Here is a 72089-nt window from a genome sequence, read left to right as displayed (position 1 = left end):
TATTTTGCAAACCCCACCTAAGTGGCAATAGTATTGCCACCCCATGCCATTTTTATAATTTAAGGGCAACGACTCATTGCAGAATTGCAACAAGCATATAGCTGGCCAGCCCATGTAAAAGTTCACACCCAAATCTTTGCAAATTTGGGAAGATCTTGTGCTCACTTTCAAGATTTTTTTCGAATACTGGTACAGAAAAAGTAGTGGTCGGGCGGACAACCATTTTGCCTTTTCAAGGAGATAAAATTACTTGTTTTACCACTTATCAAGGTAAATCCATGATGACATGTGTCATTCAATCAATCAGATCACCTCGAATATTATGTTTGCCCTCTAAGTTACTACTAATTACCAAAAAATTAGGTCAACCTCTACAGATTAAGGCTCACCCCTAATTTCAAGGCAACTTACAAGGAACAAGCAAGAGGGAGAGGGAGAGAAAAGCTAAGAATAACAATAGAATAAGAGCAGGAATATATTAAGAGTGTCCTATTTATCTAAGCCTTCCAACCTAACTTATACTAGTATCCAAGCCATCTTTACGGTTTAAGATCGATAGAGTAGGGTGAGGATCCAAGATCCACGATCATCTCGTTCTAAGAGGAGTGTCCCAGCTCTCATTTTCCTCCTCCCCTAATTATATTATTTAATTACAGGATACCAATTAGTTCAATTTAAGCGAATAACTATTCATTTAACCTGTTTATTTAATGTCCATCAATTCAATAGTTAGAAGCTAAATCATAGTGATATTTCTTTCGTATTCTAATTTGACCTATTTCTACATCGCCTTTATAATTCCTTAGCGCTTACGTATCAACCAAGCCACTCAATTAAACGCCTAACGACATGTTCATTTTATTAAACTCCCCATGCCGTGTTTCATGGAACAAAGCTCCGTCTGGATGAATTGATTAAGCGTAGCATGGAGAGTTCAATGAAGCTAAATTTCATCATTACGCACATAATCATAAGAGGAAATGACTTCTCACAAAAATGGTATTAAAAATTACTTCCTTTTAATTGCTCTTTTAAAAAAATAAAAATAAATAAAAATAAATCATGTTCATTGCTATAGCTGCTCAATTTATAGAGCCATAACTTCAAGGGACTGTTATTGATTTTTTCCGTTATTATTTGGAGAAACCTAAAAAATGTTGTTGCTTGCCACCAGGTATCTCTCCCTTTTGTTAGGGTGAGGAGACTCTTTCAAAATGTAAAATAATTTTTTCTTTCTAAAGCTAGGTTCAGTGGGAGCTGGTGCTACACACTAATGGTCTGTGGGCCCTAACATGATGCGACTATGATATCCACTCCGTCCATCATTTACATAAACTAATATTTAGTCCTGAATATATATATATATATATATGTCTACTTCATGGTAACTTCCCATGACGTCAAGCTGTGTGGGCCCCACCGTGATGTGTGTAAGTCATCAACACCATCAGTTAGATGCGCCATTCCATGGTAGGCTATGGGCTTAAAAATTAGGTCAATCCATGACTTAGGTGGGCCACACCACACAACAGTTGAGAGGAGTTACCTATCCATTAAAACTTTCATGATTGTTTATTGGACCCACCGAAAGGTGGTTTATAAATCCAACCCATCCATTGTGTGTGCCATCACTTGGATGAGGGGTTAGACAAAGTTTCAGCAGCATCCAAAACTCAAGCGAGCCCCACCAAGTGATTTTATATGATTTAGGCACGTCTTCACATGGTTTTAGATGGTATGTCTAGGGGTGTACATCGAACCGAACCGAGTCGAGCTGGCCTCAGCTCCGCTCGACTTGGTTACTAGGCACACCCAGCTCAAACTCGGCTCTGCTCGGTGGTTGAGCCAACATCTCCTGCTCGAGCTCGGCTCGGTCAGCAATTGGACCAGTTCAAATCGAGTTTGAGCCAGTTTCAAGCTTCGAGCCTCAAGCCGATTGTCACAAATCCCCTGTGCGTCGTCGTAAACAAATCTCAAAATCCCCTAAACCCATTCCCGTTTCACAATCCAGTTCGAAACCCTAGTCTCCAAACCCTAATGCCTCATCTAGTCTAGCCGTCATCATCGCTAACTAACGCCGCCGAACCCTAATTGCCATCATCACCGGCCGAACCATCCGTGCACGCATTAGAGCCAAACCCAAACCCTTGCTGCTACCTCGTCTACGCTCGAATCGTCAGCACCCAGCTTCGAAACCTATTCCCTTCCAAAGTCCCTATCTGAAACCTTAACAACAACCCATTTTCTTCTCAAAATTGCCACAACCATTGCATCCCCAAACCCATTTCAAACCCCAACATTCAGACATCTTGTCTTGTCCAACGAACCTCATCAGCACAGACAGCATTGAAACCCAACTTAAGCCGCAATGCCATCGCCCAATCACTGTTAAGATCCAACGTCAGCACACAGCCTCCGATCGCGCACACACATGGAGAGAGAGAGAGAGAGAGAGAGAGAGAGAGAGAGAGAGAGAGAGAGAGAGAGAGAGGTGAGGGGCGCCGGACGAGTAAGGCCAGGGAAGGGGGAGAGGGAGCAGGGAGAGGGCGCTGGTGTCGAGCGGCTTTGTTTTGAAAAGGGAAATGAAATTTAGGGTTTTTACTTATATATATAGATATATATATATATATATATATATATATATATATATATATATATATATATATATATATATATATATATATATATCAAGTCGAGTATCGATCCGAGTCAAGACGAGTTGGGGTCAGCTTGAACTCGGCTCGAACTCATTTTCGAACTGTAAAAAAATAGCCTGACTCGGATCGAACTCAGTTTCGAGTCAGGTTGAGTCGAGCTTTTTCGGGCCGAGTCGAGCAAGCTAACCGAGCTAGCTCTATTCGTGTACACCCATAGGTATGGCGCACCCGAGTTCCGTATATGGTTGATTTTTAGGGTATCCCATGACCTAAATGGGACCCATCAAATGCAAGGTGTTGATGACCGACACACATCACTGTTGGACCCACATAGCTCGACCTCATGTGTGGAAATGGTTCTATGCCATCAACCTCATGGTAAGTTCCCATGAGGTCGAGCTGTGTGGGCCCCACCATGGTGTGTGTCGGTCATCAACACCGTGCATTTGATGGGTCCCCTTTAAATTATGGGATATCCCAAAAATCAGCCATATATGAAACTCAGGTGGGCCATACCACCTAAAATCATGTGAAGACATCTCAAAACATATAAAAGCACTTGGTGGGGCCCACCTCAAATTTGGATGCATCTGAAACTTGGTCTGAGCCATCATCCAAGTGAGATACACATAATGGATGGGCTGGATTTGTGAACCACATCTCAATGGGCCAATAAATGATAACGAATTTTTTAATGGGAGGGTAACTCTTCTCAACTTTTGTATGTGGTGTGGTCCACAAAAGTCATAGATTGACTTGATTTTTAAGCCCGAGGCCCACCATAGAATGGTACATTATATATATATATATATATATATATATATATATATATATATATATATATATATATATATATATATATATATATATATATATATATATATATATAATGTGAATATATCCATCTGCGTGTGTGTAAATCTCCGTGGGGCTTATCATGGAGCATGGTAGGAATGGGGATGATATCATTATCTTTGTCTGCCATGTGATTGTTTATAAGATGAGTCCTATCATGAAGAAGTAAAACCAAAACATCAGCATGATTCCAACTTTCACGAGCCCCAAGAACGTCTCAATGAGAAGCATTTAATCCTCACTTTTTCATGTGGTGCGGCCCACTTAAGTTATAGATATGTTTCATTTTTTGGCTCAAGTCCTGAGATGACATGTAAGTAATGATGAACCAAGTAGATTTTATGTACATATCATAGTGGGCTCCACAACTTTTTATTATATGGGTTTTAAAGACAAAATTGCATGGAGTTCTTCACGTGGGTGTGCATGGTCTACTCATCATCCATTAAATTAAATTGACAGAAAGCCCTTACGGAGCAGTTAAGATCCGTGCCATCGGATTGGATCAAGTTGTGGGGCGCACTACCCATTAGTCATATTTGGTTGAATAATTATATCCTTTGACTAGGGGACACCAGTTGGTTGAATTTTTAAGCGACTAACTATTCATTTGATTTGTTTATTTGATGTTCATTATAACAACATTTGGAAGTTAAATGAATATGATATTTCTTTCATGTTCTACTCTGACTTATTTCTGTTCAGCGCTTGCGTATCAACCATTCCACTCAGTCAGAGTATCGAATTTTTTTATCAAGATCAACTAATTCATTATGAATGATGTAGACACTCAATTCAATTTAGTTACTATTTATGGATAAAAAAACATTTCCTTCAGTGATTAGGCTTCCACTTTGTTGAACTCACCGTACTTGGCTTCATCAATTCTTCCATGGATAATGCATCGTTATCAAGCGCGCCTCCTGATGAAGCACCATTGGAGGAATCGATGAGGCATAGCATGGAGAGCTCAATGAAGCAAGAACGTTATTAGACACTTTGATTGTGAGAGGAAATGTTTTCTCCCACAAATGGTAACTAAGAAAATTATTTTCTACTTTCTTTTTATGTATATATATTTCAATGGATTTCTTATGGCTCTCCTATTTACAGAGATGTGACACCTATGGGATTATTGTGAATTTTTTCTATCACAATGGATCTCCTATGGCTCTCCTATCTGCAGAGATGGGACACCTACAGGACTATTGAGAATTTTTTCACATTACCCTGGAGATAAGTCACAGAGAAAATAAACTTTTTTTCTTCTAAAGCTAGCTTCCGTGGGGAGCCCAAGCAACACACCCGGTCTGTTGGTCCCAACATGATGTGACTATGATACACACTGCATCCATGTTAAAGTCCTTTGACATATATTGATATGTCATTCCCTAACAACTTTAGCTTTTAAATTAAATAGTTGTTTGACACGGTATTAAAGTAGATTAAATAGATCAAATTTCAAGTAGGCCCCACCAAGTGCTTTTATATGTTTTAGGCATGTCTTACATGATTTTAGATGGTATGGCCAACCTAAGTTCAATATACAGCTGATTTTTGAGACATCCCATAATTTAAAGGGGACCCATCAAATGTCTGATGTTGATGTTTGATATACATCATGGTGGGGTCCAAAGAGCTCGACCTCATGGGGAGCTCCCATAGTTCATTTCACACACACAATATACATATATATATATATATCATGTTGATCTCAATGGATCTCCTATGACTCTCCTATATGCAGAGATGTGACACTGATGGGACTATTCTGAATTTTTTCACATTACCCTAGAGATAAGCCGGAGAAAATAAACTTTTTATTCTTCTAAAGCTAGCTTCCGTGGGGAGCCCATGCAACACACCAACGGTCTGTTGGTCTCAACATGATGTGAATATGATTCTCACTTCATCCGTGTTAAAGTCCCTTGACATGTATTGATATGTCATTCTCTAACAACTTTATCTTTTAGATTAAGTAGTTGTTTGACATGGTATTAAAGTGTAATATCTTAAATTCAAATTCTAAAATGTCTCAGTCCTTTCATGTGGTATTGTCCAATGGTATTAAGATTCATCCCGTCGGATTGAATCCAATGGTGGACAAGTGCTTTTGTAACATTTTTCTAATGCACAAATCTTTGCAACCAAAATAACCATATGGTTGGTACTTGATTAGAAATTGCACGTATCATACATCAGTTCAAATTAAAACACTGAAATTGTCGGACCACTATATATTGGTCATATTTGATTGAATGGTTATATCCTTTGATTAGGGGACACCAGTTAGTTGAATTTAAGGGAATAACTACTTATTTCACCCATTTATTTAATATCCATCAATGCAATGTAGCCTTTTGTTTATGTTCTAGTGGGAAGTGGATTGGCTAGTGTACTACACACCACCGACTTCGCTGGCATGTTGATGTCACTAAGTTATGTAAGGGCGTACATCGAGTCGAACCGAGTTGAGCTAGCCTCAGCTCGACTCGGCTCAGCCACTAGCTGACCTCAGCACAAACTAGGTTCAGATCGGTCCTCAAGCCTGACTGGCCAGCTTGGCTCGATTCAATTAGCATTTCGAGCTAGTTCGAGCCAAGATCGAGCCGAGTTCGCCATTACAACATCTTTACAAATACTTGGACTGCACCTTCAAAATCTCACTATATTTGAGACACCAACAATGATTTTACAGGTATTTTATCAAACACCTTCTAAGCAACATGAAAATCAAGAAAAAAAAGAGTGTTGGTTTTATATACATACTTTCTTTACCACCAACCACACTTCTTTGAGTCATTTCATCAAACACTTGGTGAGCAACATCAATATCAAATAAACCGAGTCATCGAACTAGTTCAATCCGAGTTCAATTCGAGCTGGGTTCGATCTGAGTTGAGTCAAGCAAAGGGAGCTCGAACTCGACTTGAACTCATTTTCGAGCTCAAAAAATCAACTTGACTCGGCTCGAACTTAGCTTCGAACGGAGTCGAATCTTAGCTTCGAACGGAGTCGAATCGAGCTTTTTTAAGTCGAGTCGATCGAGCAAGCTAACTGAACTAGCTCGGTTCGTATACACCTCTATAAGTTATGTATGTCCCATCATGAGGTATGTGTTATATCCAAACCATCTGTCCATTTGACGAGCTTGTAGTAAGGCTTGATCTAAAAAATAAGACATCCAAATATCAAGTGGACCTCACTATAAAAAGCAGTGGGGGATTGAACGTCTACCGTTGAAACCCTTTCCTCTTTATCCAAGTTTGTGTGACCTTATGAAGATATTGGATGGGAAATAAACGTTATGGTGGGCCTTACAAATGTTTAACAGTGAGGATCATTATCCCGGCCCATTGTATTCGTGGTGTAGTCCACTTGAGTTTCAGATATGTCTTATTTTTGCACTCATGCTCTAAAATGATACGGCCAAATGGATGAAACGGTGTGGATATAATAAATATATAATTGTGGGGCTAATATAACTTTGATCTCATTTGAACCATTCCTACAACTCAAAGCCCAAGGAGCATCAATGCAACACGACACATACTCACACCAGACAGGTCAGTGCTGTGTGGTTCACCAACCAATCTGCTTTCGTTCAAGTGTGGGTTATTGTGTACTACTGCTTTTATGGTTGCTTTTTTGCTTGCACATCAATCGTATCAACATTGAGTATCTCGTTATTAACGGTGAAAACACCCAACTTATCTTATGGTGAATTTTATCGGTAAAATCCACTCTTTCCATCTTAATAGTAAGTCTCATATTTACTGTATATATAAAATATTGCTCAATTAAAATTAAATGCAAAAGATTCAGGTCGCATCGTATGACATCCATCTGTTTAGCCAGCTCATTTCAGAGCATGAGCCCAAAAAATGAAAAAATGAAGTAGATCCAAGGATCAAGTAGGCCACTCGAAACAATGATCAGTGCAGTGGTTATGCATCCTTAGATGAAAGAGTGGTCATTCAAGATTAATGGTGGTTGTGTGTGACCACCTCCCACTCCTACGCATTGGATGGACGGTTGTCATTGCAAAGCTATTATCAATGTGCGCGTGTCTTACCGTCTAGCCAACCTTGGCAGCAAGGAAAGAGGCATTGGAAGGATTCTCCTATAGCGAACCAGTTCTCTCTCAATGTTTGTATTTTCCTTTCAGCAATGTTTAGGCGACCTTCTGAACAGATTGGATGGCAAATAAACATCTAGGTGGGCCCAAAAAGGTTTCAACGGTCTATATCATTACCTCTTTTCTGTGTTGTGTGGTCTACTTGAGCTTTAGATATAGTTCGAACTTTAGGCTCATGCTCTAGAATGAGCTGACAAAACTGATTAATTGCATACCTCACTGTCCTCTTTTTAGAGCCATCCTTTTTACAGCCATGGATGGGATGGTTAGGATTCCCTAACAAAAGTGGTTCTTATACACTCGTGTGGAGCACAATCCATGCATGAGACACATGCCTTGCTCCAATCAACTATTTGAACCACCCTTTCGTTGGGATCCAACATGGATGGCTTATGTTCGTCCGAAATAACTATGATCAGACGATCCTAACAATTCCCATGGATGGATTTGACAGCGGACGGCTGAAAAAAAGAAGCTTTTGTATGCACAGGATCACTTGGCTGGGGTGATTTTTACATGGAAGCTAATGAAGGGCGGGATGAACCTAATGGACGGTCCAGATGGATCGATTGGACTGTCCATGTGTCCTGATTCATCAAGGTGGACCATACGCTACAGCGCTCTTGGAGCAACCGACCGTTTACGACTTCACGTGGAATGCGTATACATGCAGAATTTCATGCAGGGATGCGATGAAACGTAGGGTAACTACATGCATAATTCCAAACATGTGGGGTCCATCCATGATGTTTAAGTGGAATCCAAACCGTGAATCGGATGCACCTTCGTATGAATACCATACATGCATGGAATCATTCGTATAAAAAAGTTATGTTGAACACACGCTAGGAAGCAATGTATAATTACGTATAATGCTTATATATTCACTTGTTTTCGCCTACCTGAATTTCGGAATGGCTTGAGTCTCTGTCTCTCCATTTATCCTTGTGGTTCACACCTGATGAATGGTTGGGATATCATGAAAACAATAGGTGGTACCAAAATTTCATCTTGAGGTTTCTACGGTAGGCATTCCCGCTCCAATGTCCCCCTTTGATCCCTATAGTTAGGCCCACCTGAGTCATGGATCAGGATGAAATTTGGGATCTACGGTTAACATTGCGGTCCTCATCCATCCAAACAGGTTGGATGGTACTAAAAACATCACGTTGGGCACTGAACAGCTTGAGCGTATCTTAATTACCATACGTACGAACGCATGCGATCATTGTACGCGGACTGCCTGAAGATCCGGTCACCAGGATAATGACCCGACTCTGTGGGGCCTACCTTGATGTATGTGTTTTATCCACGCCCATCCGTTTTTCCAGATCATTTTAGGGCATGAGCCCAAGTGGACCACACATAAGAAACTTACTAAGGCCCACCATGTTATTTATTTTCCAAATTTCTGTGGCCCAAAAGAAGTTTTCAACCGAAGGAGATCAATACCTACTTTTACAGAGGTGTGGTCTAGTTGAGCTTTGAAGCTGTCTTGTTTTTAGGCTCGTTCTTTAAAATATTCGGCAAAATTGATGGACGGCGCTTACAAAACACATACATCGTGGTAGGCTCACATATAAAATACGTGCACGTACGTACATACGTTAGTATGTATGTATAGTACATGCGAATACGTATTCTGATGTGTACATACTACGTATATCGGCCTAATGGTGAAAGAAAATTATCTCAGAGATTGCTATCCAGGCCCTTCATAGTGGGTCCCATTCTATCAATTGGGACCGTCCATTTATTGAGCCCACTTATGTATGGCAGTTGCTTCAAAGATCACACATATCAGCAATCTCATCCATGGTTAAAAAGACTCGGCCCCTGTGTAGGCTCATCGGGTCCTGACTCGAGTTGCAAGTCGCTCGAGTCCCAGATCCGGTAGAAGTAGACCCGAATCCGAGTTGACTCTGACAAGCCCGAGTCTTAAAACCATGATCGTATCCTTCATTCCCTTTATCTTGCGGTTTGCTTTTGACCGTTGCTTTCAAGGTGGCTGATTAGATTAACAGACAATCCAACCTACCATTATCTTTGAATATTATTGTGTCAACACGTGGATGGACACGATCGAAGCACAGATCAATCATGTGTACGATGGAGAGTTGATAGCTTTGAAATTGCATACGTAGCGTATAATTAATTCAATCTAAACTGTCCACATTGCGTGTCCAAGGTGCAATGTCTTATTTCATTATCTACTTGTTGGGGATGGGCATTTATTGGACCGTTCAACCAATCTGATTTTGGAACACTGAATTAGGCACTGTAAAATCTACCAGATGTGGATGTAAAATCTACTCCGTACATCAGGTTCTATCCTTATTCTTAGCTCCAAGGAAAACAATGTTAAACTCAGGTGGGCCACACCACGGGGAACGGTGTGGATTGCATCCAACCATAGGTTGCTTTCTGCGGCCACCATGATGTGTATCTGTCATCAGACCCGTTGATCAGGTGTAACTCACCAGGTTAATCTGAGAATAAAGAAATCAACCTGATTCAAAACCGTGGTGGGCCACAGCATTGTAGACTTAGTGATAAGAGCAATTTTGCATTGTTTCCATTGGTGTGGCCCACCAGAGTTTTTTCTTATGGTGCTGATATTTTATATGTACGGTGAAAATAACATGGTGGGACCCACAGAGATAGATAATCCATTTGTAGAACTTTTTGTGGGGCTCAGCGCCCAGCTACCGTTGGTTCTAGTGGGCCACCTAAACGTGAGCTGAAAAGGGTGACTTGAAGGAGATATTGGTTGTCTGTCGTTTGTCTTGCCGAAAAAATAAAAAAAGCAAAAGCCATAACTCTATCGGACCTAACTTGATTACGAGCATGTGATGTGTTATATAGGATGCGAATTTGCTACTGAGTGATTCAGGATTCACTATGAAGTGGGGTCACCAGGTTGCGTGGGCCCCACTATGATCTTTGTATTGTATCCACACCATCTATCCATTTGGAGATCGAGATCATTTTAGGGCATAAGCTAAAGAATGAATTAGATCCAAAGCTCAAGTAGATCATACCACAGAAAACAGTGGAAGAACGACACCCACCGTTGAAACCTTAGTAGGGCTCAATGTAATGTTTTTTTATTTTTAGATTCAACCAGTCTGTAAGTTAATAAAGACATGGACAAAGGGAATACACAAGTATCAACTTGATCAAAACTTACATGGCCGCTGTGAAGTTTTTAATAGTAGGTTCTCAATCCCCACTGTTTTACGTGGTGGGTCCACTTAGTTTTGGATCTGAGTCATTCTTACATCACTGCAATAATGATATTGATACTAAATGGTAAACCGATAGTGTGAAATTCAATATGGCATGGCCCGTGCAATGTGTGTAGAGAGCGTGGCCATTTGAATGCGTGGATTATAGGTAAAAAAGAAAAAGACAGGTGTTTTAATGATGATATAGAGACTTATTCTTGCTTTATTTGTTTATTTATTTATATATATATACTTTTTTAAAAAAGTTTAGGCATGTTAAATTTTAATATCTATCTTACTTTTTAACTGATGTATTTATAATAAATGTATGAAGTGGATGTCACGCCATAAATATTGCCATCATTATATAACATATGTTATATTGACCTTCCACTGCATTATCATTAGTGTTAGCTACACTAAAAAAGGGAGATAGTAGGAGTTTATGTTAAAAGAATCGGAATGATCAAATAAAGAATCAAAGATAGGGTTTAGAACATGAGATTAAATGGAATAGAATTACATTAGATGAAGTTAATATCATTATTACACAATGATTGCATGTTTGGAAATAGTATGATATTTTAACTATTTATTCCTATGTTTGGGATCAAAATCTCCTTTTCTTTTCTTTGAAAAATTATAATATTAAGTAAAATTTGTGTTTAGTGGACCATAAAATTATAATCAACATACTGGATTTCACAATTAATGTTAGTCACCTGTATGCATATTTAACTTAAAAGTCATATTCAACTAAAATCCCCTCCCATGACTAATTGTATGGGTAAAAATGTCCAAATGCTAGTATGTTGGTAATTTTCCACACTTAGTCCTCCTTTGTTTGCCATCGACCAGTTCTCCATCGGGTAATTCAGCCCACATTCATCGAAGGCCCCATTAACTGCCTGAAATCTTAGGGTATATTGGTAATTTCACACATAACTCATCCATGCTCCTTTTTTTTTTCTAACACACGCACACAAACCCCACACACTCACGCTGGTGGAGTTTCACCACCTATGGGTACTCGAACCCTTGACCAGGAGTTGAAACTCCTAAGAGTCTACCACCCGAGCAAGAGCATGGACCCTTTATACAGTCCTGTTCTTACCTAATATCATTAGGGCATTTTTGTAATTTTCAGGCGTGGGATGTGTTTATTTACTTTTATATATTTCATCATTTTGCATTTCTGAGTATGAGCATGGGATGGGCCTAGGGCTGTCAATGGGCTGGCCCTGGGGTTGGGGTCGGCCCAGATATTCGCTGCCATTAGTGAGATGGCTACTGGACAGTGCTCTGTCCGCCCCACCATGATATATTTGTTATATCCACGTTGTTCATTTATTTTTGCGGATTATTTTAGGACGTGCAAAGAAAAAAAAAAGACATCCAAATCTCAAGTGGATCACACCATAAGAAAATAGATGTGATTGGACGACCACCATTAAAAACTTCCCACAGCCCACTGCAACATTTATTTGTTATCTAGACATGGATGAAGGAAAAATACAAATATAAGCTTTATCCAAAACTTTTTTGGCCCCCAAGAAGTTTTTAATGGTGGATGTCCAATCACCACTGTTTCTTGTGGTGTGGTCCACATGAGATTTGGGTCTTCCTAATTTTTCTCCTCTTGCCATAAAATGATATGGAAAAATCGATGGACGGTGTGGATAAAACATATACACTACGCTGGGGTGCATAGAGCGTCCCCTGCCACACTACATTGATGGTCCAGCTGGTCAAGCCGTCTTTTTACCTAACAAAGATGTACGTACGCTCAAAAATTCAAGTTCGAGACTCGTGTACAGTACCCATTTTGAAGTGTCGGTGCACTACACATTCTCATATTTTGAACCGTTCATTTCAAATGGGCCATACTCATCACATGGTGAGAGAAATCTTCTGACGACTATAGGTGCCATTCTACATGCGTGCTCAGAATGCATGTGAAATACCATGCGATCGAGCCGTGTGGAGCCCACTGTGATGTGTGAGGGCCATCCCATCCGTTCGTTAGATGAGCTACTAAATCCTAAGATCCAGCTGGATCCATAAGTTAGGTGGGCCACAACAAAGGAAACAATGGGGGATGATTTGGAGGGGCTGCACACCATAGAAACATCCGGATACGGGTGGAAATGGGCTGAAAATATTGGTTGGGTCCAGTCCCAACCTGGGATGCGGATTGCGTCCTACTGCCGACCGTCTCAAGCTGGGAACGGTCAGGATCTTTGAGTGGCTACTGTAATGTATGGGTCTTATCCACACCGTCCAAAATGAGGGAGATAAAAGGCTCGAGTGGACCACACCAGAGGAAGCAGTGGTGATAACGCATCATCAACAAAGAAATTAAGCCTATCAGATTATCCAACAAATAAGTGTCTGTCAATTGGAGATTAGGATTGTATAACCAATACGATTTTAGGACTGGGACTTAGCACAATAGTTTTCATTTTTTAGTCAATTTAATTTAAGTTAATACATGCCACGTACGTAATTTCTAATTGCATGCATATCAAGCATGCCGCCCCGCTAGAGTATCAAATAACTTTCATTTAAGGAGCGGTTTGGTTTTTTCCATTTTAGGGGGCGTTTGGATCGCAAGTTACATAGTATATGGTATTTATGCCTCAAGTATCTTATCTTGATTTCTATTTTAATATTAAACTGAAGTGATTAAATAACTTTAAATAAAAAATATTACAGTGGTCATAAATCAAACTTATCTCAAATAAGTTACTTATTTACTACTGTAGGTAAAAAACCCAACTTATTTGGTAGTATCCAAATGGGCCCTTAATATATTTCTTGGCTTAATAAATCCCTTTTTATTTTTTTATGAGTGTGATTGAGAACTATAAAATCCTAAAAATGAATTTTCTGGCAATCAAACAGCGCCAAAAGATAAAGGTCCTTTTTTTTTAGCAAGTTAGCTACAGCCAATGTTATATTTTCCTCCAACATGCCACTTGTTTAGTAAACCAGTAATATAAAAACAATAGGCCCTACCACTTTATATCATCCTTCTTGAAAATTTGGCTGATTCACTTGATAGCTGGACCACACTCATACGCTTATTTGGGATGATTTTTTGTGCCTATGATTATTCATGGTGGTCCTCCTTTTTAGTGGTATTGACACCTTTTTAGTTGGAAAGATTGTGTGGGACCAGAAGTTTCTGATACGTCTGTTGTTAATCAAACTCTTTTTATGTCATGTTTTACTCTATAGTGTTATTCATAACTTATTTTATTTTATTTTTTATCATTTTGGTCATGTAGACATCTCGCCCTAATAAATCGTGCACCTATGCAGAATAGATGACTTGTGAGCTTGAAATCTTTAAGAAACCTATCCAACTAATCCAAAAACCCAAATTCACAATAAAGGTAAGGGCCCTACAGGGACATTGAACTTCACAAAAAAATTTGGAAGGCAAACCCCACCTAAGTGGCAATAATATTGCCACCCCATGCCATTTTTATAATTTAAGGACAACGACTCATCACAGAATTGCAACAAGCACAAGAGCAGCGTTAATATAGCTGGCTAGCCCATGTAAAAGGTCACACCTGAATCTTTGCAAATTTGGGAAGATCTCAGGATCTCTTTCAACATTTTTTCGAATACTGGTAGAGAAAAAGTAGTGGTAGGGCGGACAACCATTTTACCTTTTCAAGGAGATAAAATTACTTGTTTTATCACTTATTAAGGTAAATCCATAATGACATGTGTCCTTCAATCGATCAGATTACCTTGAATATTATGTTTGCCCTCTAAGTTACTACTAATTACCAAAAAATTAGGTCAACCTCCACGGATTAAGGCTCACCCCCTAATTTCAAAATAACTTACAAGGCACAAGCAAGAGGGAGATGGAGAGAAAAGCTAAGAATAATAGTAGAGTAAGAGCAGGAATAGATTATGAGTATCCTTTTTATCCAAGCCTTCCAACCTAACGTATACTAGTATCCAAGCCATCTCAATAGAGTAGGGTCAGGATCCAAGATCCACGATCATCTCGTTCAAAGAGGAGTGTCCTAGCTCTCATTTTCCTCCTTCCCTAATTATATTATTTAATTACAGGATACCAATTAGTTCAATTTAAGTGAATCACTATTCATTTAACCCGTTTATTTAATGTCCATCAATTCAATAGCTAGAAGTTAAATCATAGTGATATTTCTTTCATATTCTAATTTGACCTATTTCTACTTCGCCTTTATAGTTGCTTAGCGCTTACGCATCAACCAAGCCACTCAACCACAGTATCAAAGTTCCTAACAGCATTAAATAAAACATTATTAATAAATTAAAAACACAATTCACTTTAGTTACTTTTTGTGGGAGAAAACATTTCATCTAGCAGTTAAATGCCTAATGGCATTTTCATTTTATTAAACTCCCCATGCCGTGTTTCATGGAACAAAGCTCCGTCTAGATGAATTGATTAAGCGTAGCATGGAGAGTTCAATGAAGCTAAATTTCATCGTTACGCACATAATCATAAGAAAAAATGATTTCTCCACAAACGGTACTAAAAATTGCTTCCTTTTAATTGCTCTTTTAAAAAAATAAAAACAATCATGTTCATCTCTATAGCTGCTCAATTTATAGAGCCATAACTTCAAGGGACTGTTATTGATTTTTTCCGAGAAACCTAAAAAATGTGGTTGCTTGCCACCAGGTATCTCTCCCTTTTGTTAGGGAGAGGTGACTCTTTCAAAATGTAAGATAATTTTTTCTTTCTAAAGCTAGGTTCAGTGGGAGCTGGTGCTACACACTAATGGTCTCTGGGCCCTAGCTAACATGATGTGACTATGATATCCACTCCGTCCATCATTTACATAAACTAATATTGTGTGTGTGTGTGTGTGTGTGTGTGTATAGGGAAATGGTACTATGAGGTCTACCTCATGGTAACTTCCTATGAGGGCAAGCTGTGTGGGCCCCACCATGATGTGTGTCAGTCATCAACACCATCAGTTAGATGCGTCATTCCATGGTAGGCTATGGGCTTAAAAATCAGGTCAATCTATGACTTAGGTGGGCCACACCACATACAACAATTGAGAGGGGTTACCTACCCATTAAAACTTTCATGATTGTTTATTGGACCCACCGAAAGGTGGTTTATAAATCCAGCCCATCCATTGTCTGTGCCCCCACTTGGATGAGGGGTTAGACAAAGTTTCAGCCGCATCCAAAACTCAAGCGGGCCCCACCAAGTGATTTTATATGATTTAAGCATGTCTTCACATGGTTTTAGATGGTATGGCCCATCCGAGTTCCGTATATGGCTGATTTTTAGCGTATCCCATGACGTAAATGGGATCCATCAAATGCATGGTTTTGATGACCGACACACATCACCGTGGGGCCCATACAGCTCGACCTCATGTGTGGAAATGGTTCCATGCCATCAACCTCATGGTAACTTCCCATGAGGTCGAACTGTGTGGGCCCCACTATGATGTGTGTCGGTCATCAATACCGTGCATTTGATGGGTCCCCTTTAAATTATGGGATATCCCATAAATCAGCCATATACGGAACTCAGGTGGGCCATACCATCTAAAATCATGTGAAGACATCTCAAAACATATAAAAGCACTTGGTGGGGTGCACTTAAAATTTGGATGCATCTAAAACTTGGTCTAAGCCATCATCTAAGTGGGGTACACATAATGGATAGGCTAGGTTTGTGAACCACATCTCGATGGGCCCACAAATAATAATGAATGTTTTAACGGGAGGGTAACCCTTAGTTGAATATGTTTGGGACTATGAATAGTCCAGGAAATCGGTAACAGACTTTGAGTTCGTGACCAAGGTTGTTTTCGCCACGTAAGACGTGTTTGACGAACCCGAGTCGTATTAGGGTTGTCGGTAGTGGTTTGGCCACACGGAGTGTTTGTGCACTATATATCGTTCAACTCAACGTGCGCTCGTGCTAGTCGAATTCGTCAAGTAACCCGATTGTCCCGATGTATGTTCACCATGTATGGACGCTATTGTTTGAATCTAGGGTACCAAACTTACCGATGCAATCCCGTTAACCATTGTACCTTAATCCGCTACGACTCATGAGCCGGACATGGTGGTATGGGATACCGTGGTCGAGTTGTCAGCCTACGCTGGGGTGACGAGCCTCCCCGTAGTGACCAGTGAACACGCCAGACTCGTGAACCGATTATGGTGGTATGGGACACTATATTCGTGCTATCGGCCTACATTGATTGGTGACGAGCTCTTTGTAGTGACCTCGAGCACACTTTGATACTGCATTAAGGCGACAAGCCTTGGAGTAGTAACTAAGGTATGATAGGCGTGTATTGATTGATAACGAACCCTTTGCAGCGACCTAGAACCATATGATTGTATAAGATTGTCTAGGACTGACGACCCTAGAATGGATCACTGTGTGGAAATTGATATGAGGAAAGTACCTTAGCTTCCCAATCCTACTGTATGAAAAGGACTAATAACGACTTAGTAATCATGTTCATGCACCGCATTGCATGTATGTAGGAGTCGTTGGTACTGCGAAAGGTTGTCATGCGTACCGTAAGATGAAGACACTGAGGGAGTGCAGGCGAGGGCATGCATCATTTCTTCATACATCCTTGCATTAACAAGAGTACTTAGGACATGTTTGATTGTATTGACTTATCATTACTGCTTGATTGATTTGATATCATGTTAACTTTTACTGTATAGTTCCACTGAGTTGATCACTCACTCCCACATTCTGGGACGGTGTTTTAACACCAACCAGACCCTGTCTTAGATGCGGATGATGACACGACCCCTGAGGCAGAGCAGGAGTACGAGGATGATGAGGACGCGTTTTCTTTTATGCAGTTATCGGGCGGGTTCATGTGAGCCGTGTCCTGATATATGAGGATTCTGAGTTTTCTTTTGGAATAGATAATTTCATTTTGATACTTGTATTTTGAAGATAAACACTTGTAATTATGACCTGGCAGAGCATACATATCACAGAGACTTGCACATGTACATATATATTTCTTTAAGTCTTCCACTTGCGACTTTCACTTATCCCTGAATTATGTTGCAGTTTGACTTAATTTATTTCATGTTTTATGCACTCATACAGACAACATACATCCATCATTACATATGTTGCATAAGTGATGTTTTGGAACTCGGGAGCTGAGTTATGCTCGACCCCCGAATTTCAGTGCGTTACAACTTTTGTATGTGGTGTGGTCCACAAAAGCCATAGATTGACTTGATTTTTAAGCCTGAGGCCCACCATGGAATGGTACATCTAACTGATGGGGTAGATGTTCGACACGCATCACAATGGGCCCACATAGCTCGACCTCATGGAAAGTTCCCATGAGTTCTACGACATAGAACCATTTCATATATATATATATATATATATATATATATATATATATATATATATATATATATATATATATATATATATGGAAAAGGTACTATGCGCTCAGCCTCACGATAAGCTCCTGTGAGGCCGAGCTGTGTGGGCCCCATCGTGATGCGTGTCAACCATCAACACCGTACATTTGATGGGTCCCCTCTAAATTATGGGATATCCCAAAAATCAGCCGTAGACGGAACTCAGGTGGGCCATACCATCTAAAATCATGTGAAGACACCATTAAAACATATAAAAGCACTTGGTGGGGCCCACCTGAGTTTTGAATGCTGCTGAAACTTGGTCTGAACCCTCATCCAAGTGGGACACACATAATGGATGGGCTGGATTTGCAAACCACGTCTCGGTGGGCCCAAAAAATGATTATGAATGTTTTAATGGTGCACGACCCCTCCCCACTTCTATATGTGGTGTGGCCCACAAAAATCATGGATTGACTTGATTTTTGAGACCTAGGCCCACAATGGAATGTTGCATCTGACTGATAGGATAGATGTTCGAAACGCATCACGGTGGGACCCACACAGCTCAACCTAATGGGACGGACTCGTGAGGTCGAGCGCATAATACCTTTTCCCATATATATATATATATATATATATATATCTGTGTGTGTGTAAATCTCCGTGGGGCTTATCATGGAGCATGGTAGGAACGGGGATGATACCATTATCTTTGCATGCCATGTGATTGTTTATAAGATGAGTCCAATCATGAAGAAGTAAAAGCCAAACATCAGCATTATTGGAACTTTCACTAACCCCAAGAACGTCTCAATGACAAGCATCTAATCCTCACTTTTTTATGTGGTGTGGCCCACTCTCACCCATTAAATTAAATTGCATGGAGTTCTTCACGTGGGTGTGCATGGTCTACTCTCACCCATTAAATTAAATTGACCAGAAAGCCCTTATGGAGCAGTTAAGATTTGTGCCATTGGTTTGGATCAAGTTGTGGGGCCCACCACGCATCAGTCATACTTGGTTGAATGATTATATCCTTTGATTAGGGGACACTAGTTGGTTGAATTTTTAAGCGTTGACTAACTATTCATTTGATTTGTTTATTTAATGTTCATCATAACAACATTTAGAAGTTAAATGAATATGACATTTCTTTCATGTTCTCTTGACTTATTTCTGCTTAGCACTTGCGTATCAAACCATCCCACTCAGTCAGCGTATCAAATTTATTTATTTTTTATCAACATCAACTAATTCATTATGAATGAGGTAGTCAATTCACTTTAGTTACTATTTATGTATAAAAAAACATTTCCGATTAGGTTTCTACTCTATCGAACTCACTGTGCTGCGCTTCATCAATTCTTCCACGGATAGTGCTTCGTTATCGCGTGCACCTAATGAAGCACCATTGGATGAATCGGAAGGGTCGTATGGGGAGTTCAATGAAGCAAGATTGTTATTAGGCACTTTGATCCCCAGAAGAAATGTTTTCTCTCACAAATGGTAACTAAGAAAAATTATTTTCTACTTTCTTTTAATTGTTGTTGTTTATATATATATATATATATATATATATATATATATATATATATATATATATATATATATATATCATGTTTATTTTAATGGCTCTCTTATTTACGGAGATGTGACGGCAAGGGACATTGTGAATTTATTACCCTAGAGATTAGTCACTGAGAAAATAAACTTTTTTCCTTGTAAAGCTAGCTTCCCTGGGGAGCCCGCAACACACCAACGGTCTGTTGGTTCCAACACGATGTGACTGTGACATCCACTTCAATTGTGTTAAAGTCCTTTGTTATATATCCATACGTTATCCTCTAACGACTTTAGCTTTTAGGTTAAGTAATTGTTTGACATGGCATTAAAGTGGAATATTTTAATTCGAATTTTAAAATATCCCGGTAACAAGTGACAACCATCACGTCTTTACTTTTCATGTGGTGTTGCCCACTTCAGTTCTTCATCAATCTCATATTTTGGTATTGCATGGGTGTTGAAGATGAATCTCTTCATATGAGTGTGTAAATTGACTAAAAGGCCTATCTCGAGCCATTAAGATTCGGACAGTAGGATTCAATCCAATGGTGGACAAGGGCTTTTGTAACATTTTTCTAATGCATAAAGCTTTGTAACCAAAATAAGCTTATGGACCGGTTAAGACTCATTTTGTGGGAAATTGTGGTGGTTGGTACTTAATTCGAAATTGCATGGTATCATACATCAGTTCAAATTAAAACACTGAAATTGCAGGACCACCATGCATTGGTCGTATTTGATTGAATGGTTATATCCTTCGATTAAGGGACACCAGTTAGTTGAATTTAAGGGGATAACTACTTATTTCACCCATTTATTTAAGATCCATCAATGCAACTTGTAAAAGTTAGATCAATGTAGGTTTTATTATTATTATATTATTATTATTATTATTTTAATGTTATAGTGGGAAGCAGATTGGCTAGTGTACCACACACCACTGACCTGGTTAGTGTGTTGACGTCATCTAGTTTTGTGGGTCCCATCATGAGGTATGTGTTAAATCCAAACCATCTATCCATTTGGAGAGCTTGTAGTAAGGCTTGAGCTGAAAAATAAGACAGGTCCAAAGATAGTAGACCACACTACAAAAAGCAGCGGGGATTGGACCTCTACCATTGAAACCCTATCCTCTTCATCCAGGTTTCCCTGACCTTATGAACAGATTGGATAAGAAATAAATGTTAGGGTGGGTCCTATAAAAATTAACGGTGAGAATCATTATCCTCACTGCTATTTGTGGTGTGGTCCACTTGAGCATTACATATGACTTATTTTTGAGCTCATGCTCTAAAATGATTTAACCAAATGGATAAATGATGTGGGTATAAGAAATATATAATTGTGAGGCCTATGTAACATTGATCTCATTTGAATCGTCCTACAACTTTGAGCTCGAGAATTATCAACGCACATGTACTCACATCAGCTAGGTCAGTGGTGTGTGGCTCAGCGACCAATCCGCTTCCATTGGGAAGAGGATCAGCTAGTGTACCACACACCAGCTATACAGCTGATGTATGTAGGTGTCATGCGAAGACGAACACTTACACTCCTCGAGCTCCGAGGTGCACGAATGGCTCAAAGGAGATCAAAGTTACAAGGGCATCACAGTGATGTATTTATTATATCCAAACTGTTCATCTATTTTTAGAAATCATTTTAGAGCATTATTCAAAAAATGAATCATATCCAAAGGTCATCTGAATCACACCACAAACAATAGCGGAGATAATGATTTTCACTGTTAAAAATTTTGTAGGGCCCACCATAACGTTTATTTTCCATCCAATCTGTTCATAAGGTCACAAAGACCTGAATGAAGAGGAAAAACGAATTTCATATTGATCCAAAAATTCTGTGACCCCAAAAAAGGTTTCAGTGGTAGATGTTCAATTCCCCCATTGCATTTTGAAGTGTGGTCCACTTGATAGTTAGATCTGTCTTATTTTTCATCCCAATACTTAAGACGAGCTCGTAAAATGGATGGACAGTTTGGATATAACACATACCTAAAGATCAGACCCACAGAACTTGCTGACATCAATACTACATACCTAATGATCAGACCCACAAGACTTGCTGACATCAATACTCAGCTATATAGCCAGCTTGAGGTACACCAGCCAATCCACTTCCCTTCCATTCTAGTGTGAGTTTTATGGTTGCTTACATCAATCCTATCAACATTGAATAGATCATTATTAATGATGAAAACGCTCAATTTATCAGATGGGGAATTTTCACGCATGAAATCCACCATGTCGTATTTACTATATATATAAAATATCTGCTTAATTTAAATAAATAAATAAACAAATAAATAAGACCTCAAATGAATTACAACAATGCAAAAGATGCATGTCGTGTCCTATGGCATTTTCTGTTTTGCCAGGTTATTTTAGAGCACGAGCTCAGGAATGAAGCCGATCCAAAGCTCAAGTAGACCACATCACACGAAATAATGAACGGTGAGGCTGTTAGGCATCCTTAGATGAAAGATAGGTCTCTCAAGATTGATGGTTGTGTGTGACTGCCTCCCACTCCTACACATTCGATCGATGGTTGTCACTGCAAAGCTATAGTCAAGGTGCACAGGGTCTGACCGTTAAGGAAGTAGCCATTGGAAGATAGCAAATAAACATAGGGTGGCCCCGGGAAGGTTTCCATGGTGGATATCATTACCCCACTGTTTCTTGTGCGGTGGTCCACTTGAGCTTTGGATATGGTTTGACTTTAGGCTCATGCTCTAAAATGACCTGGCAAAACGGATGAAGGCCATACATCACTGTCCTCTTTTTAGGGTCATCGTTCTTATAACCATGGATGGGATGGTTCGGAATCCCTAACAAAAGTGTTTCTTTGGAATCATGTATACCTTACAATGATACCCAGCGGATAGATGCATCATTGTTGGGTCTAAAACCCAGCTTTCTGCTGACGTGTGGCTGCAGCCACCATGAAACAAAAATCAGAAACTTTTGGAAGAAGAAGAAGAGAGAACAGCAGCTGTATTGGAATGAATTGAAAATCGTATTACACTACTGCCTATTTATAGGCTTTCTTATTGTGTTAAATTACTAAACTATCCCTGTCTAGATTCATCCTAGGGGTAGCTAAATAAAGAAAAAATAATCCAGAGAAATTTAGAAAGAAATCTACATAGCTAGCAATCTGATCTTAGAAGACAAAAAATCTAATTTAACAGCTTGCACATAAGATATGCACACGGTTTTGGATTTGTAGAAATCACCGTTTCCAACACTCCCCTTCAAACCAAAACCAGCTTCATTCCAAGCATTGATCTAAGTCTCCTGAATGTGTCAGTTGGCAATGCTTTGGTGAAGATATCTGCCACTTGCTCAGTGGTGTGACAGTATTCCAGCTTTACCAATTTCTGCTTTACTTGATCTCTAAGAAAGTGATATCTTGTGTCGATGTGCTTGCTCCTTCCATGCTGAACTGGATTTTTGGCAAGTTCGATTGCCGACTTGTTGTCCACATATATAACAGTGGATTCCTCCTGTAGATACTTCAGCTCCTTTAGCAGATTCCTTAGCCAGATCGCCTCACATACAGTGGATGAAGCTGCTACGTACTTAGCTTCACATGTGGACAGGGCGACCACACTCTGCTTTTTTGAATTCCATGTAAATACTATTAACCCAAGATAGAAAGCATAGCCTGTGGTATTTTTTCTTTCATCTTGGTCACCACTCCAATCACTATCAGAGTATCCATACAACATCGCTTCATCATCGTATGCATAAAAGAGACCGAATTCAATAGTCCCTTTGATAGACCTCAGTACTCGTTTTGCAGCTAGCCAGTGTGACTCTTTTGGGGCTTCCATATACCGGCTTAGAAGCCCAACACTGTAGACTATATCTGGCCTAGTGATTGTGAGGTACCTTAAGCTTCCGATTAGGCTCTTAAATAGGGTTGAGTCGACGTTTCTTCCTTCTCCATCTCTTGTGAGCTTCAGGCCTGTTGTTACAGGTGTATTTACGGCTTTACAGTCGACCATCTGAAACTTCTCAAGAAGTTCCTTTGTGTACTTCTTCTGGGATAAGTAAATGCCGCCGACTTGTTGCTTCACTTCAATGCCCAAGAAGAAAGACATCAATCCACCATCAGTCATCTCGAACTCTTTGAACATAGCCTGCTTGAATTCTTCAAATATTGCCTGGCTGTTCCCAGTGAACAGCAGATCATCAACATATAAACAAGTGATAAGAATATCACCACAGGCATTCTTCTTTGTGTAGACTGCAAGCTCATACAGACATTTGACGAAGCCATTCTCTTGAAGATAACCGTCAATCCGTGTATTCCAAGCACGGGGAGCTTGCTTCAACCCATACAAGGCTTTCTTCAGCCGATACACCTTGTGTTCCTCCCCTTGCATGACAAAGCCTTCAGGCTGGTCAACGTATACTTCTTCTTCGAGTACCCCATTTAGGAATGCAGATTTCACATCCTGTTGGTAGATCATCCAACTGTGATGAGCTGCAAGGGAGATAATCATTCTTACAGTGTCAAGGCGAGCAACTGGGGTGAAAACTTCTTCATAGTCTACCCCATATTTCTGTTTGTAGCCTTTTGTCACGAGCCTTGCATTATATCGTTCGATCTTACCATCGGTATTCCGCTTGATTTTGTACACCCATTTGAGACTAATGGTCTTCTGGTTTTTGAGGAGTGAAGTCAACTCCCATGTTCGATTCTTCTCGATGGCATGAATCTCTTCTTCCATAGCCTTTCTCCAACATTCTTTATTCACAGCCTCCTCGAATGTGAGAGGCTCGTGGTCCGCATACAGGCAGAGTAAATTCACTTCCTCAGTTTCTGCATAGATGTCGTTGAGGCTTTTCATTTTAATGGGAGCCAAGGGTGAAGGAGAATAGGATGAAGATGTGCTGGATGAATTCTGATTTGATGAAGTACTTCTATGAGAGATGGAGCGTACTCTTGGACTTCTGTGATCCGAAGGGGGTGATGTGGGTGTCTGCTCTTGCTTCTCATGTCTTTCTTCTTCATATTCTTCGACCTCGACTTGCTTTTCTTTGGTTGAGTTTTCCTCGTTCCATTTTCATGCTTCTTCCTTACAAAATACCACATCTCTACTCACCACCAGCTTATTGGTTAGTGGGTTGTAGAGCTTGTATGTCTTTGACTCTTTGCTGTAGCCGATGAAGATGCACTTCTCGCCACGATCATCAAGCTTTTTCCTTCTTGCTTCTGGAACTTGAGCGTAGGCAACACACCCATAGATCTTAAGGTGTGCCACGCTCGGCTTGTATCCACTCTATGTTTCTTGTGGTGCCTGGAATCTGACACTCTTAGTCGGACACCTATTGAGCAGATAGGTAGTACATGCAACTGCCTCTGCCCAGAAATTCTTTGGCAGACTTTTCTCTTTCAGCATGGTCCTCGTCATATCGAGGATAGTGCGGTTCTTCCGTTCCGCAATTCCATTTTGTTGTGGTTTACGCTGCAGTATGTTGTTGCTTAATGCCATGCTCCCTGCAATATTCTCGAAAAACATTTGAGGTGTACTCCCCACCTCTGTCAGATCGAAGAGTTTTGATTTTAAGACCACTTTCTTTTTCAACAAGGGCCTTAAAAATTTTTTAAATAGTAAAAGCAACAGACTTCTCTTTGATTACATACACCCATAATTTTCTACTGAAATCGTCAATGAAGATAATAAAGTATTTATTACCTCTAAGAGAGATTGGATCTAATGGTCCACAGATGTCAGTGTGAACCAACTGCAACGGTTCTCTTGCTCTTCGGGATACTCCACTCGGAAAAGAGTTCCTTTGTTGTTTCCCAAGTGTGCACACCTCACACACATGTTCTGGAGCTTCAATAGTAGGCAAACCATGCACCATGCTTGATGAGGACAGAAGTTTCAGGCCACTGAAATTTAGATGGCCAAAGCGAAGATGCCACATCCAGGAATCATTCTTTGCTTTTTCATAAAAACACTTCTCAAGCATTGTGTTTATATGGAGAGGAAGCATACGGTTCTTCGCCATCTGGACTTTTACAATCAAACGTCCATACATATCTCTAATGGAAAGAGAAGAGTTCTCCATGTGTATGACATACCTTTTTTCAAGGAGTTGTCCGAGACTCAATATGTTACTTTTCATGTTAGGCACATAGTACACATTGGAGATATAGTTTGGAACACCATTCTTCTGAAAGATTTGGATTTTACCTTTACCTTTCACAGGTGTTTTTGATGAGTCTCCAAACGTTACATCGCCATGAACTCCTTCTGTGAGTTCCACAAAGAGTTTCTTGTCGCAGCACATGTGATTACTTGCACCCGTGTCGAGATACCATACATCATGCTGATCACTACCTTTCTCTTGTGCAAGGAGAAGTGTGGAGCTTTCTTGTTCATGGCTTGATGCTTCGGCATAGTTGGATAGCTCGTCTTGAGTCACCGACTTGCTCCAGCAATCAGATGCATAGTGGCCAAGCTTGTTGCAATTGTAGCATTGGATGTTCTTTGTACTTCCTCGTCCATGCATAGATCTACCTCTACCATTTCTTCTTCCACGAAAATTGGTACTTTTCTGCTGGTTTTAGCTATGGCTTTGTTGGTATCCGCGCCCTCTGCCTCTTGCGCGATTGTTAGTAAAACGTCTACCACGTTGTGAACTTCCACGTCCATCATTGTTATTATTTAGAGTCAATCTTGACTCTAAAGCTTGTTCCATCGGCATGGAACTGGCATTCTTCTGCATTCGTTGCTCATAAACTTACAACGATCCCATCAACTCCTCAATGGAGAGTTTCTCAATATCTTTTGATTCTTCGATCGCCACAACCACATGCTCAAACTTGGTTGTGATGGATCGAAGTATCTTTTCAATAACTCGGACATCTTCAATCTTTTTACCATTTCTTTTCAAATTATTGATAATTACAAGCAAACGTGAAAAATAATCAGTAATATTCTCACCTTCCTTCATGTGAGTCGCTTCAAACTCGGCTCTTAATGTTTGAAGGCGAACCCACTTCACTTGATCTACACCCTTGAAGATGGTGCTAAGGGTATACCATTCTTGCTTGCTTGATATTGCTTCGGCAATCTTTTCGAAGGTGGATTCATCCAACCCTTGATAGAGGAGAAACAAAGTCTTATTGTCTCTCTTCCTTTGATTTTTAAGAGTGATATTTTCTTCATTGGTGAAGGCGGCTTCTTCTTCCATAGTGGGTTCTTCATACCCATCCGTGATGATTTCCCATAATTCTTGCGACCCGAACAATGCCTTCATTTGGATGCACCATTTTTCATAGTTGTCCTTTGACAACTTAGGAACCTGCGGCTGGATTGTGCTAGCCATCTTTTTTATATATTTTTTTAAAAACGGCTGATTTTTTTTAAAAAAAGAATATAGATGAAAGAAAAAATCTGAATATTTTTTAAACAGATTTTTTTTTTTTGGGCTAAAATCTGATTTTTTAAAACATATTTTTTTTTTCTTTTTTGCTGCAATCTCTTTTTTTTTTTTTTTGCAAACAAATTTTTTTACAATCTGATTTTTTGATAACAGATTGTTGCTGCAATCTAATTTTTGAAAACAGAATTTTTCAATCGGATTTTTTTTTTTGCAATCTGATTTTTTGATAACAGATTGTTACTGCAATCTGATTTTTGAAAACAGATATTTTCAATCGGATTTTTTTTCAAAGCAGATTTTTTGCTGGAAACTGTTTTTGAAAACAAAAAAAACTGGACCTGTGGGTTATGGGCCCACCACAACTGACGATCAAACAAACCTGGCAGAGGGAAAACAGGGAGTGCGAGACCTCCTTCCACGGTTGATTTGTCTTGGTTATTGCAGACCCAAAACAGGCAGTGTAGAGCCTCCTTCTTGCGGCTGATGAGGCCCAAGGATCAGTAGCTCTGATACCACTTTGTTGGGTCTAAAACCCAGCTTCCTGCTGACGTGTGGCTGCAGCCATCATGAAATAAAAATCAGAAACTTTTGGAAGAAGAAGAAGAGAGAACAACAGCTGTATTGGAATGAATTGAAAATCGTATTACACTGCTGCCTATTTATAGGCTTTCTTATTGTGTGAAATTACTAAACTATCCCTGTCTAGATTCATCCTAGGGGTAGCTAAATAAAGAAAAAATAATCCAGAGAAATCTAGAAAGAAATCTACATAGCTAGCAATCTGATCTTAGAAGAAAAAAAATCTAATCTAACAGCTTGCACATAAGATATGCACACGGTTTTGGATTTGCAGAAATCACCGTTTCCAACAATCAGATTGTTGATTGGGCTATTTTATATAACTGATCCTGACCATTCGTATCAGAGGCTTTTGATCAGATGTTTAAGATTGTTGGGTTGGTGTGGTTTTTGCATGGTAGCTAATCAAATGTGTGCTTGACTCAATGGACAGTCTAGATCAACAGATTCAGCTACGTGTCCTGGTCCACGGTTGGTTTTGGGTTAGTAGTAGAGTTGTACACGAACTGAGTTAGCTGGGTGCTGGGTTAACCTGCTCAACTCGACTTGGAAAAGCTAGATTAGACTTGGCTCGAAATTGGGTTCAAGCTGAGTTAAGCCGATTTTTTTAGAACAAAAAAATTTTGTGCCAAGTTTGAGCTAAACCGTGCTCGACTCATAACTTGACTCGGTTTAAATTGATTCGACTCGATCGGGTTCACTTAATATAAATATTTATATTTAAATAAATTATATATATATATGTACGGCTCTGAGCTGTCCCAAGCTACTAACTAAGTTGAGCCGAGCAGGCAGTTAAGCTCAAGGACCGAACTGAGCTGAGTTCAAGTTGGGTAGCCTGCTAGCCGAGCCAAGCTGACTCAGTTTGGCTCATGCACCGCTCTACAATAAATAAATAAATAAACATTTTAGAGACTCATATGAGTCAACTCAGACTTGGTCAAATCCCATTAAATTGAAAATAAAGGGTGACTTGACCCAACTTGGCTGACTCACCATGACTCAGCTGAGTCAGCACTCAAATCAGGCCGGAACGAGTTGAACCGAGTCGCCGGCCTTAAAACCAAGGTACCCATATCCAGACCCGATTAAAATTCAATGTCTTAAAATTGAAACTAAGGGCATGTTTGGATGACACTGAGAATGTGATTGACTGAAATTGGTTTCCACCCAAAAACTAAACATCCCTACACAAGTGGACAGCCATTTTTTGAACCAAAAAGATGGAAGGTGGAGATTTGGCCCGAGATGGATTTCCGATTATCTGCTGCTCTGGCCACCGTGCAGTTTTGGTGGAGTTAATTTCGCCTCAAAATATCAACAAAATCGTGATTTGAGTGCCGTCTAAACGCGCTCCAAAGAGCTCTAAACCTAATCTAAGGGGCCAGAACACTGCCTTGTGCCAATGTCCCAAAGGGACCTACCTGCCACAGATTGGTCCACCTAATCAAGGGCAGCTAGGGCAATTTTGGTCAGTAATGATGAGTCCGTTCCCTTAAGTGGACCAATCAACAAGGACGGCTGTCACTCGTTTCCAAGTGGACTGATCTATATGTTAAAGTTGTGCCCTGAAAAACCAATGTTATGTTATTTTTGACCTAGCTTATATGAAAAATACGCCATTGTCCCAGGCCAACCAACTTCCGGCCTGCTTTGTGATGGAATTGGGCTGAGACTATGGTCCCATGGCCTGAGCTTGGGCATAAATAGGGATGCCAATGGGCTTAATTCAGGTCATGTCCGGTCAGCCCTAGTTGGATCATTAGCTAGATGGGCCAGAAATCTGGCCCAAATTATACTAACGAACAATCACCAGGTTAGAGTTGTACATAAGTAGAGTTAGCTCAGTCAGCTCGCTCAACTCAACTTGAAAAAGCTTGACTCACATTGGCTCGAAGTTGGAATGGGACCAAGTCGAGCTAGCTTTTGGAGCTCAACAAATGATTATGAATGTTTGAATGGGAGGGTAACCTCTCTCAACTGTTGTATGTGGTGTGGACCACCCAAGTCATGGATCAACTTGATTTTCAATTCTGTGGCCCACCATGGAATGGTGCATCTGATAGATAGGGTAGATTTTCGACACACATCACGGTGGGCCCACAAAGCTCCACCTCATGGGAAGTTTCATGAGGTCAACCTCATAGTACTATTTCCACACACACACACACACACACACACACACACACACACACACACATATATATATATATATATATATATATATATATAAAGATAAGTCCTGTCAGGAAGAAGTAAAAACAAAACATCAGCATTATTCGAACTTTCACTAACCCCAAGAACGTCTCAATGACAAGCATCTAATCCTCACTTGTTCGTGTGGTGTGGCCCACTTTACTTATAGATAGGTCTCATTTTATGGCTCAAGCCCTAAGATGACATTTAAGTAATGATGAACCAAGTAGATTTTATGTACACATCATAGTGGGCTCCACAACTTTTTATTATATGGGTCTTAAAGACAAAATTGCATGGAGTTTTTCATGTGTGTGTGCATGGGCTACTCTCATCCATTAAATTAAATTGACGGAGCAGTTAAGATTTGTGCCATTGGATTGGATCAAGTTGTGGAGCCCACTACCCATTAGTCATATTTGGTTGAATGATTATATCCTTTGATTGGGGACACTAGTTGGTTGAATTTAAGCGACTAGCTATTCATTTGACTTGTTTATTTAATCTTCATCATAACAACAGTTAGAAGTTAAATGAATATGATATTTCTTTCATGTTCTACTATGAGTTATTTCTGTGTAGAGCTTGCATATCAACCATCCCACTCAGTCAGAGTATCAATTTTTTTAACGAGATCAACTAATTCATTATGAATGAGGTAGGCACTCAATTCACTTTAGTTGCTATTTACGGATAAAAATACATTTCCTTCAGTAATTCGGCTTCCCCTTTGTCGAACTCACCATACTTCGCTTCATCAATTCTTCCATGGACAGGGCATTGTTATTGAGTGCTCCTGATGAAGTAACATTGGAGGAATCCATGAAGCGGAGCATGGAGAGTTCAATGAAGCAAGAACATTATTAGGCACTTTGATTGCGAGAGGAAATGTTTTCTCCCACAAATGGTAACTAAGAAAAATTATTTTATATGGAAAAGGTTCTATACGGTCGAGCTCATGGGAAATCCCCTTGAGGTCAACCTGTGTGGGCCTCACCATGATGTATGTCAAACATCTACCCACCCATTATGTGTGTCCCACTTGGATGAGGGGTCAGACTAAGTTTCAGATGCATCCAAATTTCAGGTGGGCCCCACCAAGTGCTTTTATATGTTTTAGGCAAGTCTTCACATGATTTTAGATGGTATGGCCCACCTGAGTTCAATATACGGCTGATTTTTGAGATATCCCATAATTTAAAGGGGACCCATCAAATGTACGGTGTTGATGTTTGACATACATCATGGTGGGGCCCACATAGCTCAACCTTATGGGAACTCCCCCCCCCCCCCCACACACACACACACATATATATATATATATATCATGTTGATCTCAATGGATCTCCTATGACTCTCCTATGTACAGAGGTGTGACACCGATGGGACTATGAATTTTTTCACATTACCCTAGAGATAAGTCACGGAGGAAATAAACTTTTTTTTCTTCTGAAGCTAGCTTCCGTGGGGAGCCCATGCAACACACCAACGGTCTGTTGGTCTCAACATGATGTTACTATGATTCTCACTTCATCCGTGTTAAAGTCCCTTGACAGGTATTGTTATGTCATTCTCTAACAACTTTAGCTATTAGATTTAATAGTTGTTTGACACGGTATAAAAGCAGAATATTTTAAATTTAAATTCTAAAATATTTTAATAATAACAATCACGTCCTCACTTTTCATATGGTGTTGCCTACTTCAGTGCTTCATCACTCATGAGTGTTGAAGATGAAACTACATTGATCTCTTCATATGGGTGTGTGTAAATTGATTGAAAGGCCCATATAGACTGGTTAAGATTCGTACCGTCGGATTGAATCCAATGGTGGACAAGGGCTTTTGTAACATTTTTCTAATGCATAAAGCTTTGTAACCAAAATAACCATATGGACCGGTGTGGGAAATTGTGGTGGTTGGTACTTAATTAGAAATTGCACTTATCATACATCAGTTCAAATTAAAACACCGAAAATGTTGGACCACTGTGTATTGGTCATTTGATTGAATGGTTATATCCTTTGATTATGGGACACCAGTTAGTTGAATTTAAGGGAATAACTACTTATTTCACCCGTTTATTTAATATCCATCAATGCAACTGGTAAAAGTTAGACCAATGTAGCCTTTTGTTTATGTTCTAGTGGGAAGCGGATTGGCTAGTGTACCACACACCATTTACTTCTCTTCAAAGTACAAGTGGCTGAGTGATCTATAAATCAGATCCGTTCATCTACTAGAACCATATACAGATAGATTATTTGTAAATAATGGCACCCATTAGACAATCTTATCCATTTGATCGGTGACCATCAAATCGATGGTGGAAACTAAAGAGGAGGCCCATGTTCAAAGCATCATCGAAAGTTGTTATCTTCATGGATTCGCTCCAAAAGGAACGGTGATCCTGCCTTTATTTCTAGGGATTGAAGTGAATTTGATTTCACTCTTTCTTTTCTTTGAGTTCAACTCAGTTTTTAAAAGATGGAACCGAGTGTTCATACTTCATAACATACATACCTGAGAAATCATCACATACTTTGCACTGTATACGAACTTTCACTCGCGGCCCCCTCTTTCCCACCACGACCCATGCGTGTGAGACAAGTGAACCGACCAAGAGATGGGCCCCACAATGAAGATTAGCCTTTTGGGTATCAAAATGATCAGCTCATTAGGCCACACCATTGTGTTGAGTAAGACCACTAGCTGTTGCTTGATTTCGAGAGCCATGCAAAACAAGTATAGTAAAAGACTCAGTCACCTTCCAATGATCAGATACAGCTGGTTGTATTACAAGTTCTGAAGAAGCCATTTTTTTCACGCCAACATGTTAACATCCAGTCCAGTCCGTGCAAGGGCTGTACAATGGGAATCGCCTGATGTGAAAACCAAGCAGATTCACTCAATTGGGTGCCACTCCAGTGCACTGAGTCATACCACTAGCAGTCCATTGATTACTCTGATACATTGATTGACCTGATTTTCACATCAGGCGATGATAGTAGCGTGGCCCACCTTTTCAACCGAATGGATGTTCTATTCATGCCACATGTACCCATGAAAAATTGATGGAATGTATTTAATCATCTCTCTTAAGACAAGACCCACCAACTTAGTAGGGCCAAGATGAAAAACCACTTCGGGCCCACCACACTTGAATCGTACAATTAGAAACCTATCAACGGACAGATGGGAAGAATATTTGCAGTGGTAAGCATTGAACGTAGGTCCAGTAAGGAAGCAACATTGTCGGGTAGGATCACCTATCTTCGCAATTTACGGATAGTGGGCCATCCATCATTGAACACAGCATGAAGATGGTCATTCTGCCAAACTCGTCTAAACCACAGAAGCCGATTTCATCTAAATGCCTCTATTTGAGTCGGTTTGTTTCCACAACCATAGACGGGTCTCTGAATAATTCAAAGGAAGCATTCATCTTGACTTTTGGGTTTTATGGTGTTTCTTTCCAATCTCCCATCCACTCATTTCTCACCCACTCTAGTTTTCTCGCTGCCAATACAGCAAAAACCATCACTTTTTTTAACAGAATCGCGAACCGTGCCCATTACTAGCCCCTGCGGTGCTGAAAGAATCTCGTTTTATGCAATAGGAGCCACGCCCAAGATCAAGAAGTGCCTATTGTTTGGGTCCTTGCCAAGGTATGCCCAAGATTGAGCTTAGCCCATTCATTCATCTGGCCTAAAATTCAATCATCAGCCCAGCCCATTTACTCTTGGGACCTAATTACAAGCCACATACGGTCCATGTGAGCCATTAACTAGACTGGATCCAAAGTTAAAAAGTATCATCTGAAACCCTTACACATCACCCGTATCATTCATAAAAGATATCGGTTTCACTGCAAGACACAGGACGATCTGACCCAATATTGCCTGGTGAACAACATGACATGCACAAACAGATTTTAAACCATAACTCAAAACAAGCCCATTTGTTGTTTCAATTAAACGGGCCGAAAAAATCATCGATAAAATGGGAACCAGGCCCAGGTGGATGCTATGGCCGGAAGCTAGACCGGCCAACCCGGTTCATTGGAGTAACTAACCAGCACTGTAAGCAGGGTAACTGAAATGGAGAAACTGAAGTCAAATCGATATCCTTTTACTAATTTCCGACTTGGAAATTTCTCTAGCTTCAGGCGGGCAGAGGTCTGATTAGACCGTGGAAGATGTACAAGGTTCCTCAGCAGGAAGAGACCATCTACCGTCATTCAGTGAAAGGACTGATTCAAGGGTAGATCTTTCAGATTCTGAATCACCACTATCTTTTACAGCCATGACCCCATCTTCAGCAGGCTGAATCAAGCTGTTTGCAATGAAAAACACATGATAAAGTGGATATGTCACCATGACTTCAAAGATAATAAGCATAGCAACAGAAGGATTAGCTGCAAAGATGGGCCCATTTCAAGTGACATCAATAAAAGTTCAATGTAATAAAAACATGATAGTTGTAAGGGATATCTTTAGTGTTACTTTCCCTTCTTCAGCTTTAAGCCCAAACTGAAAGCGAAAAACTACTGAATGTGGCATACTTGGGAGAAAAATAAAACATTTAGAACTCTAACCTTGGCATCTCGACTTCGACTGGAGTTAAGTCTAGGTTGCTTGGATATTGGACCTGCATCCACAAGAGAAGTCAAGACAGTTTACAACACATATGAAATAAATGTATTAGACTGATTAGACTATACCCCACTGTCAGTGGAAGGTGGCTGCCATTGACCACGAAGCCCATTTGGACCTAAGAAACAGTATCTTGGGACAGGCAAAAATCTGTAAAAGAGCGTCAGAAAAGCTTGGATAAATATAAAAAAGGATAACACAAGAATATAGTATGAGAATCAATTGATATAACTCAATAACTTTTGTCAAATGCCTACTATTTTATGTTATAAACGAATTGCATAAAGGAGCATATTAATTAAACATTTTAAACTCAGTCTCGGACTATGACTCTCCAAGGAACCAAAACACTAAAGACCCATCAGAACCAGTGTTTGAAATATCGATATTGCGTGACGTATGGCACCCTTGGGATACTAATACGTATCGGCTATTACATGGGAAGGGATATATCGGTTGTACCGTGTAATGTATTGAACTTGTTGGAAACATGGGGAAACATTGGGAAATTGGTTGAATTTTTCGATAAAACTTTAGTGATTGTTAAAAAAGTCATCAACACACTTATAAATCAAAACATTACAAAAAACAAGTGCACATAATAAGTTTTCTTTGTATGGGGTCCTAAACTATGCATTGTTTAACTGAATTGATGCAAGTATATTTAAAGTCCATTTATATAATTTATAAATGCAAAAAGACTTGTGGAAACACAAGCAATATGTTCAAAAGCAAAAGAAGAATCACTAGATCAGGTTATATGCATGTTTGATTTTATGTATGGATACAAAGATTGCAACAATTTGCTAGAAATTGAGATTTTTTTTATTTTTTTTCAATTTTCTGCAACTCGGCCCATCTCCTCCAAATCTCGAAATCAAATCTCCCAAATCCCAATCCATAATTTTTCATGCAAAACGTTAAAAAAATTATGAATTTATAACAATTTGACACTGATTTAACATTATTTATGGAAGGAAAAAAAAAAAAGGATCAAAGGTCAAAAATGCTAACCAGGTCGAACATGTGCATTTCGTATCGCACAGGTTACATACAAGATATATCGTGAGATATATTAGATAATATAGTCAATAATTAAAACACTAGTCAAAACCATTGCTCCAAATATGAGCGATATTATTAGTATCACTAGGTCAGCGATACTGAAACTACTGGCAGCTTAAAATTTTCCAAATATCATTAATATTTTCAATAATACTGGCGATATAATTGACATCAGTGATATTTTGAGAAGAATCACATATAAAAGTTCCCTGGTATTGGCGATACCATTGATAATATCCCTGATACCAGCAATAATATCCTTGATACCAAGGAAGCATCAATAAATAGGCAAAATTTGATGAAAGTTGATTTTTTATTTTTTTTTTCAAAAACCCAAAAATCTCTATTTAGGGAGGAGGGTTGTTGGAATTTTGTTCTTTAGGTGATTTCAATCACTCTTAGCCCCCTTTGAAGTGACATCAACAAAAGTTCAATTTTTTAGAAACGTGACAGTTGTAAGGGATATCTTTAGTGTTATGTTCCCTTCTTTAGCTTTAAGCCCAAACTGAAAGCAAAAAACTACTGAATGTGGCGTACCTAGGAGAAAAATAAAACATTTAGAACTCTAACCTTGGCATCTCAACTGGAGTTGGCATCTCGACTGAAGTTAAGTCTAAGTTGCTTGGATATTGGACCTGCATCCACAAGAGAGAAGTCAAGACAGTTTACAGCACATATGAAATAAATGTATTAGACAGATTAGACTATACCCCACTATCAGTGGAAGGTGGCTGCCATTGACCACGAAGCCCATTTAGACCTAAGAAACAGTGCCTTGGGACAGGCAAAAATTTGTAAAAGAGCATCAGAAAAGCTTGGATAAATATAAAAAAGGATAACACAAGAATATAGTATGAGAATCAATTGGTATAACTTAATAACTTTTGTCAAATGCCTACCATTTTATGTTAGAAACGAATTGCATAAAGGAACATATTAATTAAACATTTTAAAATCAGTCTCGGAGTATGACTCTCCAAGGAACCCAAACACTAAAGACCCATCAAAACCAGTGTTTGAAATATCGGTATTGCGTGACGTATGGCACCCTTGGGATACTGATACGTATCGGTTATTGCATGGGAAGGGATATATCGGTTGTATCGTGTAATGTATTGTGGTTGTTGGAAACATGGGAAAATATTGGGAAATTGGTCGAATTTTTCAATGAAACTTCAGTGATTGTTAAAAAAGTCATTAACACACTTATAAATCAAAACATTATAAAAAACAAGTACGCATAATAGGTTTTCTTTGTATGTGGTCCTAAACTATGCATTGTTTAACTGAATTGATGCAAGGATATTTAAAGCCTATTCATATAATTTATAAATGCAAAAAGACTTGTGGAAACACAAGTAATACGTTCAAAAGCAAAAGAAGAATCACTAGATCAGGTTACATGCATGTTTGATTTTATGTTTGGATACAAAGATTGCAACAATTTGTGAGAAATTGAGATTTTTTTTTTTCAATTTTCCGCAACTTGGCTCAACTCCTCCAAATCTCGAAATCGAATCTCCCAAATCCCAATCCATAATTTTTCATGCAAAATGTAAAAAAAATTATGGATTTGTAACAATTTGACACTGATTTAACATTATTTGTAAAAGGAAAAGAAAAAAAAAGAAAAGAGGATCAAAGGTCAAAAATGCTCACTAGATCAAACATGTGTGTTTCATATCGCACAGGTTACATACAAGATATATCGTGGGATATATCAGCTAATATTGTCAATACTTAAAACACTGGTCAAAATCATTGATCTAAATATGGTCGATATTATCAGTATCACTAGGTCAGCGATACCGAAACTGCTGGCGGCTTAAAATTTTCCAAATATCATTAATATTTTCAATAACACTGGCGATATAATTGATATTGGTGATATTTTAAGAAGAATCGCATATAAAAGTTCCCTGGTATTGGCAATATCATTGATAATATCCCCAATACCAACAATAATATCCTTGATACCAAGGAAGCATCAATAAATAGGCAAAATTTGATGAAAATTGATTTTATTTTTTTTTTCCAAAAACCCAAAAATCTCTATTTAGGGAGGAGGGTTGTTGGAATTTTGTTCCTTAGGTGATTTCAATCACTCTTTTCGCCGTTTGAAGTGACATCAACAAAAGTTCACTTTAATAGAAACATGACAGTTGTAAGGGATATCTTTAGTGTTACATTCCCTTCTTCAGCTTTAAGCCTAAACTGAAAGCGAAAGACTACCGTGGCACTGAAGTTAAGTCTAAGTTGCTTTGGATATTGGACCTGCATCCACAAGAGAGAAGTCAAGACACTTTACAACACATATGAAATAAATATATATATAGAGGCATGCTCTCCTATGCACCTACGCACATGCACACCTTCCCACACGTGTCATGGGTGTCGAATCCAAACGGTCCATAAGATGTGGAATCCCATGAAACCTTAGGGAGTGAATTTTCACCCTGATCTAAGATTCTAGTGGGCCAGAGTAAAGAGAAATTCAAATCAAGGGAAGAAACTGTTTGCATTTTTATGGCTCACCAAAGTTTTGGTTCAAAGTAAAAATTGGTACTATGGGTTTTCATGAGGTTCTGCTTCATGTGGACCATTTAGATTTTCAAGAATCATCAGATATGATGAGTTCTTAAAAAAGTTCGTAGGTAGTCTGTGCGAACTGGTTTGTAGGTGAACGGTCCAAAATATATATATATATATATATATATATATATATATTAGTGGTCTCTCAGTGTACCACAAGTAAGTTATATGCGAGCCATCATATAAGCAGTAAGACAAGGAAAACTGGTGGGGCACTGAGCGAGTCAAAAAAAAAAAAAAAATGACTCTCTCCTAAACTTAGGCAGAGGGATACCAAGTTGAGCAGGGAGACTTGAAGTGACGTCACCATTGTTTGTGGGCTCACCTTGATGTATTTGTTATATCCACACCGTCCATCCATTTTTAGAGATCATTTTAGTACATGAGAAAAAGGATGAGCAGATCGAAAGCTGGAGTGGACCCCACCACAGAAAACAATAGGGAGAGAGACGCCCAACGTTGAAACCTTCCTAAGGTCCACTGTGGTATTTATTTAAGATCCAACCTGTTCATAAGTTAACATAGACATTAAAGAAGGGAAAACACTAATATCAGCTTGATCGAAAACTTTTGTGGCCCTTAAAAGTTTTTAATAGTGAGCATCACTCTCTCCACTGTTTTCTGTGGTGGGTCCACTCAAGCTTTCGATCTGATTTATTCTTTGGCTCATGCCATAAAATGATCTCTACAAATGGATGGACGGTGTGGATACAAAACTGATGGACGGGATAGATTTCTAACAAACATCACCGTGTCCCCACCTAGGCTGACAGCGAACTTCCTGCCAAAGGCTTCCTCAGGAAATCGGGATTGGCTGCTCCCCTGTCACCAGGCGATGGCTGAAAGTCGGTCCTGTGTGGCCCCGTAATGATGTATGTGTTTCATCTATGCCGTTCAGCCATTTTTATAAATTATTTTAGGGCCAAAAAAAAATATGAGAGGGATATAAATCTCAGTTGGACTACACCAAAGGAAAAAATAATGATGGGATATCCACCATTAAAATCCTCCTAAGGCACACTGTACTGTTTATTTGACATCTAATCTGTTGATTAGGTCATACATATCCATATGAAGCTGTTGATTAGGTCATACATATCCATATGAAGGTAAAAAACAAATATCAGTTTGATCCAAAACTTTTATAGCCCCAAAAAGTTTTTAATGGTTAATGTTCATTCCACACTGTTTCCAGTAATGTGGTTCACTTGAGATTGGGATAGATCTAATTTTTGGTACCATACCATAAAATGATCTATAAAAATATACGGATTACATGGATGAAATAAATACATCATGGTGGGGCCCACAGAGCACCGACCAGGGGATTAGGTACTGCCCCGCCTGTTCGGAGCTCGGGAGATGAGGAGGCGCCAGGGCCACCGTGAATTATGCATTTTATCTATGCCGTCCATTCAATTTTTCACGTCATTTTAAAATACTTGACAAAAATAAAGCATACACAAGACTCAAGTGGACCACACCATGGAAAGCAGCGGTGTTAAGGATGCCCACCATTGAAACCTTATTAGGGTCCACCGTATCGTCTATTTTCCATCCGACCTGTCGATATGGTCATAAACACCAGTGTGAAGTGAAAAAACAAATAGCATATTGATCCAAAACTTCTTTAGTCCCTGAGAATTTTCCAATGATAGGAATTTCATCCGTGCGGTCCATTTGAGCTTCGGATCAGCTTTATTTTTGGTACGATTTTTTTGAATGATATGATAAAAATGAATAGACGGTGTGGATAAAAATCATACATCAAGTAACCGTCGGAGCATTTTAATTTATTATTTTATTTTTAAAGTTGATACCAGTGGGCCACAAGAACGGTGACATTGCTACATTACACGTGGTAGCGTTATCTTTCATTTGGGCAATGACCCATAATGGATGGACAATGATTCAAGGGACGCATGGATCGGATGATACTATCCATTTAAACAGCCTTCAAGTCAATGGCCACCATTGAGTGCTGGATAGTACATGAAAGTGATGGTTATGATCTTCTGATAAGTTTGCTATTCCAAACATTGTCCATCCCCACTGGTTGGACGGTTCAGATTGATGGATAACCCGGGCAGGTATAGTGTATGGAGATGGCTCTTCCATTCCGCTTCTCCTGGCTTGCGTGCTTGGGCAAAAGCAACCTACCCACTCAATCAAGGACGAGATCCATCAATGACCAAAGTGGCCCACAGCTGCGTGATTAGGTGGGTCCCTTACTCGAGGAATCATATTACCCAAATTACATGTGCCGTATGTGGGGCCCACCGTGATGTCTGCGTGACATCAGGTCCATCCATTAATTTCACCAGCTAATGTTACGATATGGGTCTAAAAAATGAAGTAGATCCAAAAATCAAGTGGGACACGCTACCTGAAACAGTGGGGATTGAACGGCCACCGTTGAAACCTTCACGGGGCTGGCTAGAGAGGTTTTGATGAGGATGGCTTTGTGTTTTCAGTTCACCTATGTGATAACCTTATATGAACGGTTTAGATGGCATGTAAACATAATGGTGGGCCATGAGAAAGTGTCAATGGTCCATCCATACGTAGGCTGGAGAAATGACGGACGGAAATTCTCACCGACATTGCAGTGGGCCCCCACATAGCTCCTCCGTACAGTGAGATGCTGTAGGCGGGGGCCACAGGAAAGTCGCAACCGAATTATATAGCAAACAGGCGACCCGAGGTTTTGCACGGGTTTTCAGTTCTGACAATCCGGTCCGTGGTTTGCTGATCATGACCATTGGTATGTTGAATTCCACCGTGGATGGACCATGCCCAAGTAATCTCAGATTAGAAAATCCTGGCCATCAATCTTTTGACTTTTTCCATTTGAAACATGAATGTGGACCTTTGCCATATTTCTCTTGTCAACATGGACCGTTCACGGTTAGAGGCAACGTTTCAACAGTTTAGATTGGTTTTCAAAAGTGGTGGGCCCATCCTAGCCATGTGCACAACCTCTGGCACTTCTGTTAGCAACCGTCGGATCTACGGCAGCCGTCCACGTGGCTCACTTATTGAGAGACATACTCCCACATGAGGGTAAATGCTATAATGTTGGCTGTTTATGATACTGTGGCAGGACCAGAGCCTTACACTGTCTGTGGGGCCCACCTGGCGACGAATGAAAGAGCAACCATTATGTCGAGGGGAAGGTTTTTTTTATACTCCTTCAGGATATGACACTTGATACGCTGGCATTCAGAAATTGTACACGTGGCATGTATTAACTCAAATTGAACGACTAAATTGTGTAATCCAGTCGCTAAATCTTAATCCTAAAATCAGAACCGTTGATTTATGGATACTTGTTTATTGAAATAGGACCATTGGATCATTTTCATTTTAACAAATGTCCACCAAACCTATAGTCGGGTAATCAAATAAGCATAGTGTTTGATTCTCATACATCTAATCTGGTCCATTTAATTTGGACCATTTAATTTGATTATATGCCACGTGCAATTTCTCAGTAGTTTTTAATGCTTGCGTATCATCCGTCACACTGTGCCAGAGTATCGTAGGTTTCGTCTGCTTCAAGGACGGAGTAGGGAGTACCGAAAGGAAAGGTTCATTAGAAGAGAGATACTGGCGCACGCCTCCACCGTACACTGATCCAACGATCCTGGCGGTTCGGACTTTCTGACAGAATTTTCTGATTTATCAATTATTTTTAACGTTCCATTTAATGGCCAGAAATCAGTCAGGAGAGAGCGTATCACATGCAACTAGTGGTGGTGGACCCAACAGAAGTTGTGATGATACAACCATCAGGTAGGCCACACCACGAAAAACATTAGAGAACAGCCCAAGAATCTCATACCCACTTCGGGCCCGTATGATGATTGGGTCGACCAAATTTGGCAGTGTCCCGTTATCACGTTGGGATGACTCTTTTGGACGGGTTGGATGCTATATACACACCACGGTGGGCCCTACACGCAACTAGTTGCCTGAAAATTCATATGCAACTCGTGTGTAAAATGTTCTCATCGGACATAAATAAAAATTAAAAAAAAATAAAAAAGAAGCATCCGATCAGATGGAGGGGGGCACTATTTGGACGTCTAGAATGATCACCAGATAAAACATGTGTGTTTCGTATCTCACAGGTTACCTACAAGATATATCATGGGATACATCAGCTGATATCATCAATAATTAAAATAATTAAAACGCTGGTCAAAACCATTGATCCAAATATGGGCGCGATATTATCAGTATCACTAGGTTAGCGATACCAAACTTGTTGGCGGCTTAAAATTTTCCTAATATCATTAATATTTTCAAAAATACTGGCGATATAATTGATATCAGTGATATTTTGGGAAGAATCGCATATAAAAGTTTCCTGGTATTGGCGATACCGTTGATGATATCCCCAATACCAGCAAATATATCCTTGATGCCAAGGAAGCATCAATAAACAGGCAAATTTTGATGAAAACTGATTTTTTTTCCAAAAACCCAAAAATCTCTATCTAGGGAGGGGGGATGTTGGAATTTTGTTCCTTAGGTGATTTCAATCACTCTTAGCCTCCTTCGAAGTGACATCAACAAAAGTTCAATTTAATAAAAACACGACAATTGTAAGGAATATCTTTAGTATTACATTCCCTTCTTCAACTATAAGCCCAACTTGAAAGTGCAGTTGTAAGGAATATCTTTAGTATTACATTCCCTTCTTCAACTATAAGCCCAAACTGAAAGTGAAAAACTGCTGAATGTAGTGTACGTTGGAGAAAAATAAAACATTTAAAACTCTAATCTTGGCATCTCGACTTCGACTAGAGTTGAGTCTACGTTGTTGGGCACATTTAGACATAACATAGGATGTCTTGATAGTATCCCCTCTGGACATAAGACAGCTCTGTAAAAGAGCATCAAAAAAACATGGATGAATATAAAAAATGATAACACAAGAATATAATATGAGAATAAATTGATGTAACTCGATAACTTTTGTCAAATGCCTACCATTTTATGTTATAAACAAACTGCATAAAGGAACATATTAATTGAACATTTTAAACTCAATCTCGGAGTATGCAAGGAACCAAAACACTAAAGACTAGTCAGAACTTGTGTTTGAAATATTGGTATTGCGTGACGTATCGCACCCTTGGGATACTGATACGTATCAGTTATCGCATGGGAAGAGATATATCGGTTGTATGGTGTAATGTATTACGGTTGTTGGAAACATGGGGAAACATTGGGAAATTAGTCTGAATTTTTCAATGAAACTTCAGTGATTGTTAAAAAAGTCATCAACACACTTATAAATCAAAACATTACAAAAAACAAGTGCACATAATAGGTTTTATTTGTATGAGGTCTTAAACTATGTATTATTTAACTGAATTGATGCAAGTATATTTAAAGTCCATTCATATAATTTATAAATGCAAAAAGACTTATGGAAACACAAGCAATACGTTCAAAAGCAAAAGAAGAATCACTAGATCAGGTTACATGCATGTTTGATTTTATGTTTGGATACAAAGATTACAACAATTTGTGAGAAATTGAGAATTTTTTATTTTCCGCAACTCGGCCCATCTCCTCCAAATCTCGAAATCGAATCTCCCAAATCCCAATCCATAATTTTTCATGCAAAACGTAAAAAATTATGAATTTGTAACAATTTGACACTGATTTAACATGATTTATAGAAGGGAAAAAAAAAAAGAAAGAAAAGGATCAGAGGTCAAAAATGCTCACCAGATCGAACATGTGCGTTTCGTATCGGACAGGTTACATACAAGATATATCGTGGCATATATCAGCTGATATCGTAAATACTTAAAACACTGGTCAAAACCATTGATCCAAATATGGGCGATATTATCAGTATCACTAGGTCAGCGATACCGAAACTGTTGGCATCTTAAAATTTTCCAAATATCATTAATATTTTCAATAATACTGCAATATAATTGATAGCAGTGATATTTTGGGAAGAATCGCATATAAAAGTTCCTTGGTATTGGCGATACCATTGATAATATCCCCAATACCAGCAATAATATCCTTGATACCAAGGAAGCATCAATAAATAGGCAAAATTTGATGAAAATTGATTTTTTTAATTTTCCAAAAACCCAAAAATCTCCATCTAGGGAGGAGGGTTGTTGGAATTTTGTTCCTTAGGTGATTTCAATCACTCTTGGCCCCCTTTGAAGTGACATCAACAAAAGTTCAATTCAATAGAAACATGACAGTTTTAAGGAATATCTTTAGTGTAACGTTCCATTCTTCAGCTTTAAGCCCAAACTGAAAGCGAAAAACTACTGAATGTGGCATACTTAGGCGAAAAATAAAACATTTAGAACTCTAACCTTGGCATCTCGACTGGAGTTGGCATCTTGACTGGAGTTAAGTCTGAGCTGTTGGGCCCATTTATACATAACATAGGGTGTTTTAATCGTATCTCCTCTAGACATAAGACAGCTCTGTAAAAGCGCATCAAAAAAGCATGAATGAATATAAAAAAGGATAATACAAGAATATAGTATGAGAATAAATTGATGCAACTCGATAACTTTTGTCAAATGCCTACCATTTTATTTTATAAACAAACTGCATAAAGGAACATATTAATTGAACATTTTAAACTCAGTCTCGGAGTATGACACTCCGAGGAACCAAAACACTAAAGGCTGGTCAGAACTTGTGTTTGAAATATCGGTATCGCGTGACGTATCGCACCCTTGGGATACTGATACGTATCGGTTATCGCATGGGAAGAGATATATCGGTTGTATGGTGTAATGTATTGCGGTTGTTGGAAACATGGGGAAACATTGGGAAATTAGTCGAATTTTTCAATGAAACTTCAGTGATTATTAAAAAAGTCATCAACACACTTATAAATCAAAACATTACAAAAAGCAAGTGCACATAATAGGTTTTCTTTGTATGGGGTCCTAAACTATGCGTTATTTAACTAAATTGATACAAGTATATTTAAAGTCTATTCATATAATTTATAAATGCAAAAAGACATGTGGAAACACAAGCAATACGTTCAAAAGCAAAAGAAGAATCACTAGATCAGGTTACATGCATGTTTAATTTTATGTTTGGAAACAAAGATTGCAACAATTTGAGTGAAATTGAGAATTTTATTTTATTTTTTTCAATTTTTCACAACTCGGCCCATCTCCTCTAAATCTTGAAATTGAATCTCCCAAATCCCAATCCATAATTTTTCATGCAAAACGTAAAAAATTATGGATTTGTAACAATTTGACACTGATTTACATGATTTATAAAGGGGGAAAAAAAAAAGAGGATCAAAGGTTAAAAATGCTCACCAGATCGAACATGTGCGTTTCATATCGCACGATTACATAGAAGATATATCGTGGGATATATCAGCTGATATCGTCAATACTTAAAACACTAGTCAAAACCATTGATCCATGGGCGATATTATCAATATCACTAGGTCAACGATACCGAAACTGCTGGCAGCTTAAAATTTTCCAAATATCATTAATATTTTTAATAATACTGGCGATATAATTGATATCGGTGATATTTTGCGAAGAAGCACATATAAAAGTTCCCTGGTATTGGCAATACCATTGATAATATCCCCGATACCAGCAATAATATCCTTGATACCAAGGAAGCATCAATAAATAGGCAAAATTTGATAAAAATTGATTTTTTTTCCAAAAACCCAAAAATCTCCATTTAGGGAGGGTTGTTGGAATTTTGTTCCTTAGGTGATTTCAATCACTCTTGGCCCCCTTTGAAGTGACATCAACAAAAGTTCAATTCAATAGAAACATGACAGTTTTAAGGAATATCTTTAGTGTAACGTTCCATTCTTCAGCTTTAAGCCCAAACTGAAAGCGAAAAACTACTGAATGTGGCATACTTAGGCGAAAAATAAAACATTTAGAACTCTAACCTTGGCATCTCGACTGGAGTTGGCATCTTGACTGGAGTTAAGTCTGAGCTGTTGGACCCATTTATACATAACATAGGGTGTTTTGATCGTATCTCCTCTAGACATAAGACAGCTCTATAAAAGCGCATCAAACAAGCATGAATGAATATAAAAAAGGATAATACAAGAATATAGTATGAGAATAAATTGATGCAACTCGATAACTTTTGTCAAATGCCTATCATTTTATGTTATAAACAAACTGCATAAAGGAACATATTAATTGAACATTTTAAACTCAGTCTCGGAGTATGACACTCCGAGGAACCAAAACACTAAAGGCTGGTCAGAACTTGTGTTTGAAATATCGGTATCGCGTGACGTATCGCACCCTTGGGATACTGATACATATCGGTTATCGCATGGGAAGAGATATATCGGTTGTATGGTGTAATGTATTGCGGTTGTTGGAAACATGGGGAAACATTGGGAAATTAGTCGAATTTTTCAATGAAACTTCAGTGATTATTAAAAAAGTCATCAACACACTTATAAATCAAAACATTACAAAAAGCAAGTGCACATAATAGGTTTTCTTTGTATGGGGTCCTAAACTATACGTTATTTAACTAAATTGATACAAGTATATTTAAAGTCTATTCATATAATTTATAAATACAAAAAGACATGTGGAAACACAAGCAATACGTTCAAAAGCAAAAGAAGATTCACTAGATCAGGTTACATGCATGTTTAATTTTATGTTTGGATACAAAGATTGCAACAATTTGAGAGAAATTGAGAATTTTATTTTATTTTTTCCAATTTTTCGCAACTCGGCCCATCTCCTCTAAATCTTGAAATTGAATCTCCCAAATCCCAATCCATAATTTTTCATGCAAAACGTAAAAAATTATGGATTTGTAACAATTTGACACTGATTTACATGATTTATAAAGGGGGAAAAAAAAAAGAGGATCAAAGGTTAAAAATGCTCACCAGATCGAACATGTGCGTTTCATATCGCACAGATATATCGTGGGATATATCAGCCGATATCGTCAATACTTAAAACACTAGTCAAAACCATTGATCCATGGGCGATATTATCAATATCACTAGGTCAACGATACCGAAACTGCTGGCAGCTTAAAATTTTCCAAATATCATTAATATTTTTAATAATACTGGCGATATAATTGATATCAGTGATATTTTGCGAAGAAGCACATATAAAAGTTCCCTAGTATTGGCAATACCATTGATAATATCCCCGATACCAGCAATAATATCCTTAATACCAAGGAAGCATCAATAAATAGGCAAAATTTGATAAAAATTGATTTTTTTTCCAAAAACCCAAAAATCTCCATTTAGGGAGGAGGGTTGTTGGAATTTTGTTCCTTAGGTGATTTCAATCACTCTTGGCCCCCTTTGAAGTGACATCAAGAAAAGTTCAATTTAATTGAAACATGACAGTTGTAAGTGATATCTTTAGTGTTACGTTCCCTTCTTCAGCTTTAAGCCCAAACTGAAAGCGAAAAACTACTTAATGTGGCGTACTTAGGAGAAAAATAAAACATTTAGAACTCTAAACTTGGCATCTCGACTGGAGTTAAGTCTAAGTTGTTGGGCCCATTTTGACGTAAGATACAGTGTATTGATAGTTATCTCCTCTGGACATAAGACACCTCTGTAAAAGAGTATAAGAAAAGCATGGATGAATATAAAAAAGGATAACACAAGAATATAGTATGAGAATAAATTAATGTAACTCGATAACTTTTGTCAAATGCCTACCATTTTATGTTATAAACAAATTGCATAAAGGAACATATTAATTGAACATTTTAAACTCAGTCTCGGAGTATGACTCTCCAAGGAACCAAAACACTAAAGACTAGTCAGAACCAGTGTTTGAAATATCGGTATTGCGTGACGTATTGCACCCTTGGGATACTAATATGTATCGGTTATCGCATGGGAAGGGATATATCAGTTGTATTGTATTGCGGTTGTTGGAAACATGGGTAAGCATTGGGAAATTGGTCGAATTTTTCAATGAAACTTCAGTGATTGTTAAAAAAGTCATCAACGCACTTATAAATCAAAACATTACCAAAAAACAAGTGCACATAATAGGTTTTCTTTGTATGGGGTCCTAAACTATGCGTTGTTTAACTGAACTGATGCAAGTATATTTAAAGTCCATTCATATAATTTATAAATGCAAAAAGACTTGTGGAAACACAAGTAATACATTCAAAAGCAAAAGAAGAATCACTAGATCGGGTTATATGCATGTTCGATTTTATGTTTGGATACAAAGATTGCAACAATTTGCGAGAAATTGGGAATTTTTTATTTTTTATTTTTATTTTCCGCAACTCGGCCCATCTCCTCCAAATCTCGAAATTGAATCTCCCAAATCCCAATCCATAAATTTTCATGCAAAACGTAAAAAATTATGGATTTGTAACAATTTGACACTGATTTAACATGATTTATAGAAGGGAAAAAAAAGAAGGATCAAAGGTCAAAAATGCTCACCAAATCGAACATGCGCGTTTCGTATCGCACAGGTTACATATAAGATATATCGTGGGATATATCAACTGATATCATCAATACTTAAAACACTGGTCAAAACTATTGATCCAAATATGGGCGACATTATTAGTATCACTAGGTTAGCGAGACCGAAACTGCTAGCAGCTTAAAATTTTCCAAATATCATTAATATTTTCAATAATACTGGTGATATAATTGATATCAGTGATATTTTGGGATGAATCGCGTATAAAAGTTCCCTGGTATTGGCGATACCATTGATAATATCCCCGATACCAGCAGTAATATCCTTGATACCAAGGAAGCATCAATAAATAGGCAAAATTTGATGAAAATTGATTTTTATTTTTATTTTTTCCAAAAACCCAAAAATCTCCATTTAGGGAGGAGGGTTGTTGGAATTTTGTTCCTTAGGTGATTTCAATCACTCTTGGCCCCCTTTGAAGTGACATCAACAAAAGTTCAATTTAATAGAAACATGACAGTTGTAAGGGATATCTTTAGTGTTACATTCCTTTCTTCAGCTTTAAGCCCAAACTGAAAGCGAAATACTGAATGTGGTGTACTTGGGAGAAAAATAAAACATTTAGAACTCTAACCTTGGCATCTCGACTGGAGTTGGCATCTCGACTGGAGTTAAGTCTAAGTTGCTTGGATATTGGACCTGCATCCACAAGAGAGAAGTCAAGACAGTTTACTTGCCTGATCTCATAATTCGTCTGAATCTGCTTTTTGACAGGCAGCAGGCCACTCCAAGGAAGACCCATTAGAAAAAATTTGGTGAACCTGATCTGACTTGGCTACTTCTTTCATGCGTTTTCTGTTTTGTTCCTCAATCAGACTTTGAACAGTAGGTTTCAGTGTCTCTAGTTCAGTCAGAGCATTCAATAATTTCTGCATGAAAGCATTTCGAAATCAAATGAATGGATGCTACTCACGATTAAGATTTTCAGATAGAGGTATGGGAAAGGCATAGTAAAAAAATACCTTCTTAAAAGAAAGTCTCTCTCTTTTTAAAGACACCAGGTAGTCTCGATGGTATGGTATAGTTTCAGACATTAAACTGTAGGAAGCAGATAATAACTCCATTACTCTAACAGTACTTAGATACCATCAGAAAGAAAGAAAATACAACATCTATGATCAAATAATAGTAGTCATGAGTCCAATTTCCAGATCTAATACCAGAAGTGTATGATAAGGTCCTGATGCATTAGAAAGTGAATAGTTTCATGATGCACCAGTTCTTGCATGAACAGGCTACAGCTCATGGATCACGGCCAGTGATCTAACAGATGCATGAAAGATCTGTGATGCCTAAAAATCTCCCAGAACAGAAGATTCTAAACCTTTCAAATGGAGGCCAATTAATTGACAGTTAATAAGTTACTAGCTCTCAGATGAAATTCAGCAGTTTGGGCTTCCAAAATCACAAAACATTGATGAAAAACCAAAACCGAGTTAATAAAGAAATCAAGTTTGGGGTGGTGCTCCTCCTGGAATTCCCATCTGCAAATTCCAGGGCCAACAAGGGATGTGACAGAGAAAACGTGAAGGGAGGGCGCAGGCCATCATAGTTCAAAATCATGTCTGGATTGATACTCTCCCATAAAAGATTTTTTAGACTAACGAGAAGATACAACAAATATGTGTATTGCCAATATGGCACTAAATTGAGGAAAGTTCACATGCATATCATTCGAGTCATTTGATACATGCACCAATATATTGATTTTAGAACATGCACGAGTTCATTTGGTTAGGTGGGAAAAGGTTCATTCTCCAAAGCAAGAAATAGGTTTAGACACTAGGTTTGGAAGTCTGTCTCCAACAGAAACAGTTGCTAGGTATTGATTGGAGTATTTACAGGTAGCTCAGGTTGCATCATCCTGGAAATTTCAGGACTGGCTGGGTATTGCAACTCCACTGTTGCTCAAGTGACTGCTCTAATGCAGCAGGTAAGGATTGCAGCAGCGCATCGAATGTCTCCATAATCATAGAAGGGCACTTGATTCTCGTTATAAACTGGATGAGGAATGGCCCTTCCCGTAGAGGCTCACCAATGAATTAGAGGAAGCCATTGACATCGCTGATTCGCTATATGTCCAGTATTCCCAGGTTCTGCAATCTGCCAATTCTTAAGCAGGGGCAGAGGCGAAGGAGCCATATGCATCATCCTCTGAATGATTCTAGTGGTTAGCCCCTCTTTTATTCTAGGTAGGGGCAGGATTGTCAATTGGGAGATGAAAGCACATGCCTTTATACAACATTACCAGTGCCGGATGTCCCAAGAGAGGATGCCAAAATACATTTTTCCTTGCAAATTGTGATTAACGAAGATTCAGGGCTACAACCCTAATGATGTAGTCGATCAGTTCTCCAAGATCCCCTATTTCGTTCCTTGTAGGAGCGCATCTAATACGTTGCATGTAGCTATATCTTCTTCAAGGAAGCAGGTCATTTACATGGAATCCCAAGCCTATTGTATCAACTCAAAATACAAAAGTCATTACTTTTGGAAGATACCCTGGGCAAAAATGGGAACGAAGCTAAAATTTTCTAGTGCATTTAATGCTTAAATAGATGGTTGGATAGAAGTGATAATATCCATCCTAGGAACTCCACTGTTTAGTTGGTGGGTACATTGCTATTTAGGACGTCGTATGGTTGGATGGAACTCATGGAAGTGGTAATCTCCCTCCTAGGAAATCCATTGTTTAGTTGGTGATCACATTGCCATTTAGGACCTCATATTGCCACAAGCAGAGTTCACCTGTTATAATTTTGTTAGTCACACGTCATGAGACTTTCTAGTGCAATAACTTGAAGATTTGACAAATAGAACCAAATCTGAAATACATTCCAATGAATAGCTCTACCATCTCTAAGATGCCACAACATTGATTTTCAAACCAACCCAATAATTGAAATAAACAGCATTGAAGAAGAAAACGTGGAACTGCTACACGCAAAACCGAAGGCATCATCACACCAAAAGCCTTCTAAAGGCATGAGACAAATAGAAACTTGAAACTCCAAAAAAAGGACGGAAAAAATAAAAATAAAAATGAGCCTTCTTTCATTCAAAATGTAGAGAGAGAGAGATCGGAAGAAAGTAAAAAACGAATGGAGAAGGAAAGGAAGGAAGAGAACATAATAGTTAATACAATTCCCTGCCCTAAAAGCTTTATTTATAATCCAAGGCTGTTTCAAGAGATTAACCAAAACACAATCAAAGAGATGCACCTAATCTCTCAAGGAGACATTGTTCGAAATATACCCGATATCATCGAAATATCCACGATATTATCCGTATCTCCAGCTCGGAGATTCCGATAATGGTGGTAGTATTTGAAATTCTGGGTATCAATGATGTATCGCTAAGTATCACCAATGAATCAATATTAGCAATGTATCGCCGATATTTTCAACTTTGTAATTTCCAAGTGTCACTTGTATTGCCAATGTATCAATATCGCGAATTTATCACCACTATTTTCAACTGTGTAAATTCCAAGTGTCGCTTGTATCAGCAGTGTATTGGTGATATTTCAGTAATATCACCAATTTATCGATATCACAAAAAATCTATTTATTAAAATGATTCCCATTTCAATTTTTTTATGGGCGCATGGTTGTATATAGTGTTCAATTTGTCAACGATAATATCAACAATATCGTGATATTATCGTTATCTCAACATGGGTGATATCGAGACCACGATCTTTTGTTTCGTTTTCAATTGTCGACGATTTCTCGGCAAAATATCGTGTGTTGTCGATATTCTGAAATAACAATGAATGTTTGGATTGAAGGTTGGGTAGTTGGATGGATGGGATGGCTGCTGATGCAGGACACAAGATTCTAGGCTTTAGATCATACTAGTTCAGAAACAATCACACAAAATTCCACATCCCACATAAAGTCAAGCACTCAACAAGGGGAATCTATGCGGGTTCAGGCCTACACATGCTAGGGCCGAATCAATTAAAATTATAGACCAAACAATGCTCAAAGGAAAGTAAATTCATTCATACATGCACAGAAATATTTCCCCAATCCAAGGTATTCACAGGTTTCAATTCGGGGAACCCTAGAGTTGAAGAAACGGGCATAAAAGTTGGGATTTAGGACAATCTACCATTAGGGTTAGGAAAATCAGGTGAGAGATGAGTGAAAGAGAGGAGAGAGAAGACCTGTAGCCAGTCCGCACGTATGGACAGCGTGCAAGGCTTGACACACGTGCGTTGGGGCCCACGAACCTAAAAACCGCCACCTTGGTCGGCCATGGCTAGGCCACACACCCACCAAGTTTCGGCCCGATCCGACGTCCGGTCCGTGCGTGGTGCTCCGCCGAAGTTTCAACCCTCCTGCAGAGCCAGATTCTAAAAATCTGTTGCAGAAAAAGGTTAGTTGCAAAATAATAATGGATTTGGAGGTTGGGTGACTGTAAGAACAAGCGAATATGGATGGTAGGAGATGGGGACGGTTTTAGATGGGTGTGGCTTCGCACCACGGTAGTAGCCCTTCGAAAAAGGGAGGGACACGCGCCCAATTAGGTTTTCACAACTCAGAAAGGAGTAGAAAAACGCAGAAATTTTATTCCAATCATCAATGAGAAAAAAAACCACAAGGGGTGCCTATTTATAATAAAATCTTATACCCCAAAACTCGCGCCATGTGCCCACCCTATTACTTGGAGACGAAGTAATAAAAAATAACAACTAATCAAAGCAATCTATATCGTCTATGATATTCCTAATAACAATTATAAGCAAAACTCAAAGTACTAGATTATTTAGAATAATGGGCCACGATCATGAGAACCCATGGTGGGATTTACATGACGATCGGGTCCACTCTAATTAACTAAAACACAGTCCTCTAACTAGGAGGCCTTCCCTGGACGTCGTCATTGATCCAAATCAATGGTGGGGCCCTCCTCCTCACATACGTGCGTAGGGGGGCCGTGCGTGTGCGCGTGATGTCCCAATCAGATGGACTGGTTTTTTACAACAGCACATGCTTTTAGGCCACATTAAATGAAAACTTATAATGTGTGGATTCTTTTTCCAAATTGTGTGTGTGTGTGTGTACTTTAGCATCTCCTAAAGTTTCACTGAAAAATTCCAGCATTTCCCCATGTTTCCCCGCATTTGGCGATATCGATATTGTTTTCATATCCCTGACGACCAACAAACTCGTGGCGATACTGATGCTTTGAACACTGCACCGAGATAATCATAAAATATAGTACTGTAAAGTACCATAAAAAATTACGCACATCACCTTCTATCTATACTCATGTACACCAAGAGAACTATAACACTCCCCTCAAGTTGGTGCATGGATGTCATACATGCCAATATTGCCAATAATATTCCATAGGTGAAGAGATGGTGATGCCTTGGTGAAAATGCCTACAAGAGATCTCCCAAATGAACAATGGGAGTATGCAAAATCTTGGCCGCTAGCTTTTCTTGAACGAAATGGCAAGCGACTTTGATATGTTTTGTTTGTTCATAAAAAATAAAAATAAAAAATCTAGATTGGAAGCAATATAGATGGTTGCTTGATTGTCGTACAAGAGCACAACGGAGGAGGGCATAGTGAAACCCATATCATGCAGAATCGATTTGACCCAAATTAATTCACATGTTGCTTGAGCCATTGCACGGCATTTAGCCTCGGGAGAAAGCTACAACTGACTACTTTTTGCTTTTTCATATGAAAAGATTGTCACCTACAAACGTGCAATAACTGGTTGTGAACCGATGATCAGACATAGAACCAACCTAGTTAGCATCACAGAAACCACTTATATATTTAAGTGGCCATGATTGGATGAAATTAGCAAGACCTCAACTGAGAACAACATTTAAATATCAAAGAATTCTATACACACCCACAAGATGATGAGGGCATGGCTTCTGCATGAACTGAGTCACAATCCCAATGGCATAAGTGCGGTCAGGATGTGTAACACTGAGACAAATCAGGCAACCAACAAGTCTACAATAAATGCCAAGATTATCACTTACTTTGGATTGCCAGTTGTGAAACTTGTGATTGGCCTCAATAGGAGTAAAAATAGGACGAGCACTAAGAAGTCAACACTCAAAAAGTAAATCCATCACATGCTTTCATTCAAATAAGAATATTCCTGTTTTTTATCTGGTAACTTCAAGTATTTGAGATGGCCTGAGATCTTTCATTCTAAAGGATGTAGCCAGAAATTTTTTTTATTTGATCAACTTAGCGTGTGTTGGTACCTGTGTGGATAATATCAACATAGACAATTTATGTGACCATCCGCTTGCTTTACAAATACTGAGTGATCAAATGTACTTCTTTTAAAGCTAATTTGAGATTTTATTTTATTTTCCAAAAGGCAAAGAATTTTATTGAAAGAAGCACCAAAGAATTTGATAAATTGTATAGTTTCTCAAATCGGGCTCGAGGCAATTGTGTGAGACCATAAAGTGCCTTCCAGAGTTTACAAAACTTTTCCAGTCGCCCCCTAAGCTGAAATCCAGGAAAAAGCACCATGAAGAAACACATTATTGACATCAAGTTGGAAAAGAAGCCAAGCATGATGGGCCGCTATTGATAAAATAATATGGACGAGGTTCAATTTTGCTACCAGTGCAAACGTCTCTTCATAGTCTACCCCATACTGCTATGTGAAGTCCTCGGCAATAAGGCAATCCTTATATCAATCAATAGAACCATCAAATATATTTTAGGGTGAAAACTAATTTGCAGCCAAGACCATGATTCCTGGGTGGAAAGGCAACCAAATCTCATGTCTTTTATTTTTCCAAGGCAAACATCTCTTCCATCACCGTTGCTTTCCCTCAGGGATCAGCCCAGGCAGACTAGTTGGAATAGAAATACAGGATATGGAGGACAAATAGCATTGATAGGAAGATAAGATCACATCATCCTGAGAATACAAGATGGTAATAAAACAAAATAATAGGAAGCTACGATTGCTTATGATGCATGTCCTAACCAATAGGAGCTTAGTATTGGCTTCTTTGGTTGAGAGGAATCTTTATGTTTTAAGGTTATAAAAAGCTAGACATATGACAGAGCAGAGAAAACGGTTATTTGAATTATTTAAAAATATATATATTTTCTTCAGTTTAAAGCATGTATTGCTGCATTTCGGCATGTCATTTCGGCATGTGTTGCCTACAGTAGAAGAAGAGCAGGAGAATATCGTGATTACTAGATGGTAGTTATTGGACTATTGGTTTTCAAAATAAAAGGGAGAATCTAATTTTGTATACAAACCTTTTATTCTTAACAACAAAACCACAAAAATTCTTGATAGATGCAATCATCATCATCATTATCATCATCGTCATCATTTAAGACTTTCCCAACAAAATGATCCCAACTAATTAGGGTTGGCTACAGGAATCTTGTTCCACCATTTCACTCTATTAAGGCCCGTGTAATATTGTCAAAATTCATGGTGAAAGTTATGACAACAAATTCACGCCAGTTGCCAACCTGACGCTATCCTCCTCTATCTAGACTTGGGACCAACAATGACAGCACAAAACTTCAACAGATTTATGTAATAGTCCATTAAATGGGTTGATTAAAATCATGCAATAAAAAATCTATACCACTCCTAAAAGCCAAGTCAATCCTATTCTCATCGCCCCCATGTGATTACGAAACTGCCCTTATGTCTTATCACAGAAGTGCCATTGAATAAGTAATTTATTTAATAGGGAGAGAGATTGGGAGGAAAGAGAGTTGGGAGCAACTGGGCGTCCTTGAAACAACACTGTTTTACACACTCTACAATACATCCCAATATAGCAATAACTGTTGGATTTGGGTTCACACTTAGATCCAAATTGTTTTACAAGATGAGTTCCTGTACCACGATGGAGGATAACTTTGCAACTCTCTAATAGGAATACTTTCGGACTTTGATTATGTAACATTTTTGCCTTGAATATGGACCGTCTTCTTGATAGTTGCTGTGAGATAATTGATTCGGATGTCTAGGATTTTCCAATGATGAAGATGTTTCAGTCAAGGTATTCAATAATGGTAATGGTGGTCGTAACAGACATCCTTATGGCTGTCATAATATGGATTGTAACAGTCAAAATATTTCTAAAGGAAGCACTGTATCAATCCTGCATCATCCCCATATCAGCCCATTACGCCTGTTACAGGCCACTTTTTTCAAATCGGGCATTACGGCCCCATATCATGTGGCAGGGACTACCGTTACCACTACGTAATGGCTGTTACGCCCGTAACGTAACCATTTTTGTGTACATTGGTTTCAGTAAATCACCTTTTATCATTGTATTTCATTAATCAATGGTTTGGATCATTCAATATAACCCAGATCCAATGGCTATAGTCTCGATTTATCCTGTAGCAGCATGCAAGGATGTATTCTAGCATGCCCCAAGGTGGGTTGATGTAGAAACAACTGACTCTTTAGTAAAAAAGAGGATAATGGTATGGAGGAGGAGAAAGAACTCTAATGTGCTATAGCAATCCTTCCACAGACACATGCCAAGAAGACGTATCAAACGGGTTCACCACACACAAGGTCCTAGCATAGATGGTTTGTGTCTTTAAAATCACTTTTATTAGACAATCCTTACAATCTAATCAGTGGTAATTGAAGTGACAATGAGAAACAAAAACAATTAACAATCAAATATGTAGTGGGATGAATATAGAAAACAGTAATAGATAGGATTTTTTTTCTTTAGTTTTACTTTTCAAAAGTAATCTATCCAAAAGCTCTGGTGGACCCGATATATCACCCTGTCACGTGGCCTTTGGAGAGATTTCTCTATTATATTACTGCTCTTCCTGCTCCACTGAATCATCTACCAAAGAGAGATAATCTCTCTTGTAATTTACTTGCGAGTAGTAAGCCTCTACAAAATAAGAATACTGTGTGGGGCGCAACGTGATGCATGCATGAATTCCAATCTGTCCATCATGTACGCCCCTTTATTTTCTCTTTTGATCCCAAAAAAAAGGACAATCCAAAAATCAAGTGGGCCACACCACATTATTTTATAGGCCATACTATGTACAATCTTGCCTAAATCCTATAAAATAATGTGGTTTGGCCCACCTGAGTTTTGGAATGGACTGATTCTCTGGGTTGCTATCAATAGTAGTGGGGCACATATTATGACATGGACTACATGGCATACAGGTGGGCCCCACAAACAGCTTTATAAAGTAGTATGATTATTCAACAAATTTTCTAGTGGACAGCCTCCTTATTTATTTCAAGTACCTTTCGAATCGAGTGTTATAAGCCCAATTTACTCGCAATTAAAAAATTATAACGATAGGAACAAAAACTAGTACTAATGACCTTCTGTTTTCCATTTTGTTACCTGTACATAAGGGTTTTGAGCTTAGGAATGTGTTGTAAGAGGGAGAAAAAAAATGCATTGTAAGAGGATCTAGATAGATTCCCTCTTTTGTTAGTATATTATATGATTTTTTATTTTTTATACTATGTTTTTTCTTCTTTTCCAGAAATAGAGATATACAGCAAATTGTCCACACACAACATCCGCCCCTAGCTTGCATGTCGACGGGGAGGGGTGTCCTCATGACTGGACTAGGGAACCTACAGAGCAAGGCCTGACTGATGAATAGCTCGGATAGTGCACATGCTCCCACACGCAAGCACATGCACACAAGTGCCTCTGTAGACCACACCAAAGGAAACAGTGGTGATTGTATGCAAAGCACATGAACAAGCCGCACATGTACCAGCACAGCACGATAGGTCTGAGATCAAATCCATCCATGAGAATGGCACTGTTGTATTGAACCAAGAAGTCTCAACCGCAACAGCTTTGTGAGAAACTTTCTGGCAAGGTAAACAGCTAACAAGCTCCACGCCTCTCAACTACACAAGACCATGTCATATGGATAATTGCTATCAATGCTTCAAGCAGCTAAAAGGACAGGATAAATTGTTATTCTGACATTCGGCTACATTGGCTATCTGAATTGTTATTCTGACATTCGGCTACATTGGCTATCTGATGTTGACTACACGATTATCTGAAGTCATTGCCTCTCTTGATAAGTCCAAGATACCCTCCAGCCATATGAGACGCCTAACGCTTAATGGCTATATGAGACGCCTAATGCTTAAAGCCCAACTGCTAAATCCTTGACACTGTAAGGCTAAAGAGATTCTCTATGGCTACAAATGCAAAGCCTCTGAAACAAGCATCACCTAAGCTACAAATATAAACACTGTAATACGAGCATCATAGCGTTGTCCTCATGCATTACATCATTTGCAATGATGATTAGAAAACTTGTTTTTTCGCTTTGAAATTTCAATCAAGGGTTTTGCCCAAGTGGTGTAATTAAGGGCTTGTACCAAATCACAACCTGAAATGTATTTTGCTCCTAGATCAATAGAACCCCTTGAAAGGGATGTTTGGGTGCACATCTCATTTACAGTGGAGTTAATAATATCAAATGTAATCAAAGTTAGAAAATTTTCATAAACATCTTCATTTCAACCTCGGAAGAAGACTAGAGACTAATGTTATAATAAATATATGCATGCTTTACATATTACACAAATAATGTGTTGTTTTTTACATTGTAAAATAGCCCTGAAGAAACAAACATGAATATAATTACTTAGTAGCATGTTATTTCTTATACTGCATTCACGATACATGTTATTATAATCATAGATGTCTTAATTCTGGATAACTTGTGGTGACTCCCATAATCCCATAGTGTTTGGTTAAAATATGTAACAAAAACCTTTGAAAATAAAAATTAACGATCAATCAATGAGTTTCCAACTCCCAAATGCTTTAACACTAAATTTTGAAGTCAAAGAATAAGAAACTTAGTTATCAGCAGGTTGGGCCAATAGACAGCATTCTTACTAAGGAATGGCCAACACACCATTAATGTAATATATATATATATATGGGAAAAGGTACTATGCGCTCGACCTCACGAGTCCATCCCATGAGGTCGAGCTGTGTGGGCCCCACCGTGATGTGTTTCGAACATCTACCCCATCAGTCAGATGCACCATTCCATCGTGGGCCTATGTCTCAAAAATCAAGTCAATCCGTGACTTGTGTGGGCCACACCACATACAGAAGTGGGGAGGGGCCGTGCACCATTAAAACATTCATAATCAGTTTTTTGGGCCCACCGAGATGTGGTTTGCAAATCCAGCCCATCCATTATGTGTGTCCCACTTGGATGAGGGTTCAGACCAAGTTTCAGCAGCATTAAAAACTCAGGTGGGCCCCACCAAGTGCTTTTATATGTTTTAACGGTGTCTTCACATGATTTTAGATGGTATGGCCCACCTGAGTTCCGTATACGGCTGATTTTTGGGATATCCCATAATTTGGAGGGGACCCATCAAATGCACGGTGTTGCTGGTCGACATGCATCACGGTGGGGCCCACACAGCTCGACCTCACGGAAGCTTATCGTGAGGTCGAGCGCATAGTACCTTTTCCATATATATATATATATATATATATATATATATATATATATAGATATATATATATATATATATATACACGATTGATTCTTGGGCTTCGCATTTTTCAATTTTCTGATATTTTCTGCATTTGGGTAAATATATCACACTGATATGATTCAATACACCCAGTATTGTACCATGTATGTATTGTTTTCCTACCCAGCCAATACACCCACCCTACCAATCTTTGGAACCATAATAAGTGCACATAGGGCCGTAATCAAGAACCGTGCTTTGATTATTGGACTGACTGAAAATTTCTTCGAGGTTTCATATCACTCATGAGATTTTGTGCTTTACAATTTCTAGTTTGATGCCAAAAGGCTGTTTTTTTTTTTTTTTAAATGAATGGTGGAATTTTATAAACAAAAGCAGCAACAACAACAACCAATTATACAACTGCAATCATCGGGTGACCCGGGACTCTAATTGTAGGGGCAAACAAAAATATTTCACCTACAACAAGCTAGGCTGCCATGGCAGCTAGACAAATGCAGACTACCTGATGGGGACATCACGCGCACACGCACGCCCCCCCTACACACATACGTGAGGAGGAAGGCCTCACCATCGATCTGGATCGATGACGACATCCATGGAGGGCCTCTTAGTTAAAGGGTTGTGCTATAGTTCCTTGAAGTGGACCCGATCATCATGTACATCCCACCATTAGATCTCATTATCGTGGCCCACTACCCTAGATAATCTAGGACTTTGAATTTTGGTTATTATCGTTATTAGGAACATCTTGAACGGTTTTGATTGCGTTAATTAGTTGTTATTTTTGTTACTTCGTCTCTAAGTAATAGTGTGTGCGCACATGGCGTGGCTTCTGGGGTTTAGGATTGTCTTATAAATAGGCGACCCCATGTAGGTTTTTTCTCATTGAAAATTATGAATAAAATTCTGCGTTTTCCTGCTTCTCTAATTCTCTGAGTTGAGGAATCTAATTGGGTGCGAAACCCTCCCTTCTTCGAAAGGCTAACTACCGTGGTGCCCAGCCACTACCCTCCATCTGAGATTCAAAACCTGTCTTTAAAACCCCCTCCTCAGCCAACATGTCTGCTCAATTGTTTGCAGAGGCATGGACATTTAAGAGCACTTTCACATTTTGCGCAGATGCCTTTTACCTCCTTCAGAATATCTGCCGGCCACCAAAGGGGTCCTCCTATAGGACATACAACCGATCACATTAGTCTCCTTCCACCCCTATCATGCTAAAATTTTGGTTCTCCAAAATTATAATGCCATGTAGAAGTGTTGTTGCTTCGTGGAAGCCAAATCTCCGAAGACTATCCGGCTAATGTACTGAAATTTCGTCTCACCTTTGTTGTTCCTTACTATCTCCCCATTGGGCCAGGGTTTCCCATTGAGCATCTGTACCAATCAGGAGAAGTGGGATTCCAGGGTCTGCCTGTCCTAGGACTAGGAAGCCAGCAGCAAAGGACACTTTCCCATTTGACAAGAGCAGAACCTTGGGATGACAACCAGGATTTAGCTTTGATTGCCCAATCTAATTGTCAAATTCAAAGTCTAACCAAAAACTACCTCTGATTATTCAGATCCTAGGAAAATCTTGTCATTTATTTCAAACCACAAGCACCCAATTCCTGTTACTTCATACTGAAAGGTTGTTGAGAATTTCTCGTAGCCCATTACTGGCTTGATTACCAATCATATGGCATCAGAGATTGAGCCTTAATATAAGTTAGGCAGGAGGAGGAATAACTTGAGGAAATGTTACTTGGAACATCGTACCAACCGCAATAATATGGGGTAAATCGAAAGAGAGAAATAGTATAATCTTTGAAGACAAAGGAGAATAAGTTGAAACATTAAAACAAAATATACTTTTTATGAAGTCAGCCATGCCGAACCCCGAATTTAGAGGGATCTCTTTCTCTGATCATATGAGGGATTGGAATAATATAATTCAGGATGCAATTTAATTCAATGTCTAATTTTGGCCACTTGTTATCAACAATGGTTGTCAAAGGGAATTTTTTATTTTTCTTGTGAGGGTTGATTTCTCATCATCCTTTGTTGTTCTCGATGGTCTACCTTTTTCATTTTTCGTTTTCATGGGTAATAAAATTTGTATTGACATTTAGAATAAAAATAGATTTTTTTAAAAATAATCTAGAGAGGATTTTGATCTCCCAATTAGTATATATACATCCAATTTCCATTAAGCATTTAAGCTCAATTTCCTTTAAACTTACTTACATCAAAAATGGTGAATCACCTCTTCATTCATTGCATGGTTGCAAATGTTATATGGGATGCTCTTACCTTGCTATTATTTGGAATCTTCTGGGTTTTCTAAATAAGTTGGTGATGTGTTCAAAAGTTGCTATTAGGGCCATTTAAGGAAGGGAAGAATTTTGTGGCAAATACTTCCATTTGCTTTACGTTAGGATATATGGAAAGAAAGGAACAACTACAACAGTAATGATGCAAGTGAATTTCTGTTGAAAATTGTAGAAAGGATAGAAAGTAATCTCATCCAATAGTCGCCCACCAAAAGAAATTCTGGAGGATTGCCTTGTTGGATTTCCTTTGAAAAGTCATGATTCATATGGGCATCTGAAAGACTAGATCACATTCCAATGGAAATGCCCACCCATTGGTATTTGGAAGCTTAACTTTGATGGGCCTTCATGTGGAAAGAAAGGAACAACTGTATCGGTAATGATGCGAGCAACTTTCTGACAAAGATTGTAGAAAGGATAAAAATAGTGTCATCTAGTGATTGCCCATCGATAAGAATTCTAGAGGATTGCCATGTTAGATTTCCTTAAACATTGATGTCATTATGGATCACATTTCAATGGAAATATCTGCCCACTAGCGTCACCAGCGTAACTTTGGTGGACCTTTATGTGGTAACTCGGGGAAGCATAATTTTAGTGGCATTGTAGGAGACAATGAAGGAGTCATCTATATGCGCTTCTCCAACCCTTAGGCTGGGCACGCTAGTGATTCCAAATTCAAGGCCCTTAGGGAAGTTTCAAGAATCGTTTATAAGAAATTCTCCTTGGTAGACATTGTTCAAGCTGATTTCAAGAATGTCATAGCATGAGCATCATTGCCAAATTCCAAGCCTTGGAAGCTGGCCATTCGCCCAAATCTCACGCGGGTTCTTCTTAACGAATATTTGTTCTCTCAAAAATAAAATATTTTGGCACGATGATTAGTAATGATAACTAAACTTTTGAAGAAGAAGAAGAAGAAGAAGAGCCAAAGGCGTGGCATGGAGTGAACATTCAAAAGCTATGGAGACTATTTATTGGCCTCTATCTGGGTGATTTTGGGCGAAAGAAATGGAAGATGGTTTCAGAATAAGAGCAAGGGGGTAGAATGGGTTGTTAATCGAGCAAATCTTTTTTCTTGTTAAATGGGCTTCATGTATAGCCTCTTTGAAAATTTGTAAGCTTTTGTTTTCTAAGCTGTAGTTGTGCATCCTCTCAGTGCCTTTCTCTCAAGATGAGGGATCCTCAAACAAAAAAGGGGCAAACCAAACCCCCATAAGGGGGAGAAAGAGACCTAGTTACAAGTATGCCATGCTTTTAAAACCAGCGAAATAGCACAATTTTGGAACTAAAAGCATGAACCCAATATTGAAGACCACCTACCATGAACCAAAAGCATTTCGGAAGATTATTGTTCCTCTACTTCCAAATCACCCATAAGCTAGCCAAGAGACACCCTCCAAAAGACTCCCTTACTTCTCCCTTTACATATCCCCTTCAAAGCTAAGAAGAAAATTTTGAAGTTTCGATGGTCCCTAACATCATCCATTAAATCCCAAAGAGTTGAGTAAACCGCCACCAAATGCCAACCACAAGTTTGCAATGACTAAATCGATGGTCCAAATTCACCGTCTCTAAGACAAAGGATGAACCCATTCCGTCTCTAAGACAAAGGATGAACCCATTAGATATGACCAATTCATGCTCCTTAAGTGATCAACCGTCAAATTTCTCTCTCCCTACAAACGAAAGCAATAACCTTGGCAGGGGAAAGGATGCTCCAAATGAAAGCCAAGTGAGCCTATCGCACTCATATTGTCCTTCGCCTAGACATTTTTAAAAAAAAATGACTGAGAAAGTCCCTATGCTATTTTAGAACCCACCTCTAGGAGTCTCATCCCCACACCCCCCACAGGAGAGATAGGCTAAAAAGGCAACTTATCAATTTAGATACATATGCAATTTCCTCATAGAATAATAGGCCTCTATAGAAACAAGGAGACCGAACACATAGGTTGCCAGCACCACAGAGAACATGAGAAATCAAACAAACCCTAGTAGTTGTAACTGAGTAAAGACAGGGGAAGTTGGCTAAAAAGCTCCTACCCATTCCAGGAGTCCTCCCAAAGCCTCATTCATGCATCATCTTCCAAAATGTCAATCACTGATTTAGCAAAATCCACTTTGACTTCCATGATACCTTTCCAAATATCTGACACCCTATAGAGGGAGGAATTTTTGGATGACCAACAGGCGACCACCCTTATTTATACCTTAATTACACCTAATAGGACTCTGCAAGAGTCCTTCGTCTTCCATACCATAACACCAAACACACTTGCTTCCTTAGCTTTAGTAAGCTAATGCTTCTCTTCCCATACTTCTAGGTTTACACACTTTCAACCATTCCAAGAGATGATATGTATGCTTCTTGCTAGATCCATTCCACAAGCAATCTCGCTAGAGCTTCTCCAATCTTTTAATCACATTCACCGAGCATTTGAAGAGGGACATAGTAAACTGACAAGTTTGATAAGTGGAATTGGCATGAGTAGTACACCCTCCAAACAACGAATATCTACACTTCCAACCTAATAGCTTCATTTTTTGTTCTTTTTGCTATTGAATTCCACAAACGAACAATAGGTTTATCCACACAAACAAACAAAGGGTTTATCCACACAAAGGTATAGGCCAAGATAGGTCACCACGAGGGAACCGGGCCTTGCAACCAAATTGGCTAGCTAGTTCTACCCATCATCTCGCTTTTGATAAAATTAATCCTCAACTTTAAGAGAGCTTCAAAGTATCTAACAATAATCGACAAATTGTCTACCTAATGTCAATTAGCATTGCAAAATAATAAATTGTCATCTATAAATTGGAGGTGGGAGACTTGGAGAGTGTCCTTATCCACACTAAAACCTGAGATGAGGGCAACCTCACTGGCTTTCATCATCATCTTTTGGGTAGCAATCAATGAGGAAAGGGTAAATGAACTCTTAGAAGGGTAGATGAAAATTTAGTATGGTATGTTTAGTAATCAATAGGGAGGAATGGGTAAGTGAGTTCCTAGATGAAAATTTAGTATGGTATGTTTAGTAATCAATAGGGAGGAATGGGTAAGTGAGTTCCTTAAAGGGAAGATGAAAATATAGGCTAGTATTCATTATAAAGAACTTTGCTTCTCTTTCAATAAGCCTGTTGAAAGAACCTATGGGAAGTTGGGCCAAGTTCTACATCCTAAAAGCTTTCTTTACAAAAGAATCATTAGGTAGTAGAAAGTTCTAACTAGGATTGTTGGTAAAGGCAGCTTTTAGCCAGCAAGTATGGCCTGGAGGAACAAGGGTGGTTCTCTTAGAAATCCTCCTTATATGGGGCATCAACCATGTGGAAGGCCATTTTGTCCCTAAGACCCAACCTCCTGGAAGGGCTCTCTTTTAGCCTCAGAATTGGCCTCCACATCAAATTTTAGTTCGATCATTATGCCTCGAATAAGCCTCTTGCATCTCTTTTCCTGCCCTGACTTCTACCGCTTCTAACATTAATGCCTCCGTAGCTTCCAGTTTTTCTAATGTTGGGTCCAGGGTATGGTGCCCCTCCTGCGGGAGAGCCCTCTCTGATGTCGAGCTAGGCAAGCTTGCTACTGGAGCTTCTGTCTAGCATGCGGCCTATCCATGATGATGTTGATTCTCCCGTCTTGTCTTGGGAAAGCTCTGGTTCCTTCTTTGTTCGATCTTTGTTTAAGGCCCTTAGTCGTAGGTCCCCTGTGCCTCGTGACGCCTTCCCCTCCTTTCTCTAACGTTATGGGGCTCCTCCTAAGGTGTTTTTGTTTGCATGGCTCTTGGTTAGAGAAAGGATCCTCACTGTCGACGACCTCCATTGTCGTGGGATGGGTGCTTTGCTCATTTGCGATTGAAGTTTGGTCTGCAATCCTTAGCAGCTTCAACACTTCCTGGATGTCTCCTAGCTCGATCCACGACCTTCTGTTCGCCTGGCATGGAGTAGTACTTCAAAAGTCCAACCGCAAAGTTAGATGGAGGCTTTCCATTTTGGTTGCTTTATGGGTCATTTGGCGTGAGAGGAATCATTGCTACTTCTAGAACCGTTGGGTGTCTGTGGCTCGGTGCATTGCCTTGATCTTCGCTAACATTGCAAACTAATCTTTGGCTCCTTAGGTGGTGGCTAGGTTCCTCCCTATTAGTGTTTGTTTGGCCTTGGGCCTGCTTGGTCTGTAGGATTGTTTTGCTTTGGTTTAGGCCTCTAGCCTAGTTGAGTTGTATAGTTCCGAGCCTTCTCTGTTTGTGTTTTGTTTCTGTTTGCCTTGCTTTTGCTGTTTTCTTGCTTTCTATTTGCTTTTTGTTCCCTTTAGCCTTTTGGACCTTTCATAAATTTTTGCATCCTTTAGAAAAAAGCTCAACTTCAATGGGAGCTACGTTGCAATCTAGAGGTCAAGGTAATTAGAGGACTACTAAGAAATAGAGGTCTACTTTCGTAGGGGTTTGTAGGACCTTAAGTTTTTAATGATTCCTATGCAACCAATGTTTGCTTTTGCATTTATGTATTATGGATATTTTGTCAATCACTTTTCTTTTTCTTTTTCTTTTTCTTTTCTTGTTACTTTTTCCTTTTTCTTTTCTTTTTACTTTTTTCTTTTTCTTTTTTTCTTTTTTAAAAGGCAACTCACTTTATGTGGATCCCATTTGCTCCAAAAGTTTACCAATCTTCTACGAGAGATCCATGATTTGAAGTTACAGGCATTTGATCATCCAAAATAATACAATTCTCAGACATGCATTCCTCACAACATTTGAAAACAACATCTTAATTAAGAAAGATGAAACAAGAAGTGGTAATAATATGAACCCTTAATTAGTTGGGATCAGTGTTTGAAATATCAGTATCGCTACAAGTTTCATTGGCCAGGATACAAAAACATTATCAATATTGCCGATAACCGAAAATGGAGGGAAACGTTGGGGAAATGATGGAAATTTTTAGTGAAACTTCAGGAGATGCTAAAACACATATATGCATATTTATGAATCAAAAAATGCATACATAATAAGTTTCCATTTAATGGGAGCCTAAAAGCATGTGTTGTCGTAAAAAAGCAATCCAACCATTCCACCCATGCCATCTATCCATCCAAACATCCATCGATATTTCAGGAGATCAACAACACATGATATTTCGCAGAGAAATCGTTAACAACTAAAAAGGAAAAGAAAGATTGTGGTCTCCCTATCGCCCATGTTGCGATAACAATAATATCGCATTACAATCAATATTATTTTTGACAATTTGAACATTGCATAAATCATGCGCCCATGAAGAAAATTTTGAAATGAAAATTTTTTAATAAACAAATGTTTGGCGATATCAAAACATTGGCCATATTATCAAAATATCACCAATACAATGGCATACAGGCGACACCTGGAATTTACACGGTCGAAAATATTGGCAATACAAGCGACAATTGAAATTTACATAGTCGAAAATATTGGCGAAACATTGGCAATGCTTAGCTATACATCACCGGTACGCGGAATTTCTAAGACTACTAGTGTTATTGGTATCGCCGAGTTGGAGATACAGATAATGTCAGGGTTATTTCAATAATATTGAGGATACTCGAAACAATGGTTGGGATAAGGCTTTGATGATGATGTGATGATGAAACAAGAAGTGGTAATTGTGCGGGATTTAGCACTGGAACAACGAGATAATGTGGTATATTAGTCCTTAAGCTCAAGGATAAACATCTTAACATTTTATTATTTTTTTGTGGAAGGAAGATACCTCGTGGTATCACCTTCCACTAAACGCACCCCTATATAGCTGTATTTCATCATTTACTAGGGGTTGCAAATAAAGCAACAAACTTGCTTGCTAGAAATGGAGTATTTGGATTGTACATTTCTCCTCTCGAGCTTTTCTAACAAATTGTTACTTATCGAAAGGAAAAGGAATGACAAGAAAACAGAACAAAAGACAATTTCAGCCAGCCATGTTCTTTTCCGACCTTGAAAACTGCATAAGCATAATACATAGATCAATTATGTTCTTCTCCTCTCTGTAGATGTCCGCCTGCACAGTCAAAATTTCAGCCAAGAAGAAATTAGAAGCCTATGGAAAACCAAAGCTTCCACAAACTCATTAAAACCTTCCAAAACTAAGGTATGAAAGGCTACAATAAACAAAAGACAATCATGAACATCAGCACACAATGGGAAAAAAACAAAGTAAAACAAAACAAAAGCACAGGAAGACAAGCACAAGAAGACATGCAAACAACTACTGATAGGTTTAGGACTACCGAGCTAGGCCAATCAGAACAATAGTTTGCAGACTTTTTTGAAATTTACACACAGAAAACACAGGCCAGTTGATGCAAGTGACCATTCAGTCTAAGCATACAAGAAGCCCAACAAGAATAATGGAGCACAAAACAATGTCTATTCATCATACAGTCCATATCATGAGGGACAATCATATAGACTAGATCACACAGGCTGATCTGCAGTCCAGATTGCGTGGGCCATATGGTCCACTAAACCAAGTTGAACGGTCCAATCCACATACAACTTGGCTCCATGACCACACGCATGGTTATTATACAATTTATTTTGGTCTTTTAATTCTAAGCTTTGCAAGGTCACTTGGTAAGTAAATTTACCATGGTTACTTGGTCTAGTTAGTAGCTTTGGTTATTTTGGAACACTCTTTCTATACAAGGAAAGATTGTAGAGAGTTTTTAAGTAGTTTTTTGTATTGTCTAGAAAACCTAGAGTTTTCTCTTTCTTTTCTTGATATTACAGAAAAGGTTTGTTAAGAGTGAGTATATCTCTCTTGAATTTGAGGATGTGGCCGTACTCCAGGAAGTTTATGAGATTATCCATCGCATATATCCATAGGTCCTCCGCTGTCCACCTCATGCAGCAGCATCATTTCTCTTACTACCATCGAAGTTCTATTCATTGATGCCATGCAAATCTGACACAGGTAGTAGTGAATTCTAGACAATAATAACAAAGTATAAGATCACCCGAAACCCATTTCCTTCAATTCAAAACTTACCAATAATTTAACAAGCACAAGAACGCATACAAATGGAACCTAATTTTCTTGAAATCACCTCAACTGATACAGAACAACCTTGATTAGGTGGCAATAATATTTTTTTCTGCCAGACAGTAACATGTTTGGCTATCGTCTGCTGGCCCAATTCATATCCCCACCATGTTGCCGTATGAAACTTAGATTTTTGGGCCTGTTTGGGCACCCTGTTTGGAAGGATTGAAGTTAGGGATAGTTTAATCTTTTCCATTGTATAGTTAGTTACAGATTGGATGCTTAGGTCGGTTATGATTAGCTGAGGTTAGTTGTGGTTAGCACATAGTCACCAAGATTAGTCGCAAAGTAGTATAAATATCCTGTTTTTTGTAATTTTAATAGCTTTGGAATTGGATTTTGAGAATTGAGAGAATTTGAGAAGAAGTTTGTCTAAGCTCTAGCCTTGCCTTCTTATATGGCTTTTGGGAGTGCTTGGACAACCCATCTCCTTGAATTCCCTTTTTCCCTTTCCCCCTTCCTTCCTCTTTCACTTGGGGGATTGCTTGGGTGGGTTTCTTTTAACAATTTAAGCAATCTGAATCTATATCATTAATTAAGAGGAACACCATGATGATCATTGAACTTTTTCATTAAGAACCACCCATAATCTCCCCCCACTGTTTGCAAAAATCAAAATGAATATCAAAAAAAAAAAAAAAAAAAAAAGGAGCAAAAAGTGAGTAAACAGTTTGGCAGACAGAAATCACAAAGACTGAATTGTTCAGCTCATCCAATAACTGCAGTTTTTGGGCCATGGCACATATCTGTGATGACCAAAAAACCCATTGGTCTCAACCACTCTAAATGTGTCCCGTTTATGCAGGGGGAACACACTTCATTAAGTTCGATGAAGGCATCATATAGCATTTAATCGTACAGCTAGAGAAATGGACAATCAAGCATCCACTTTCCCTTCTAAAAATGGAATCGAGATCTTCACCCACCTCGATTTATTTGCATGCACCCGCTTTCCATTTGGGAATGAAATAGTACACAATTAAAAATAGTACAAAGGAGTATTATTTTGATTCCCAAATGTATTTAAAAATAATAATAATAATAATAAAGGCAAATCAAAAGTAGGGTGTGCAAATAGAGACTGCAAGCAGGCTTGTGCACACAATATCGCACCAAGAGTCAGTGTGCAGATTATCTCCCATCATTAAAAGATGGACGACAAGACTACAACAAGCATTTCAACATGCAAACTTTCAAATGCCCATTTTGAAATGCGCATTAAGATTCTTCCCAACATTATTGGATAGTATGAGATGCCGGTGCACATCTGCACTTGATGCACACACAATGTTTTCAAATATATTATGTATAACCAACTCAAAAAATTTTACAGAATTGCCGAAAGGTCCTTGATCAATACAAACCAAAGGTAGGGACAATGTAACACATAGCAATAACACAAATTTCACTGCAATTTACATTCCACAACAATTGAATATTCAAATTTCCCATTTCGATTCAGTAAAGCATCAGAATTCCTAGAAAATGAAAACAGAGTGAAATGCCAATATCAAACAGAATCGCCAAAGAAAAGCACGAACAGAGAGATTTTTTTTTCTAAAATTTAAAAACAAAATACCCGTCTGAGAAAACAATCAGCAATCATATAGTAGATTCTGAGAGGAGTCCGATTGTCGACATCTTTCTTCTGCACAAATGCAGATAGTGCAGATATGCCGCACGCTCCTGAAGGAGATCCCATCTTTTTCTAGGGTTTTTTTCTTTTCTTTTTTTCTTTTTTTCAGGACGAGAATCGCTTCTTTCTTTTTTTTCTTACCACCCTCTGAGAATGGAACCCTGACCCCAATTTATAGGGAAGTTCCTGCGCGCTGGACACCCAGGTAGGGCGCACAGTGATGTTTGTATGGAATCCACCCTGTCCATCCGTTTTGTGAGCTCATTTTAGACCATGAGACTAAAATGAACAAGATCCACGACCAAAGTGGGCCGTACTAAAGGAAAAGTGGTTAGGGAAATTCCTACCGTTGAAACCTCCCTAGGTTCTATAGTGATGTTTACATGACATCCATACCGTTAATAACGTCATTCCTACTGGGATAAACTGAAAAAACAAATATTAGAATGATTCAAAACTTCTGTGACCCACGAATATTTCAACTGTCGAAATTCAATTCTCACATTTTCGGCCCACTTGAGAATTGGGTACGGTTCATTTTTAGCTATATGTCTAAAATGAACTTGAAAAACGTATGGACGGAGAGGATTTCGCAAAATAATCACAGTGGGCCCCACCTGGGTTCCCGGCGCAGGAACTTCGAAATCCGCGT

General features: G+C 38.8%; 1 protein-coding gene across 5 annotated transcripts; it reads right to left on the bottom strand.

Moving 5' to 3' along the window:
- Positions 1-33856: 33856 nt before the first annotated feature.
- On the bottom strand, positions 33857-71594 carry LOC131227870 (AMSH-like ubiquitin thioesterase 3). Of its 5 annotated transcripts, none has more exons than XM_058223699.1 (6): positions 71381-71594; positions 68693-68757; positions 49837-49912; positions 49636-49743; positions 49449-49513; positions 33857-34377 (listed from the first exon to the last, which is right to left on the bottom strand). In XM_058223699.1, exons 1-6 carry the CDS (start codon positions 71501-71503, stop codon positions 34227-34229), a joined length of 588 nt encoding a protein of 195 aa, XP_058079682.1. In that variant the 5' UTR covers positions 71504-71594; the 3' UTR covers positions 33857-34226. The 5 variants fall into 5 exon arrangements, with proteins under 5 accessions (XP_058079682.1, XP_058079686.1, XP_058079685.1 ...); XM_058223702.1 differs by lacking the exon at positions 33857-34377 and adding an exon at positions 43108-43245; XM_058223701.1 differs by lacking the exon at positions 33857-34377 and adding an exon at positions 46144-46413.
- Positions 71595-72089: the final 495 nt, after the last annotated feature.

This window comes from Magnolia sinica, chromosome 15 (assembly GCF_029962835.1).
Source record: "Magnolia sinica isolate HGM2019 chromosome 15, MsV1, whole genome shotgun sequence".
In the NCBI taxonomy this organism is placed as follows: Eukaryota; Viridiplantae; Streptophyta; class Magnoliopsida; order Magnoliales; family Magnoliaceae; genus Magnolia; species Magnolia sinica.
The sequence above is the reverse complement of the archived record's forward strand: the minus strand, read 5'-3'. Positions and strand labels throughout refer to the sequence as shown.

What these genes read in the sequence shown, in the direction of transcription:
- LOC131227870 (XM_058223699.1), bottom strand. Translation starts at nt 71,503, where the DNA reads ATGGGATCTCCTTCAGGAGCGTGCGGCATATCTGCACTATCTGCATTT. An exon ending in AGAGACTTTCTTTTAAGAAG is followed by an intron (nt 49,744 to 49,836) that starts GTATTTTTTTAC and finishes GCTTTCATGCAG; the next exon opens with AAATTATTGAATGCTCTGAC. An exon ending in AAGTAGCCAAGTCAGATCAG is followed by an intron (nt 49,514 to 49,635) that starts GTTCACCAAATT and finishes TTGTGGATGCAG; the next exon opens with GTCCAATATCCAAGCAACTT.